General features: G+C 40.1%; 3 protein-coding genes and 1 non-coding gene across 5 annotated transcripts; all 4 read left to right on the top strand.

The window, feature by feature from the left end:
* Positions 1-1,184: 1,184 nt before the first annotated feature.
* On the top strand, positions 1,185-27,238 carry POLR1B (RNA polymerase I subunit B). Of its 2 annotated transcripts, XM_007426618.4 has the most exons (15): positions 1,185-1,461; positions 3,238-3,405; positions 4,112-4,258; positions 4,792-4,924; positions 6,363-6,499; positions 6,974-7,197; positions 8,720-8,891; positions 10,535-10,706; positions 12,200-12,481; positions 14,564-14,697; positions 15,016-15,186; positions 16,541-16,697; positions 20,508-20,704; positions 21,406-21,653; positions 24,379-27,238. In XM_007426618.4, exons 1-15 carry the CDS (start codon positions 1,285-1,287, stop codon positions 25,256-25,258), a joined length of 3,399 nt encoding a protein of 1,132 aa, XP_007426680.1. In that variant the 5' UTR covers positions 1,185-1,284; the 3' UTR covers positions 25,259-27,238. The 2 variants fall into 2 exon arrangements, with proteins under 2 accessions (XP_007426680.1, XP_088004481.1); XM_088148355.1 differs by lacking the exons at positions 1,185-1,461; positions 3,238-3,405; positions 4,792-4,924 and having other exon boundaries at positions 4,144-4,258.
* On the top strand, positions 13,535-13,674 carry LOC112540451 (U4 spliceosomal RNA). The gene has a single exon (XR_003084541.1). It is a non-coding gene; the product is annotated as a U4 spliceosomal RNA (small nuclear RNA).
* Positions 27,239-34,765: 7,527 nt separating the features above from the next.
* On the top strand, positions 34,766-37,431 carry PTCRA (pre T cell antigen receptor alpha). Its single transcript, XM_088148337.1, has 3 exons — positions 34,766-35,664; positions 36,257-36,298; positions 36,819-37,431. The coding sequence occupies exons 1-3, from the start codon at positions 35,307-35,309 to the stop codon at positions 36,956-36,958; spliced, it is 540 nt and encodes a 179-aa protein (XP_088004463.1). The 5' UTR covers positions 34,766-35,306; the 3' UTR covers positions 36,959-37,431.
* Positions 37,432-40,730: 3,299 nt separating this feature from the next.
* On the top strand, positions 40,731-50,837 carry CNPY3 (canopy FGF signaling regulator 3). The gene is made up of 6 exons (XM_007426617.3): positions 40,731-40,948; positions 45,576-45,699; positions 46,006-46,102; positions 46,261-46,383; positions 48,312-48,429; positions 49,803-50,837. Exons 1-6 carry the CDS (start codon positions 40,828-40,830, stop codon positions 50,033-50,035), a joined length of 816 nt encoding a protein of 271 aa, XP_007426679.1. The 5' UTR covers positions 40,731-40,827; the 3' UTR covers positions 50,036-50,837.
* The last annotated feature ends 370 nt before the right edge of the window (positions 50,838-51,207 follow it).

The raw sequence follows: 51,207 nt of genomic DNA, 5'->3' as shown, positions 1-51,207 counted from the left end.
ACACTGATATAAGTCACAGTAATAGATAGATTATAGTTTTGTGTGTGCGTTTTTTCTTTCCTACATTTATACCCATCACACTGTTTCCTTTCAGAATAAACAACATTATGTAGAGCACACAAAAGGAGTAAGATATAAGCCAAAGAAATTCAACACATGAGGCAAGAAAAAGAAAAGAAAACCTAGCTACGACCACCACCATTCACTCTACTCTCAATGCCCTATCGTACCAACCTTGCTGGCTTTCCTTGCATACGTGTCCCACCTAATCCCTTTATTCTATATCTGGCTAGATGGTGTTCTATGAAAGCCTGCCTTTCTTACATTCTGGAAAGCATGTTTTCTTCTCTGTATTTGCTTTTCCTAATAAAATATTGGACGAGTTTTTATTTTGCCCTGAAGACCAACCAGGGCTCCTTTCTTTGTGCTACCTGGGTCTCTCCAGCTATGCTGCTAAATCAGAAGCACCACTTCCTGCTACTTAAAGCAGGAAACACAAGGAAGCGATCAGGTTAGCCTAAAATATGCATCTCACAGTTAAAAAAACAAAAGAAAACCTCGTCCCCCTCTCCCTTCATGACGTTGTGCCACAAGTTAAAAGTATTAACTTCCAGCTGTCAGGAAAAAAAAGTGCCTTTCATTATATTACTAATTCAGGGCATAATTTAATGTGCCACCCTAAACGTGACTTCCTCCGCTCACAACTCCATTATTTGAAAAAAAAAAAGGTCTGCCCATGCAAATTAAGTCTAAACATTTGATTCCTAATTTTCCCACCCTCATGCTAAATTGATATTTACTGCACCATAGAAACTGATTTTTTAAAAATTGCAGGATCCCCAAGTTATTCTCCACTTTGCATTGGAAGTTCGGCTAAAAGTAAACAATCCACATCACATCCAATTCTGCGGCAGCAAACATGAAGTTTTTACAAACTGTTTCCCATGTCACAGATAGAGGAAGAGCGAGCGCATTGCATTTTGAGAGCAGAAGGCCCTTCTTGCTTGCTTTGTTGTTGTTGTTGTTGTTCAGTCGTTAAGTCGTGTCCGACCCTTCGTGACCCCATGAACCATTCCGCGCCAGGCCTTCCTGCCCTTCACTGCCTCCCTGAGTTTGCTCAGTTTCACGCTCATTGCTTCAGCGATGTTATCTAACCACCTCATCCTCTGCCGTCCCCTTCCAACTACAAGTCCCAGCAAGCTTTGCGGGATGGGAAGGAAAAGATGCCTATGTCAGTCTTCCGGTAAAAGGAAAGCTCACATGGTTGATCGCTCATGAGGAAGCATGGATGCTGCGTGCAAATGGAGGAATTTGCCTAGCGGTCCCAGCCTCAAGCATCTTACGGCGCCGGACTACGGCCTGCCCAGAGAGCAACAGCGGCCCGCCCTGCAGGATCTTGCACGGGCCCATATTGAGTCGTTCAACTACTCTGTGAGCGAAGGTCTGATCCGGGCCGTGCAGGTGAGCAAGGCGGAGAGGAAGGGAGGAAAAACATTGCTGCGAGGTGGGAAGAGAATTAAGGTTGGGGGATCGAAAAAAGAGGCAGGATGGAAAATAATGTAAAAGTCAAGCTTTTCCTTGTAAAGAAGAGGGCACACCGCCCCCTTTGGAGATTCCTTCTCAACGAATCATGGAGACACAAATAGTGCTTAGAAGAAAGAGATACTCTGTGCGATGGAATACTCTTTTGGTTAAAATCAGTTAAAAGTAAACAACAGCACATCTTCATTGTATTTATCAGATCTCTTTAACAGACTGGTTGTAAATGAAAAACAAAAAATAGAGGGAAAGGAATTCCCTAGAAAGATGCCATGCTAGAGTTTAAGAGCCCCCTTCACGCTCTGATGTTTTGCTGCATTTTGTTCTTAGAGCTGGAAGAAGAAGTATGAAAAAACGAGGAAGGTTTTGTTTTGTTTTGTTTTTTGTAAAAAGAGCTTTATTCACATTTCTTGTCTACGTTCTTTCCTCTTAATTTTTTGGCTGTTAATTCTGTTGGTTAGCTCCAGCATAATAGAGAGCTGTTGAAGTGTTAGCAAATTTTACTAAGCTCTTACACAGCAACCTTCTCCTTTTATGAACTAGCGTGCAGTAGCATGAATATTATACATGAACGTGGAGAGATGCTCTTCCTCTATGAGGACATACTTACAGTAGTCATTTGCCAGGTTGAGAGTAAAGATCCGCATAGTCAAAGCTATGGTTTTTCCAGTAGTAATGTATGGCTGTGAGAGCTGGACCATAAAGAAGGCTGAGCGCCGAAGAATTGATGCCTTTGAACTGTGGTGCTGGAGAAGACTCTTGAGAGTCCCCTGGGCTGCTAGGAGGTCAAACCAGTCAATCTTAAAGGAAATCAACCCTGATTGCTCATTGGAAGGACTGATAATGAAGCTCAAGCTCAGATACTTTGGTCACCTAATGCGAAGAGAGGACTCTTTGGAAAAGACCCTGATGCTGGGAAAGATTGAAGGCAAAAGGAGAAGAGGACGGCAGAGGATGAGATTGTTAGATAGCATCACTGAAGCAATGAGCATGAAACTGAGCAAACTCAGGGAGGCAGTGAAGGACAGGAAGGCCTGGCGCAATATGGTTCATGGGGTCACGAAGAGTCGGACACGACTTAACGACTAAACAACAACATAGTAGATGTCACACAAAGTAAATCTTCACCATTTCTTTTGTTTTTTTAATCCCATTCTTTAGCTGAAAAAGGCTCCTACTCTGGCTTCCAAATCCTCATAATTTAAAAGACTTGAGACAAAGAAAAGGGTAATGAGGGAAGAAGGAAAAAAGAAAGAAAGCATTAGCTCCAGTTCTTAATGTTATAAGCTCACCTGTAGGTACAGGTAGACTGTGGGACATGAGGTTACAATTCAGGAAAGACCAAAGTTGGGTGATCTCTCAGAAGAGCCTTCTGCTTTGTTACCTGACTGAATGGCTGCTGTAGGTTGACAGTTTAGAACAGTGTTTCTCAGCCTTGGCAGGTTAAGATGTGTGGACTTCAACTCCCAGAATTCCCCAGCCAGCATAGAATTCTGGGAGTTGAAGTCCACACATCTTAAACCTGCCAAGGTTGAGAAATACTGGTTTAGAAAGTGAAAAGCACCTGTGCATTGAAACAGTGTTGTCTAACATCCCAGCAGATACAGCCACAAGAAGATCTCTCCTGTGGAGATTTCTTAGGTCCTTTCTAATCAGCATACGATAAACCTCTGCGTTTGTTGTTGTTGTTTTTTTTAGGACATTCCTCCTTTGGAGTTTGCTTTCAGGAATGATCGGATTACTTTGGCCTTTTCAGGGGCCACCATCAGCCCTCCTATGGTACCAAAAGGGAGTATATGTAAAGAGCTGAAAGTTTATCCAGCGGAATGTCGGGCACGTAGAAGTACCTACCGTGGGAAACTGACTGTAAGTAAAGGACTAAAATAATACTTCAAAGAGTTTTAGGACTCTGCTTAGAACATTGAATAAATATAGAAAACTGACATAGTGATATTTTTCCCTTTTTGGTAATACCGGGATCTGGGGTTCTCCAATGAAATAAAATGGTGGCAGGTTCAGGAAGTACTTTTTACTGCAAGATGTAACTATGGTTGCCAATTTAATTGGATGACCCCAGTTTCTAGTAGAAGAAGAATAAGAAGAGTCATAGTGATTTTACACCTCATGTATTTAAAAGATAAGGCTATTTGTTATGAAGCCTATTATTTCCAGTAACATAAATAGTAAGCATTTTGATTATAGGTGTTGGAGAATATAATTTGGATACACCTTCTCTCTGACAGATAAAGTGAAAAGTCTTATAGGTCCTAATCATTTTTCAGCTAACTCTCCATCTGCATGGCAAGTAACTATTTTTAGTTGGCTTTCTGAACAATATTCACATAATCAGTTAGTGTGTTAATAATAAGCATAATCAGTTTGTGTGTGTGTGTGTGTGTATAAGTGTATTATATAACATTTAAGTTTTATATATAGTATAGGTAAATGTTCTTTAGACATTTTTTGTTATGAGATTTTACAGAATAGTTTTTTCTTTGAGTAGAGATTCCAGTGCTCCTTCAAAATTATTTTGTTCAATTTTTTTCTAAAATCACTTTTCCCCCCTGTATAGGGTGATATCAGCTGGTCAGTGAATGGAATTCCTAAAGGAATTATTAAACAGACCCTTGGGAATGTTCCAATTATGGTGAAATCTAAATTTTGTAATCTCCATGGCCTTTCTCCCAAAGCGCTTATCCAACACCATGAAGAAGAAGAGGTATTATTTAATTTGGTTGGTTTGGTTTTGCATCTGTGTGAAGCAAAAAATATCTTGGGTTATTTCAGTGGATTTTAGACATCCATTTCAGAAGGGACTCTTCTGAGAATTTCTTTTTTTTTTCCCCCTTGGGAAATAAGCTCCATTTATTTTTCTGAATATATATAATTACTGTTTGATGGTGATGGATTACTAAATATTCTTTGATACAAGAGTTGTATCAGTTTTTAAAATGGAAAAGCTAACAATAGAATGACAATTCAACACTCTGAAAATACAAAAAAAATCAACACACAAACTTAAGGAATATTACAGTAGTAATCATTTAGATTGCTTTCTTTTCTGTGCCTAAAGTGTTGAATATATGTAAAAAGATAGGGCTTGTGAAAAATAAAGTTTCAAAAATTTCACTTTTTTCCCCCCAATTTTGTCATTTATTCAAAACTCTTTCTTGGCTAATTAGTTGAAATAATTGATCCTTTTTTGTCTGACAGCTTGGCTTAAGACTAATTAGCATTTTTTACTCTTGGCAGGAAATGGGTGGTTATTTCATAATTAATGGAATAGAAAAAGTGATAAGAATGATGATTATGCCTCGGCGCAACTTTCCTCTTGCAATGATAAAACCAAAATGGAAATCTAGAGGCCCAGGGTACACACAATATGGTAACTTTTGACTTAAAAATGGTCTTTGTTTGCACCGTTTTACTATTTCTCTTGGTGGAAGTTAGATATTTTAGGTACACAGTATGCTACAGTTTTGTTTCTGATCTGATTTGGTCTATAATATTTTGTTTTGGACATTTTTTAATCTGAACTGTGACAAAAAGTCTGGGGAATACTGTATTGTGATTGTGTCAGGTATTTATATTGCCTTCCCTTCCCTAATTATGCATACCCTATTTGCACAAAATCCACCATTCACAGGTTTTGGCTCAATCCTGAGAGCACACTAAAAATTGCCCCCAAATTTTTAGACTGGGTTTATATACAGTGCTAAATGTGTAGTTTGCAAACTGTAGTGGCTAGATTTAAACAACTCCAAAGTGAATCAAATCAGATGTGTTCTATGACCTAGGCCATTGTGAGGACAGAAGGGCGAAATTATTGAATAGATGGGAGAAAATCATATTAAACTATATTTAACTTTAAATGCTAATCTTAATTTAAATTAAATGTACTTTTGACCATACCCTTTATTTTCCCAATCCTCACCCTTTTTTTGGAGATTGATCCTCAGACAGGCCTTTGGATTGAAAATTCTAACATGCCCTTGATGTCAATCTCACACCAGTTCCTTGTGTTTGCCTTACAGGTAGTCCTTGAGTTACAACCACTCATTCAGTGACTGTTCAAAGTTACAACGGTGCTGAATTAGGGGGACTTACAACCGGCCTTCAAAGTTGCGACAGTGTCCTTTGGTCATGTGATTGCCATTTGCAACCTTCCCTGCCAGCTTCCCACAACCAAAGTCAATAGGAAAGCTGGCAGGAGGTTGCAAGTTGCTCCCGCAGGTTGTTCCCACTCCCGCTGTTTTTTTCTCCCAAGGAGCCCCTGGGCAGCATGGGGATCTCATACTCTGTAGCACCCACCTGCCCATACTCTGTAGCGCCAGCCTGCGGCACCTGCCCACACTCCATAGCATCTGCCTGCCTGTAGCTCTGGCCTGCTTGCCTGGGACTCAGTTTCAGCGCCTCTTCCCATGTCGCAGTCACATGAGGTACTCATTTAACAACCCACGGTCCTTGGGGATTGCTGGGATTGCTGTCACTAAATGATGTGGTCATGTGACCTTGCGCTTTATGATCACATTGCTTAGTGATGGAAATTGTGGTTCCAATTGCTGTTGTAACATGAGGACTACCTGTACTTCTATGCAGCAACTTGATGCATTCAGCAAAAGAAAGGCCTTTTATATATGATATGATATATGATATGATATGATATGCCTGCTATCAAATGGCACATTTAAATTCCCAAGACTGGCTGGGGATGCTGGGAAGCATAGCTCCAATACATCATTAAGGCATAAGACTGGGGAAAGCAACTTTGATAGTATTATGGAGCAGTAATATTAAGAAGTGTATCTTTTGATGGTGTTTAGGGGTCTCAATTCACTGTGTTAGAGATGAGCATACAGCTATTAACATGACTCTACACTACCTTGATAGCGGTTCAGTGATGGTGAACTTCATCTATCAGAAGGAGCTGTTCTTTATCCCACTGGGATTCCTCCTTAAGGTATTGCCATTATACTCTGTTCTCAGGGAGCTATGATTTTCAGAAGAAAGAACAAGCAGACTTCTTTCCTTAGGAGGCTGCATAGGGCCCTTTGCATTCAACATAGCTGGAGTAAATGGTTATTCACAAGCCTATGACTATGGCCTGGTTCAGTTGTAGAAATCAAATCTTGAATTGGCTGACCAGGCTAATATAACATGTATATCTCAAACACAATTCAGTGGCAGAGAAATTACTTTTAGATAATTCCTGTCTGCAGAGGTGGGGTTCTATTTCTGGAAGGTATTCACCTTCTCCAAATCAATATGAGTCCACTATTATCAAACTATATAATTCAGAATACTGTAAGATGTCTCCAGCATGATATAGATTAAGAATATGAACATCATAGCTCCAGTAAATGATTTTACAAATTTTCTATTAATCAGGTCCCAAAGCATCTAAAAATTCCAACTTTTTATTTTTCTGCTCCAGGCATTAGTTAGTTTCTCAGACTTTCAGATTTTCCAAGAACTGATTAAAGGGAAAGAAGAGGATACTTTTTATAAGAACTGTGTCTCTCAAATGCTGAGGCTGGTAACAGAGGATGGCTGTGTGACCCAGAAACAAGTGCTGATCTTCTTGGGGCAACGCTTCAGAGTAAAATTGAACCTTCCTGACTGGTACTCTAATGAGCGTGTTGGAGAGTTCCTTTTCAAGTATGTGCAGCTGAAGCTTTTTTTCTTGTAACCAGTTTAGGATCACACTGAGTCTGAGCCCACACAGTGGTGCAGCTATGGAAATTATCAATGTTGTTTTAAGCATTTCCTAATCGAACCATAGTTTCTGTGTCATGGGGAGTACTGCCTTTTTATTTTTGTATTTGGTTCATCTAAAGTATTGTGTTGAGTTCTCAGAATCATGCTTTAAGAAGAATATAAATTACTGGAAAAGATTCAGAAGGCAATTATACTTGGAGGCCCTATGAGGAAAGGGCAAGCTATATTTGGTCTAGAGGAACTAGAAACGTTTGGCTTGAGAAGGGAAGCTGGACAATAGTCATGACTGCATGGCTCAAATATATGAACAAGTCTTGTTATATAAGAGGGAAATACTGTATTTCCCTAAAATAAAAACTGAGAAAAACTATCTTTAAAATAGAATTTCTATCTTAGAGTCACATGAGTGTTTTCTGTCAAATTGTCCTGGGATGGGGAGAATCATTCAATTCAGGATCAGATTCCTCTTGGGTTAATAACAGTTCTTCTCTGTTACCTGCAGAGGTAGGACTATATCTGATTTGCTTAAATGACAAGGTAGGTTTTGGATGAATGCTAGAACAAACTTCTTGGTAGAATTAGTGGAACAAAATTGTTCGGAAATTCTCTTGTTAGTCCTTTTGTCATTAAGTACTGCTTAAAACGTAGGCAGAGCACACATATCAACAAATCACTGCTGCAAGCAAATGTAAATTTATCCTTCCAGTGTTGTATAATAAGTCTCATGGCTTCATCTAATGACAAAGAATCCATAGCTCTTGGTATAATGATAGATTCCATAAAGGTGGAATATCAGTGAGAAAAACATGTGCATCTGAGTTTTCTGACTGTTTTAGGTGGATTACAAGGCCATCCCTAACTCTCAACAGATGCAACACCTGCCTGGTCTTGGAAATTGAATTGGATGGATGGCCTCCAGAGAATATAAGAAGGCAGTAGCAAATCATTTATGTACTGTTGCCAAGAAAATGTGATGTCTCCTTGAAGTCTCCAGCAGTTGAGCCTGACTTGAAGGAAACTTTGGTGTTACATTTAAAATTCAGCCCTTTAATAGCTAATCCAAGTTCTCCTTAGTTACACCAGTTCCAATTAAAGCCTAATGCATTTGAGGTAGAAATAGTTGTTCCTATTATGTTAATCAAATCTGTAAGAAATCTAGTACCTTTGAGACATTTTGGTCTTCAAATCTCATGAGCCCTAGCCCTTGTGACCAGAAGGAAGGGATTGTGGGAATTATACTCAAAAACATCTGGAGGATGTTGGTTACCTTCTTCTGCATCAATATACTGGATTTGTTCCAATAAAAAAAATTTCTATGAAAACTGACTTTAAGGTACCTAAAGATTTGATTTTTTCTTAATCCAGATTGTATAGCGGGGTGGCCAGTGAATGCTGCTTGATTGGGAAGATAATTAAGGAAATTCAGAGGGTGATTTGTTCTTCTTGTCCATTGTTCCTATAGCCAGTGCATCTGCATACATCTAAAAACGAAAGCTGAGAAATTCTACTTGCTTTGTCTCATGACCCGAAAGCTTTTTACTTTAGCCAAAGAGGGATGCATGGAGGACAATCCTGACAGCTTAATGAATCAAGAAGTGCTCACTTCAGGGCAACTTTACCTCATGTTTTTAAAGGTAATATTTTAAAATTGATCCCCTCCCCCCCCCCCCGTTTCCCTCCTTCTTACACACAAACACGGGTATATACACTGTGTACAGACAGAACTCCAGGGCTGGATTCACATACTGTGTTAAGCCATAATGTGATTCATTTGATTTTAGGATTACCATGTCTGAATCACCATTTTTATTTGTAAACCATAGTTTACAGTCAGTCAGGAACTACAGTCAACCTTTTGGTCTTTTGAAGAGTTGTACAAGGCTATCTGTGATGTGACACTGTCTCAAGGGCATGGCTGAAACTTTTGAGCCTCTTGATTACCAAATTTTAAGTGAGTGTAAGGTTTGAAATGGGAGCCGGAGGTCTTTGGGAAGTAAATCACTCACATTCCTGTCCTTAAAATCTGAAAATCACTTGAAATTATGCTACCAAATTATGCTCCTCCATTTTGATGGCATGATCTTGGGGTGCAAATGGGATGCAGGGGAGCTGCAGGGAGCTGCACTCCCAATTTATGGTTTTATATGATGTATGAATCCAGCCATTGTCTTCCATGTAATAATCACCCAATATATGTTGTGAGACACACACAAGTACCCCTTTTCTGATCCCACTGTTGTATCTTCAGCTTCCCCCCAGATTTAATGGAAGATGAAAGTGGTTAGTTTCCTTGGATGAAATGACCACAAATTGAATCAGTCCTCAGTAAGATTAGTGGCCTCTTATGCCAGGAAATGTGGTATCAGCACAAGGAGGGAGCCTGATTATTTGACTATTTTTGTAGATTCTTCAACTGTCAGTCTATATTTGTGCTGATTTCAGAAGGCTCTGCATTCTCCATTTTTACAGATGAAAGTCCAGATTACTCTTGTCAACAATCCAGATTCACAAGGAGAAAGTTAAACAACAAAGCAGAGACACTGATTGATTGCAGTGGCGTAGGAATGGCATTTATATTGGATAATTCAAGGATTTCTTTACTAGTACAGATACTCCTGATTTATAAAACAGCAAGAGAGTCCTTAATATTCCAGTGCCTTTGTTTCAAGTGGGCACCAAATTTCTTTAAAACCCTGGGAAGCTGCATTAGTTGCCATATGTCACCTTCTACATTTCCCTTAGCATTGCTTGGAACAGTGTCTAGGAGCTGTCAATATGCAAATTCTTTCCGGGGTTGAACCTGCACCTTTCCTCTTCTTTGTATAAGGAGTCCTGCTTGGTAGGCATGATGAATCCATGGCTTTGTATTACATTCCTGCCCTTTAGTGCTGCAACGCCATCCTTGGCTTGCTGCCAACCCCACTGGTGTTTTGTATGTAGCATTAAGCCATGGATTAATTTGCTACAAGCCAGTGACAAAATGGCAACACCCAAGGAAGTTGAGCAGCCAAGAAAGTTGAGTCCCAGAAACTTACAAATGCCTGTTTGGGTTCAGTCAAAGCATGTTTTGACCCTACATTTCAGATATATTAAGTGACTAAATTACTGTTAATAGATGTTTTTAAATTTTCTTAATTTACTTAATGCCTCTTGTAGTCTAGCCTTAAATACGTATACTTGACCATATTTATTGAAATTGCCATTTATTTGTATGCACCCCTGTGGTAACACAGTAGGCGTTTAAGCCCCTTTGTCTTATTTTCATCCTGTCTTTCAGGAGAAGATGGAAACTTGGCTACAGTCTGTTAAACTAGCCTTAGACAAGAAAGCTCAGAAATCAAATATAACAATTACTCCAGAAAACATGATAAAGATTCTTGGCATGGGAGTGGATCTTACCAGGATGCTTGAATATCTCCTGGCAACTGGTAATCTGCGCTCAAAGACAGGTAGGATTGTCTGCAACCTAATTATGCATCTGGCTTTACTTCTAGCTAAATTGGTACAGTATTACACCTCTAAGGGGTCTGGAAATACTTAACTGAATTATTGAATAAAATTAGATGTGCTGCACAAGTCCAGAGTTGTATGAAAAGGCATTTTCAGAAAAGAATAACTTTCATTTTTTTGGTAATGTATACTGTGCTGAGTCTCCCCTGCTCCAGCCTAATAACAGAGGTTGCAGTCATAGTTCATAACAGTTATACTGAATTCTTAACTTCATTTCTCCATTTAACCCAGTGATGTAAATTGCAAAATTGCCAAAACAAACATTTCCAGCTCAGCAGAGACATTGCTAGAATTTTCCCATAGTCTATTAGGGATGTTGTGCACATATGCTGCACCTCCTGGTGACTTCTTAAAAAAGCATCTTCTCCTGGTTTTGTATTGATTGATCGATTATGTGCCATCAAGTAGGTGTTGACTCTTAGAAATCATAAAGTAGCTGCATAATCCCAAGAAAATACTTGTTTCAATTAAGAAGGTACTTGGCTACCATGCACTACCAGGAAAAGATGCAACTTCTTGAAGAAAGTAGTTGTAGCTTCATATGTCAAGTGCAGCACATTCGTTGTGTGTATTTCTGCTAGTTCTCTGTAGGCATTTTTGTGCAAATCACAAGCAAAGCCTAGTCAACTTGTTCACATGTCCCACTGAATCTTAATATGGCTTAAGAGCACAGAAACAGTGCGCTCCTTATCATGCCTCACTCTTCCCATGAGTAGCTGCAGTCAGCAAGCTATGAAGAGTGAAATCCACAGCTTGTTTAACATGATTTTGTCCTCTGCCTTGTTTCAAGGCACTATGGGTGGGTAGATGTTTGTGGTGAGATTTCCATGTTCTCTAGCTTTTCCCCTTCTATCTAGAAAAAACAGTCAAATAACGCAGAACGAGAATAAGAAAAATCATACAGTTCTGTGAATGCGCGTGATAAGAGCACAGAACTGATATTTTGTTCCCAAATTTTGATGACTTGAATGCGGAATTTTAAGTTTTCTTAGGATGGAGTATATAGTATATATGGAGTATATATAAAACCCATATCATGAGCTTAAATATTTGGGTTTTGTTTGTCATATTTCAAAATGCAGAGGCTTTTTTCTGTGTGTGACTGTGGTTGTGTTTTGGGGCCTCTTTTTAGCTAGGCCTCTTCTGAAATTATATTTCTGTGACCAGTCAGCAACACAGAGTCAAAAAAACACATTCAAAAAGGAGATCAGGGAATCCATACAATGCCTACAAGAGTTCTTGCTCTTTTCCGACTGCTTGAATCCTGAGTGTTTTGATCTCTCCTGTCTAAAATCTGAAGTTCTAACACTTGCCAAGTCAGAAATACAAATGCAGCTAGAGCTGAGTGTTTGGCAAACAACTGCTCTAAGTACAGAATTGGAAATCAGATTTCTATTTCTTCCTCCCCTCCCCCCCCTTTCTACTTTCCAAGGTTTGGGCATGCTGCAGGGGTCAGGTCTGTGTGTGATAGCAGACAAGCTGAATTTCTTCCGCTACCTCTCCCACTTCCGCTGCGTGCACAGAGGAGCTGCTTTTCTTAAGATGAGAACCACAACGGTGCGCAAGCTGTTGCCAGAGTCCTGGGGCTTTCTCTGTCCTGTCCACACACCAGATGGCGAGCCTTGTGGCTTGATGAACCATATGACAGCCCCCTGTGAAATTGTAACCCAGACTTTCCACGCTGTATCTCTGCTACCATTGCTTTGCTCTTTAGGTGAGTGTTAATCATTTGGAATGGTCAGAAGAATGCTTTTATGGAAAGCCAGTCTCAAATTGGGATGATTACTCTTGCAGAGGTATAATTTCTGTGCATGTAGAAATGTTTATAAAGCAGTGGTTTTTTCACTGGATTTGAAGGTTCTTAAAATTCTCTGGAAGATGTATCAGAGTCCTCAGATCAATAGCAATACTCCAACAGTCTTTCCTCATAAATTACAACTGCATTTTAACAGTATTATAGAACCATCCTGTGGATCATGCAGGGACAACCAGGAGCAGCCAAAGTAGCCGTGTGAGTCTGGCACAACTCCCATAACAATTCAGAAAGAAGTACTTCTTGTGCACTTGCACACATTCCACAGCAATTATTCTGAAGGATTTGCAGAGCCCTATTTGCAAGCATATTATCTCTGGCCTATGTAGTTAAAAATAATGTTGGGAGAGAAATTAATTTGATACATATTTTTATGTGAACTTACGTAATTCATACTCCTCAAAATGGAATGGAATTGCACCAAAATAGATGCTTTTCACACTTTTGTAATGCAGTTTGTGATTTAAATTAGAGGCAAAGGGTGCACAAAAATGTGCACCGTTTGCTCTCAACTTTCTTCATGTTGAGAAAAATTGTTTACAAACAATATGAATTTAGGGAGAGTGTAGACAAAAGTATATAGTTGGAGAAAAGTCTATGAATTATTGTGCAAACTTTAAAAAAAACCCACAAAACATGTGGAAGCAAGCCAAAATGAAACTGGAATGAGAAAGAACATACTGAGAATGAATGCACGGTCATCCATCCCTATTTAAAAGAATCAAGTAGAAGATGATGGGAGAGACAGTGGGCTTCCTGGAGACAGCCACACAGAGCTAGGTAGACCAGAAGCACAAGCATTTTTCATACATTCACCTACAATCTCAAACATGTGTTTACTGATCACTGATGGTATTTATCAGAGGCCTTTCCTCTTTTAATATCTAATATCTGACTATTTGTTATTAGCAATAGGATCTTAAACTTGTAGCAGTCCAGTGTTTCATTTCTATGTACTTTGCGCAGTGGCAGTATCGTAGCCAATGAGGTTTATCCGAGGCGCGATTATTGCTAATTGAAACTTTTCCCATTGTAATAAATTTCTACTCCATTCCTTCCTAAGTAAATGATTAATTTATGTAATTTAGTTATAACTTTTAAGAACTGGTGTTTGAGCTTCTGTGTTTCCTCATCCTTCCCTTTTATTATGTTTATTATGCCCTTTAGATAGTAAACCTGAGGATAGATCTTGTCTCACTGTTTATATTTATAAGCCATTCTGGGAGCTTTTTGGCTGAATACTAAGGAAATGTGCTTTAAAGAAATAGCATTAAGTAGATAGTAACATAATGGAAAAAGCCCCTCTAGGAGCTAGGTAACAGATGTCTGTTGCTGTTCAACTTAAAATCTTGCTGGAAAAATATTTTTCACTTGCAAGAAAAACATCAATAAAGAAGTTTTTTTTTAAGTTTTGGGGTCAAAGAGCTCCACATATTGGAATCTGGCTATCAGGTGAATCTCAGAAAGTCTTGACATTGTATAAGTGATCTATAGCAGCCAGTCTTTAAACATGGGTAAATTGGCATGGGAAAAGACAATCCCTGAAGCGGCATGACTTAGATATTACATTCTTTCTGAAGCTTACCTATGAAATAAGTCATTAATTCTTTTTCAGAGGAGGAGATGAGGCAGATAATGAGCTTTTCTCCAGCTTGTTTAGTGTGTTTGTGGTTAAATTGGGGTTTTGAATACATTAGGTTCAAACACAACATTTTTATGGCTTTCACTGGTTTTCAGATTTCCCAATCTTTTACACTAAAGAGAAATTTTACCATTGTCTTCCATACACTTGTATCGACACTTTCATCCATAATAAGGGTTTCTTGATCAAAGCAAATCCCATCTGTGTCTTTTACCTAATGGCCATGCTGGGGGAATTTTAGGAGAATACCAGTCAAAATATGGACTTCACTAACTTCCTGGGGAATGTGTACAGCTGTTCATGATAACATGTTAACCATTGCCATGCAACTGTTTCCATAGGTGTCACTCCAGTTGATGGTGTACCAAGCCAACCTTACGCTGAATGTTATCCAGTTACATTAGATGGAGCTCTAGTGGGCTGGATAGAGAAGGATCAGGCTCCTGATCTTGTGGAGACTTTCAGGCACTTCAAGGTGAGTCTTCTTTGCTTAGCTGCAGTGTATATCTCAGCTCCATACTCTTGGAAAATTGTGGCATTTCAATGATTGGGTGATTGGCATCCATGATTGTCATACAGAATTAGATGGTTTTCCAGCTGCATCTCTGCCTCTTTCAAAAGTCATAGCTTTTGATGAAGCCTCTTTATCTCCCTCTCTTTTAATGTTCTTTAAATCTTGATCCTACAAGGCTTATCATTATTACCTTGTGAATTAGTTTAAAGACTAGCTATTTCTTCTCTCTGCTGAAGGATATAAAAATAAATCATTTTGAGTCTTGATCTCTGCTAACAGGCAACGCAAGAAAAGAAAATTCCAAGTTGGACAGAAGTGGTCCTTATTCCAATGACAGGAAAACCCAGTCTCTACCCAGGACTTTTTATTTTCACTACCCCTTGTAGAATGATGCGTCCTGTACAAAACCTGGCTTTGGGGAAAGAAGAATGGATTGGCACAATGGAACAGGTAACACTCCCTAATATTTGTAATAAAGCATCAGCTAATCCAAGACATTACTGTATTATATTTCAGATCCTGTGATCTGACATCATGTTTAGAGGTGTAATGGAATGCCTTCCAGACCCTGGCAGGACAGACGAGTTAAAGGAGGAAACAGGGCTGTTACAGAAGCAATTCTTGCTTCTCTGAGGTGGGAGGGGTGAGAAAGAGACCCAGAATAGCTCTGCCTAAATTATACTAGGTATTAGTTGTGTGGGAGAATGACTTTGGTGTGCTTTCAGAATTCTCCTACATGACCCTATTAGCAATAAAGATATTTCCAGAAATCCTAGTGGTTCTTGTTTCCTGACCTTGCCAGCCTCTCAGGACTTGACGGGGCACCAAAACAAAAATAAATTAAAAGTGGCCAAAATCTTGTAAGATGGCCAAATCTTGCAAGATCTTGACAGCTTCACCTCTTGCATTTTTTTCCCATAAATGTTACAAGCTTTTGCAGTTTCTGCCTGAAAGCATGCAAAATTTGTTGAACAATTTGGTGGTGTTGTGAGCTTTGGGGTTTTTTTTTAATTATTTAATTTGGGGAATATGTAGACTGCTATTTGGGAGTGTTGGGGAGATCCTGGAAGTGTGTTTCTTATCACTGGTGTATTTGATCAGTAATAGCCTAGTTGGGTAGTTGAACCTTTTTTCTTATGATTAGTAAGTGGGCGCTTCAAACAGTAAGTAACAGACCAATGTGCTCACTTAGTCTTAGATTTCTATGTTTTCAAAGATCACTAGCTCAAGAATAAAGCAAGTTTTGCATGCAAAGTGTTCCGTTGTTCCCCCCAGTTCTCCATTCAGGCTGAAAAAGTACCCTTGCCTGAACCCCTGCAGAGCTGGGTCATTCAGTATACATAATACTGAGCAGCTCCCAATGTTTTCCTTGCAATTTTCTGGGATTTTTTAGAACAAATCATTACAGAAATGCAATTGATAACAGCATCATTAATGAGGCCCTTGGATTTTGTCCAAGGCATATTGGCTGTAATATCTAAGGCCATTAATTCTGATTGCTGCCATTTATAATTTTTTCACTCTAAAGACAGGATATTTTAGCTTGGAGAATATGCTTCTGGGAAGAAAAATATGAGATGTGTGATGCTATTATCGTGAATGTTAAACTCTGATATCAAGAGGGTTGAAAACAATGGCCTTTTGGATTTTACATGTTAATACTGAATTTTTCTGCAGTGCACTGTTAAAATTTACTGGTTTAGCTTTGCAGAATGATTATTCTTGTAATAATAGGAATTGGAACTAGAAGAGGTTCAGTGGGTTTGATAGCTCTTGAAAGTGATATAAATTGGGCTTCCCTTAGGTATTCATGAACATTGCAGTGTCCAAGGATGAAATTGAACCTGGGTTGACCACTCACCAGGAGCTTTTCCCCTCTAGCATGCTAAGCGTGGTGGCAAGTTTCATTCCTTTCTCTGATCACAACCAAAGTCCAAGAAACATGTACCAGTGTCAGATGGGTAAGTATTTACTGTTTCCTAATTATACTAGTAGTTCAGTCATTTTCATAGTATGCATTGTTATAGTCAAGAAATGACTATATCTGTGCATAGGAGTTATCAACAGGCTTTGGAGGAGCTTCCATGTTTTGCAGAACTATTAAAAAATGAGGAGGAGAATCTAAATTAGGAATGCCCGAAGATAACCTTGGAACATGCTGAGTGGCAGGGAATGAGGGGAAGAGATAGAATATTGGCAGTATGAACAGAATAGAGAATCTTAGAAAAAAGGGTAGCTGTTTATGACATGGATAAGACAAAACAGGAGTATTTAAATAGGAGTATTTCATGCTGCACTGTTTTGTTGCATGTCACATTTTTGCAAATGTCGCTGTTGTACTTTCATCCTTTGCTCTTCCTGATTCTTTTTATATACTATGTTTATATGCTATATTTATGCAAAAGGAAGATGAGATTTTTTTCCAGTAATAATTACCTTGACATGTATTTATTATTTACTTATTTACTAATTTATTGCTTATTTACTAATATTTATATAGTAATATCAGCTCCAGAGATTCCTAATGACTAGCATCCAAATAAATACTCATAAAATACAATAGTTATTGTAACGTAAATATAACAATAATATAAAACAAGAAATGACAAAAATATCCAATGGTTAAAAACAATCTGTAGTGCGGCTTTTAATCTCCAAAAGTTATCTTAAAGTTTCAGCTACTCTATGAAAAGATAGGAGTATTTAGACTGAAGAGTTTTCAATAGAAAGCAAAATCCACAGGGATGGAGCAGCTATTTAAATGGCCTATTTCCAGATTCACCTCTCTTTGATTTGTTTGATGGGGAAACTCAGAGCATCCATTCATGGTAGATCCAATAGGATGGATAGATTCCTTCTGGAGCAGACAGACCTCTAGGCCTAAGCCATGTAGGGCTTTATAGATATTAACCACCACCTTGAATTGTATCTGGAAACAGTCTGGCAACCAATGCAGCACCTGTAATATTGGTGTAACACTAACCCACAAGCTTATGGGCGGCTGCATTTTGCTTCAGTTGAAGTTTCCAAGTAGTGTTCAAGGGCAGTCCTAAGCACCATGCATTACAATAGTCCAGCTTCAGAGTAATGTAGGTGGCTATGAGTTACCTGCTCCAAAAAGCGGGCAAAGGACCTCCCAGCCATGACTGCTGTTCTAGCTGGAGACATGAGTCCAGGAGGACCCCCAAGTTACAGATCTTCTTCAGGGGAAATGAACCTATCCTTAATTTACATAGAGGCTACCAGAAACCCAGCCAGTTTCTGGACAGACACACTGTCTTGGTGAGATTCAATTTTAGCCTGTTTTGTCTTATCCATGTCGTAACAGCCTTCAGACAGCAGGTTGGAATGTCCACAGTATTTCCTACCAGAATCAAGAAGGAGATGTATGACTAGGGATCAAATGCATATTGATTAAACTTCACCCCAAACCAGGGGCATCCATGGGGGGGAGGGGATGTCAATAATGTTAAAATGGGAGGTGTTACCTGGTAATTGAAGCCCTGCTCCTTTTTACATGTGTTTGATGTGTGCGAAACATATTCAGAAGGGGCAGGGCTCTGATTGCCCAGGCATGCCTGCTGTTTTGCCACAGACATTCCTGCCCCTGAAGTTTCATACAGATGTTAAATAACATGGGAGTGAGCTTAAAGTCCTATGACACATAATCTGTTTCCTCCTGCAGCCCAACCAGTTTCTCCAAAACCTTTCCTAAAAAGGGGAGGTTGGAAGCTGGGTGGCAGTCAGCTAACATGCCAGAATTGAAAAACAGACTTTTTGAGTGGGAGGCACCCACACATTTTTCAAGTTGGCAAGCACCATCCCCTTTCTTAAAGAGGCACAGGTCATCTCTGAAATCCAACAATTCACTCTCCCCCACTCCCCCCGGCTTCTTGAAGGGCTAGATGGGCAAGAGGCCACGATGCCGGTGACTGAGCACATTTCACAGAGGACCTGGTTCATATCTGTGAAGTATTTAGGCAATCTAAATACTGCAGCCTGAGGGAAGACCTTGCAGAGACCTTCCCCAGAACGGTACTTAAATAGAGTTGTTGGATGACATTCCACTGATGAGCAGAGCAGAGATGCCCTGACACATTGCTGACCTTCTGTCCTCAGCGATGCCACCTTCATTCTGCCACTGTGGCAAGAGGCTCCCTGCTTTATCTCCCCGGGCTCCTTGATAAACCATGGGGCTCCTCAGGATTTGCAGACTGAGAGGATTCTCAGGCTAGGGCTCATCTTGTATCTGGAGAATAGAGACATACACTCTTTAACAGGAACAGAGAAGCCATTTCTCTCACTGAGGGAGAGAACACTAACAAAAGGGCGTAGTCTGTGGATGGAGAACCTCTTCTGTCCTTGGATTCCATGTCTATTTTTCTGGAAACATTTTTCTCAGTAAGGCAGGATCAATAAGTGACTTTTCTCCCTCTCGTGCCTGATTACAGATACTTGTCCTTTTGTTGTTGTTGTTGTTCTGGCTCTGCCATTTTGGAAATAAGATTTCAGACTAGTATGTAGGTGTGTGACTCCAGTATAGGTTTTAGTAAAGGCAATCTGGAATTTACAAGTTGGGAAGTTGGGTCCTGACAAGATTTTTATCTGGGTTTGTAATATTTTTTTTTCCTGTCTACTCTTCTCTTTTGGGAGAGATGATCTTAAATTCAGGATCACCTTCCTTTGGTGTAACTGTTAAGGATAGTATCCAATAGCAGAACACCAGGGGGCTCTCTTGCCTCTTTTTCTCCTAGGAAGCAGGTTTTGTAAAATCAATTCACTACTCCATCATTAAATTGCATACATTTTGTTCAGTATGGACAGAAGTAACTAATTCATTCTCTGCACTACATTTGTTGTTTAATCTACTTAAAATTAGAAAGATAATTTCACTAGACACTGGGATCCAGACATTATGATTGGCCAGCCTGGCAAAGTTCAAGACATGTTTGTAGAGCTTCTCTCATGTGCTAACTGCATGCCTAGTATGAAGCAGACTTAATGCACCTCTTTCAAGTGGGAAGTGTAGTCAATGGTTTCTTCTTCAGTGTGTTAGTAGAATTTGTCTGAATGCTGCTATACTCCCATAATAGCTGCCTGCTGTTTTTCTTCATTCTTTTATTCCTTCACCACTGCTAGGACAACTTACAAGGGAAGAATGGTGAGCAAAGCATTTAGTTCCTTTAAATGGCTCTTGACAAGATGGAAGAGAAACAGTGGGCTAGAAGATTAATCTCTGTCAACTGTATTTTTACATACTGGACATGTAGCACTGAGGTTACATTGAGTATATTCTTTTTAAAAATGGAAAGGAGAAGGGAATAAATCTTCAGTGGTAGAGAAGGAAGAAACTTGAGCTGGGAAATTTGGACTGCTCACCAAACAAATTAGTTCTTACATTTAAACATTTTAAATAAAATGAAAATATATGGATTTATATCATTTATTAGAAAGTATTTTTGTATATCTATATATTAAATGTAGGAAGATACCTTCGACCAGGACAGGATATTTGTGCATTTAATTCTGTTCTGTTTCTTCTGATTAGCAAAAGTTCTGTGGTCTCAAACAGAGAGGTCTTTTTCCATAGCTTACTGCCTGCTGTTTAATGGTAGATTGTTATCATTTAAGTGTGAAAACATGAGTTCTGCTACCAAGTTATGGCCATTCCCGAAAGTTGCAAGACATTTTGAATATATTTTCTCATCCGACTATACATGATCATTCTATTTTTTTTTTCTTCTTCTTCCACCCCCACCCCTGGCTCCCAGGTAAGCAGACAATGGGTTTTCCACTTCTGACCTTCCCATATCGATCTGATGACAAACTGTATCGGCTTCAGACTCCTCAAAGTCCATTAGTTCGGCCATCCATATATGATTATTACAACATGGACTCTTATCCCATTGGTACAAATGCAGTTGTTGCTGTGATCTCCTATAGTGGTTATGATATGGAAGATGCAATGGTAAGAACATAATAAATGGAGATGGATAAGAGCAAATTTTCATAGTATTTTTCTCTTTCTGCATCTGTGAAAATCACATGAAAAATAAGACAAACTTGATTTTCCCAATAATGGACTTAATCCATGGTGAAAATATTTCTACCTCATCAAGTGGGAATGGGAAATCATTTTTGGAGGAAGTGCCTGACAAGCACTTTCCTGAAAGAAGTAGCATAAATCAGCGTCATTGTTTAAAAAAAATCATCTATTGGTCTATATTCACTATAATGTATCCCAGGCTAAAAGATTTTTTTTTTGAGCAACAATTTTCATTTAATTTGTAAATGTTAATCTTAACTTTCCATTTAAGCTTAAATCTAAGACTTTGAAGTTCTGCCTGTCACCATACAAGTCAGACCCAGTGCTTGGGATATCTTTTGAGGGTCAGACAGCAATTTCAGTCCCTTTGAAATCCAAGCACCCTTTCCCCAAACTGGTGCTCATTGGGTGTGTTGTGCTACTGGCCGTACCCTACCCATGCTGGAAGTAGTAACCATTCAACACACTTGGAGGTCAAAAAATTGGAGGAGGATTAGGGTATGTAGAAACTGGTGAAATCTGAAAGTGACTGTTACTATGTTTCCCATAAATTGGGGAACAAGATCATTTGTACTTACACAGGCATTGCCTCTTTTACTCAGTGTGAATGTGTATCTCTTTAGATCCTGAGCAAGTCTTCTTGGGAGAGAGGATTTGGACATGGGAGCATCTACAAGACAGAACGCATTGACCTTGCAGAAAAAGTAAAGCAGGGAGAAGACAATCTAGTATTTGGGATTGGGCGTGATAAGCCTGTCCAGAGTTTGGACCCCGATGGCCTGCCCCACGTTGGAGCTAGACTTCAGTATGGAGATCCTTACTATAGCTATGTGAATCTCAACACAGGGGAAAGCTTTGTGACCTACCATAAGTAAGTGCTGATTGTTGCTGTTTCATCATTGTTTCCAACAGGAAAACTGGAAATTCCTTTTTCCAGATTGAATGGCTGCTCTCTGGGTAACATAGCATAAGAACATAAGCATGGCCCTGCTGGATCAGATCCTTGGCCCTTCTAGTCCAGCAGCCTGTTCTTACAGTGGTCAACCAACTGCACAAGATAGCCCACTTGTCTGCCAGCAGATGGCCTTCAGAGGCAGTCACATTATCATCAAAGGTAATAGCCATTGATCCTCACTGGGTAGCTTGCCTATCTAAACAACTCAAAAATATTATGTGTAGAAGAAAAAGTGATCCAGGATTGCAAGTTGTCATCCATTTCACCATGTTGAGTAAGTGATCTTAAGAAAGCCAGTCTCTCATTCACACACTTTTCCTACGAGCATTTTTTCTCTCTCCGTCTCCCATTCCCCCTCTCACCAATTTTACTGTAGTTGCAAGACTTTTGTTGACACCACCTTCTTTTCAGTTGATACAGACATATTTAGTATTGAGTAGAGAAGCTGCAAAAGAAAGTTGATGGAAGAGGCTTGATAGAAAAAGCCAAACAGAGGTAACTCTGTAAGAATGAAGCTGCACAAGTTGGGAGCTTGGAGCTTTAATTCTACTGCCTCCTTTTGCCAGCTCATCAGAATGTAAGAGCCTGTAGAATTAGTGTAAAGGCCCATCAAGTTCACCATCTGTGACCATCTGTTTTTTTCCTGGTAACCCACCAGGAAGGCATTAGCCACCCCCTCCTCTTCCCCCCACCCTGCTATTTTAGTGGTGTATTGCCTCTGGATATGGTAGTGTTGTGTAGCTGTGAATGCCAGTAGCAAATGATAGAGCTGTTCTCCATGAATTAATCTAATCCCCATTTAGGGCTGTCTGAATTGCCATTCCCAACAAGCATCAAGGAAATCCATAAATTAGCTATGTAGTATACGTGCAGAGGAAAAATAATATTTTGTCCAATTCCCTAGAATCCACTTGTCAATCTTATTTGGTGATCCCAAGTCCTACATTTATAAAAGAAGAAGGGAAAATATTCTTTTTCTTCTTTCTGTGTGTCACAGATAATTATATAAAACTCATGTCCACTCCATGAAAACAGCTGTTTTTGCCTTGGAGGGAGCTTTTTCTGTTTTCATTATCACTTTTTGTAAATCTGTATTGAATACAGTACCTCAACCAGCTTTAAAATTCCTCAGTGGCTTGATAAAAGTACTTTCAGTGTTTAATTTTGTGCATGTAGAAACAAAATGTTTGTGGCCAAACCATGACTAGGTCCGATTGAGAATTGCCTGTCTCCGAGGTAAGAAACAGGAAGCTGTTGCTTGTGTAGCGGGCAGCATACTTGACCATTAATGGAGTCTCTCCTCTCTTGGATATAGTCATGCCACTGTAAATGCAATGAAAAGGAAGAGAAGTGAGGTGAGAGCACTTTTGCAGTCATGGCACGTGTCGTGGTGACTGGACTCTAGAATCCAGATAACTTTTTGTCATTTGTATTTTCAAGTGTTATCCACAATGTTAGATTGTGGGTTCAGCTAACCCAGTCTTGTCTGTGTTAGCAAATGACAGCAGCTCTGCAGAGTCATAAATGAGGACGTTTTCAAGAGACATGATCCTTCTGAACTGAAAGTCCAACAGTTGGATCTGTAATTTTTTGATGTGTAAAAGCCATATTCTAGTACTGAACTATAGTCTTTGTGGTGACAAATAATTCTCCTTTTCCACAAATATTTTCTTCTGGGGGAAAAAAAAACTGTGGCTGAAAACAATTACAATTAGTGCTTGCTTAGTAACCACAATTGGAACCGGCAACTCCATCACTAAGTGGTGTGGTCATTAAGCAAGACATCACATGGCCGCCACTGACTTACAACCTCACTTCCTCAGCAATCGTTAAGCGAGACATCACATGGCTGTGACTTACAATTTTACTGCCAGTTTCTCCATTGAGTCTGCTTGTCAGCAGCCAGCTGTGAAGCACACAAATAGCAACACATGACCAGGGGGATGCTGCATGAGGACCAGTTGTAAAGTTGCTTTTTCAGCGCTGTCATAACTTTGAACAGTCACTAAACAGGGCAGTTGTTAATTGAGAACTACCTGTAGTTTATTGCTACCTGTACTATGTATGTAATGCATATTAAAATTCTGCACCGTATGAAAAGGTCCTCTATATAAGTTACATCCATTGAATAAATAAGCTTAATTTCTCAATTCTGTATAAATTACTCCAGGTTTGCTCCACATGGTAGATCCAAGGAGATATGAAAATCTTCCCTAGTTGCTAGAAGTCTTACTATGCCCTTCTTCTGCCTTCAGCTGCCTTTGAAAACTTTATATTAGAAGCCATTAACACAAAAAATGACTTTTTAGGTCAGGGTACACTCCCTCAGAATCATGGCATATATAGTCTTTTCATTAGGAGACTTGTCTTCTCCATCCTCTCTATTTTATCTATGGGCAAAAAATAGCTATTGATTGTTATCATTTAAAGACTTTGAAAAAGTAAGATTCAAAATGCTATTACTGAAAGGTTATATTGAGAGTATCAGCATTTCTTTGCATTTATAACATTAGCATGGTCTGTTTTTTATCTTCTTCTGTTTAGTCTCCACCTTATGTAAGTATTTATTTCCTCCCAAAACATGTTGGAAATTCCCTGCAGGAGCTCTTCTGGTGGTGATTTAAACTCTCCTTTTTTCCAGGAATAAGGAAATCTGTATTGTAGACAACATCAAGGTATGCAGTAATGATACTGGAACTGGAAGATTCAAGTGTGTGTGTGTCACTTTCAGAGTCCCCCGGAATCCAACTATTGGGGACAAATTTGCCAGCCGTCACGGACAGAAAGGCATCTTGAGCCGACTGTGGCCAGCTGAAGACATGCCATTTACTGAAAGTGGAATGGTGCCAGACATCCTCTTCAACCCTCATGGCTTTCCATCTCGAATGACCATTGGGATGCTGATTGAGAGCATGGCAGGAAAATCTGCCTCACTCCATGGACTTTGCCATGACGCAACCCCGTTTACGTTTTCCGAAGAGAATTCCGCTGTGGAGTACTTTGGCAAGTTGCTGAAGGCTGCTGGCTATAATTACTACGGGACGGAGAGGATGTACAGCGGGGTGTCTGGAGTAGAGCTTGAAGCAGACATTTTCATTGGTCTTGTGTACTACCAGCGCCTGAGGCACATGGTCTCTGACAAGTTCCAGGTGAGGACTACAGGGGCCCGCGATAAAGTCACCAACCAGCCCATTGGAGGAAGGAACGTCCAGGGCGGCATCCGCTTTGGGGAGATGGAGCGGGATGCTTTGTTGGCTCACGGGACGTCCTTTTTGCTGCATGATCGTCTCTTCAACTGCTCAGATCGTTCAGTGGCCCACGTGTGTGTTGACTGCGGTAGTCTCCTCTCACCTCTCTTGAAGGCTCCACCAGCTTGGTCCACCACTCGCACCCGACAATACGTTTGCACCTCTTGTGACCAAAGCAACACCATTGAAACAATTGCCGTCCCTTATGTCTTCCGCTGCTTTGTGGCAGAATTGGCTGCCATTAATGTCAAAGTGAAGCTTGATGTAAAGTAATTATGGCAACCTGAGCTTTCCTTTCCTAACTCTGTGGAAGTTGTTATAAAAGGGACTATTAATTTGTGTAGTGCTATAAGATTAGACTGATGGATATTTAAAAACAGGGCGCATTCAGCATATTATCTACAAAAAGAGAGACACTGGAGATATCTGGAATTACTTAATAGGCTAAATAGCACAAGTCTTGGGGCTTTCTAAAATGATGGAATGCTAACTTAAGGTGCTCACCCTTCTCAGATCAGAAAGCCCAATAATTTTTCTTTCACTCTTTGGGATTTACAACTGCCCCTGACAACAGGGGCTGCAGAGAAAGGCTAGAAAAGCTGGAAATGACATTCAGAAGCTTTTCCCGTAGAAAATAGGCAGATGCTGATGCCCCTCTGGCATTTCAGTATTTAATAGCTGTCTATATTGTTTAAGCAGAACATTATTTTGGCTGCAGTTCAACAGATAGCACTGAGAAGTGAGGTCAAGGAAAATGCTATGGAGGCACTGTTTTCTTTTTTCTTCTCTCCTGATTCCCCTTCACTGACTTCAAAGGACAGGTGAGGACTGCAGCTACTGCCTTAAATTAAAGATTAAAGGAGTTATGACAGATTTTTGTTTATATTTAATAGAAACCCAGAAAGTTTCTTGTAGTATTTTCTCTTTCCATTTTGAGGGGAGATGGCCGCACTATCTGCTGAGTTGTTATTTTTATCTGTTTGACGTTCGTTCTGCCTATCAGTCCTGTGCTGCATACTTGTCTTTCATAATCTGTGTCCTGCACCTGGCAAGATGCCATGATTTGATTTCCTCCAGATGAGAGTGCGAAAGTGGCTTAGGAATGGAGTCATTCTTGTTTGACTCTTTCCACTTACCGGACGTTCACAACATAGGAGCAGAAGTAAAACGGTGATTCTTGTTCATATGATTTTTATCTACTAAATTACTTGTCCATTTTTTTTTAGAACATTGCTGGAATGTTGCCTATTTTGATAATAAATCTACAGGGAAAAAAATCTTTGTTTTACTCTATGGGAAAAAGACTTAGCTTTTTAAAAATAATGTTTTAAGTTAAGCCTTCTTTGGGTACTGATTTTGATGGATTTCATTCTAGGCTAATTTTTAAAGTACTGTTCAGGCTTTTGACCAGATAAATAAATTTACAACTTCAAATGTATTTATTGGACATTAGGCTGCATACTTGCCTTTCATAATCTGTGTCCTGCACCTGGCAAGATGCCATGATTTGATTTCCTCCAGATGAGAGTGCTATAGTTCTGTTACATTTCATCTAGGGTGCTTGAGCCTGGTGTATGCATAAAAAGTGTGCTGTACACAAAACCAGAAGGTTGAAACCAAAGGATTCAAAGAATTCATGATTGGCAAGCAATTTGTGTTCCTCAATGAGGATGTGATTAAAATGGAATTGTTAGTCTGATTTCTATAAAGTCAGAAACTGAATATTGTTTTTTATTGCTTCAGTAATTCTATCTGCTTTTGGCATCAAAGCAAGCTTTCGTCCTTATGGAAAGTATGAGGTAAGTATACTCTTACCTGTGCTGATCTTTTTTTTGATGACCTTTTGCACTGTGCATGTAAATGCACGTCATTAAAAAGCTGAAGATTGATGCAATCTTATACATAAAGTTTTTCCCCTTTAATGTACAAATAGCAAACCTTAAAATACAGTAAAATCTTGATGTAACAGACCCCCGTTTATTAGACTTTGGATGCACAGTTTTTGATTGCATTTTACCCAAATAACAGTCCAAGGCTATTATGTGGCAAAGCAGTCCAGACAATGGTTGTACCTTAGGTGGCTTTGATAAAGGAATGTAGAGGTCATCTTGGAAGAGAGGAACCATTAAGGGTGTAAAACAACAACTCAGTCCTGGGAAAGTGGAAAGCATGTGAAAAAAACTCAAACTTGATTCTGTTTGATTTCAAGATTCTGTTATTATACCTTATTACAATAAAGTAATATTCCTGGAATTATTGTGGTATCGGTTTCCTGATTTCCTGTTTCCTTAAAGTTTACCTCAAGGCTACCAGCTTCAAAGGGACTTTCACTTATTCATGACACCCAAACTCACTCACGCATTCCACTTTGCTAACCCCTTTTTGTTCCTCACTGTAGTAGGGGATAGGCAGCAAGAGAAAGAGACTACATGGCTACCCATCTTCTTCCTCTGGAAGAAAATGGAGTGAGAATAGTGTAGAGAGAAATATAAATTGGTATGTGCATCAAAAGTTCAGTGAATGCATCCTTGTGCTGATGCATTTTAAGCAAAGGAAGGAGAATGCAATCAGCTTCTTTCCTCATCTAACCACATGAATGCTCTTAATTCTCAAAGTAAAATTGAGCTTCTAAATCACATTTGTAAAGGAAAATCAGCAACTATCAGTCACATGTTGCTCTTTCTCCTTTCTTTATAATAGCCAGGTTAGTGTACAACTGCCAACCAGCTCACTATGGCCTCTTTAACAAACTATGGTTAAACCAATCTTTCATTACTGTGATGTTTGAACATAGCCATAGAGGAGAAAACTCGAGAGCACCTTACCCAGAAATTACATCAACACCACCAGTGTTCAAAATTGTTTTTTTTTTTTAATTCGGAATACTCTGCTGCAAATAGTGCATGGAGAACAGAAACTGCACAGTGTCAATAATAATGACAAAATGTTTGATATGCTGTTTGGATAAATAATCACAACAGAAGGTTGGACTTAGCCAACCTTGGCTGATTTTGAAAAAGTTGAGCGGGTTTGGATCTCATGGGGATCACCAGGAAATTGCATGGCTGTTAGTCTAGACTGGGAATTTAAAAAAAAAAAAAGCCTAAAGGCTGAACACAATAGCAAACCGTTTTCATCCCGTTGCCAAGGAAACTACATGGGCATGTCCATGCAGTCACTAAAGAACAGGACTCTAATCCAGTGTTTCTCAACCTTGGCAACTTTAAGATGTGTGGACTTCAACTCCCAGAATTCCCCAGCCAGCATTCTGGGAATTGAAGCCCACACAACTGAAAGCTGCCACGGCTGAGAAACACTGCTATACAGTAAGTACAGGAAGAGAAAATGCTTCACGTATGGCAAATGGATGGGGCACGTGGCCATTACTGTGATTCTGTCCTAAAGTTCTTTCACCAGTCTTGTAATCATTCAAGATGTTCTTTCACCCAACAACGTTCAACTTCTGTTCAGGAGTATCATTTGTTTTCTAAAATGTCTTAAGCAACATAGGTTTAATGATGTGAATTCTTGAAGAAGCTGCTGTTCCAATAGGCCACATGTTTTTCTCCCCTAATCATAAAATATACATTTTGGTTTTCCTGTAAAAGAGAAGTAAAGCAGCCATGGCAATATTTAGGATGGGTTCATATATTACGCTAACCCAAAGCCAGACAATAGCTTAATGTCTAACTAAAGCCAGACAGTTTATAAACTACAGTTTGTTGCCTAGCATTTATTGCAAACTCAGCCAGTTACAGGTTAATCACTAAACCATAGTTAGGCAAAGCATGATTTAGTACAATATGTAAACTAGGTTTTATAATGAGGACCAACTTGCATCTCATTAGCAGGCTCTGCATAATGATAACATGCATCAAGAGAGAAAAACCAGTTTGGGGAAATAAAAAGCTGCCTTGCCAACCATCGGTGTTTTACATGTAGCCACTTAGTAGTACAGCATCAACAGCAGGTGCATTTCTACAAGTTGTGGCACGTGGCTTTTGGTTGAACTGCAGGGCACAACTATTCAGGTGCGCATTTTATTGCCCATTGCTTGCTATCGGCACAGGCTGAGTTTGTGGCTTAAGAGATGTTAGCAGTTAGAGACTCTTTTAGGGGTTTGACTCTTTATGCACTCCTTGTCAATTTTTAATCTAGGCTGACTCTTTTTTTTAAAAGGCCTTGTAGGCAAGTATCTGAAAAAAATGAATTGTAAGTAAATATACTAGATTAGCTGTCCCCCAAATTGGTGCTGTCTAGTGAAGATTTGGGGAGCTATAGTCCATTACATTGGGAAGGTAACCCATTGGCAAGGGCTGAATTAACTATAAAGAGGCTTGATGGTGATGGTTCCAAATGTATCTGAGTTTCATTTTCTTTCTTAAAGTAAAAGTTGTTATCTAGGCACTCCATAATGAATCATGGGTTAACAAACCACAACGAAAGATCATTTCACCATATCATTTGAACCCAAGCAAGCGACAACTTGTAACTGACCTTGCCAACTTCAAAAAACTAAGCAGGTTCAGAGTTGTGGAAAGCAGTTTCATATATGATAACTGCTGCAAGATTATATGTACAAAAATGGAAATACTCTGAAATACCCACAATGGAGGAATGGCTGGTGAAGATGGCAGAATTAGCAGAGATGTCAAAATTGACTTGATTACAGAAAGGACAATAACTACATTTATTAGTGACTGGAAACCCCTTATGGACTTTCTTCTGAAAAAAGAAAAAAATGAACTTTTGATTTATGGGTTTGATGATTAGAAAGGCTAGAATATGGCAAAGAAGGGAATTATGTTGTAACTTTAGAGACAGTAAAATATAAATGTACTTGTAACTGTTGTTAAGACCGGAAGCTGCTTCTTTGTATCTTTTTTTTTCTCTTTTCTTTTTCTTCGCATTTTTCACTTATTACTTTTCTTTCCTTACTTTCCTCTCTCAAAGTTTGTATTGTTTTTATTCTTTTAAAAATTTCTTAATAAAAACTAAGCAGGCCCCAATCCTGAGATTATATGTTCGTAGCATTCTCCTCACCTGGAAACCTTAATTTGTAAGTTTATGAGGCAAGTGTGGGAAATCTACTGGTTGCTCTACTCCAGCTCCTCTTGGCCCCAGGCAACATTATAAATGCTCAAGAAGATTGGGAATAGTGATTGGGCTCCATCTGGCAGGTCACACATTCTCTATTGTTGCTAATATTTACAGATTTGTTTAATTCTATGTATTTATTTCAATTATATTCATAACATTTTACCCTCACAATAGCCATATAAAGTATTTAGATTGCACAAGATGCCAGAAACTGCTTTTCTCTAGCTCTAATTCAACATTATCCTGGAACATCTTTACATTCTAGTCTAAAAACCAAGTATATCTTGTCTCTGGCTTCTCTACGTAAGTGGAATTCTTACCTTAGTGGGATTTGCATCATTTTCAGAGTGTGAAAGAAATGTCTCCTTTAAAAAAACAAATCCTTGGAAAGCTAAAAATTGCCAACATAAACAACAAAAACCTCTAAAAATTTGCTGTGGAAAATTCCTCCCTTCTAAAATTGTTAAAAGGAGGGAAATGTTAGACAGTAGACTAATTAAATGGAGTTCAGTGAACACAGAAAATATTAAGAATCTAAGACTAGCTGCCCATGTTCAGTAAAGAAGGTCAGCTTTTAAAAAGCCCCCCAAATTTTTTTCTAGTAACAATGGCTTGAACATTAGTTGATACTATTTGCAGAAATTTCAAATGTATGACAGAGATCACACACTGTAGTATAGCGTGGTTTGTTTCAGCTTATTCAGTGGTTGTTGAATAAGATACAAAGGTTATGTCTGCACAACATATTTAGCTATAAACCAGGAATGGACAATATTTTCTACAATAAGGACTGTGCTTGACTTTTCAATACAAAGTTCACTCACCAAAAACAGTGGATGAGACCAACACAAAAACTAAATTAGATGTAATTTACAATTAAACAAAAAGTAAATATAGTTCATATGATTATTCTCCAATCATGTTTAATAATATACCAATTCTGTTACAATAAAAATTGCTTTTTGGTAATAACTTGGTAAAAACCTAGGGCTGTGCCCAATGTTTTCAAGGCCATATGCAGCTTTGGGGCCTCAGGTTAGGCATTTCTATAATAAGCCATGGTCTGTGAAATAATGGTTTGCTTCACACATCACACTAAGCCAAAACCAAAGAAGCTACATTACAATTAAGTGGGAAATCAGAACTGGGCTAAGAGTGGGAATTTTTTGGTTCCTTGCCTCACCTATATCTAGTGAAAAAACACATACATATATTAATCATCTTTGAACTAATCTTTGGATATTGGATTTCATGGAAACAAACTCCTCTTTTTTTAACAGTATGGTCAATTATTTTAGAAACCTGAAAGGCCAGGAGTAGCTAAACATATTTATTTAACATCCGGTAAGAGTTAAATCTTCCATTCAACTTTCCAACTCCACAAATTTCTGCTTGTCATGTTTTTTTCTCCCAAGGCTTGGGTTTCTGAGTCATCTGAGATGGTGTTGGGCTCCCATTTGTGGCAGAGATATTTAGCTTCTGGAGTCCAGGGATGTCCTGCCCAGTCTGGATCAGGTGAAGGATTTCTGAGAATGAAACCCCGGTATCTGGAGCAGGAGGTGGGTCAGCAGGGACATTCTGCATCTCTTCCTTTCTATCGCTTGCTGCCCTGGGAAATGCACTTGCTGTCTCTGCTACAGCAGACTCCATTCTTCGGGGCACTCTGCAAATTGGTTGCTAATCCACAACGCTGATCACCCGGTCACCAGTGGAAAGGAAGAGCCCTCAAACGCGTGCCTGAACACGGGGAGAAAGATGGGAGAATCACCTCTGCCCACATCAGTCTCCTACCCTCAACCCTGAGATGAACAGGCACCCGGGAGAAGGCTGTTTCCCGAGTGGTCCCTGGGCTCTGGCCTGGATCACTCCTTCAGCTCCAGGAGGTCCTTCACTGCATGGCATCTGGAGGGTCATACAGGGATCAGTCAATTCGTGGGAAGCGGGGCGGAGGACTTGACTTGCCACCCCCTTTTTGATCGCTTTGGCTTGATGATTCGAAACAGGAGCAGCTCCGCGGACGTTCACGCTGAACGTGCTCTGTGCCATTTCCTTCAGAGACCCCCCGCGCCCGTGAATAGCGTGTTTACTGCAAAGCACGTCCCCACGGAGCACGTACCACGGCACTTTCTGAAAGCCCGGGGACCTCAAAGGGACAGCCAAACCGTCCTGTTGCCCTACAGCTCCCAGCATCGGCCAGGTCTTTCCCGTCCAATCTGGCCAGAAGCAACGCACGCTCCGCCTTACCCATACCAGAGGAGGTCCAGGAAAAAGGACCCCCAACGCCAAACCTTTCCCGAAGTCGGAATCCGCGCTCGCTTGCCCGTCTCCACCGGGCTTCCTGGAAATTACCATTAAAGCGGCCGGGGGGGGGAGGTAGGACGGGCCGTACCAAGATCGATCTATTAGCGGGGAGATACCACAACCTGGAACTGAGCGCTCTTCGGTTCTGGGCCTCTTTCATTAATGGAAAACCCGGCTTCCTTTCCCCTGATGGCCCCATGGCGCTGGCAGAAATCAAAGCGTATCAGGCCAGCCTTTGAAAGACATACTAAATGATTCGGGGGGCTACCGGATCTGAATTTTTGGCAGTCCAGATCTGGCTAGGGAATTCTGGGAGTTGAAGTCCACACATCTTAAAGTTGCCAAGTTTGAAAAACACTGAGTTAAATCATATAAGCACAAGGAGAGTTTACACTTCATATCAATTTCCAGAGGGGTAGCCTGGTGTGGAAAGGCAAGTAGGATCGGTCCAGGTTAGAACTTGGATGAGAGATCAAGAAGAACTATCAAAGTTGCAGCTTGAAAAAAAATAGCAAAAAATACCCCAGAAGGCAGCAGTGGCAAACTACTACCACATTTGCCAAGATGGTTATCTGAATGTTTGCAGCTCAGATCAGGTATCCCGAAACTATATGGATATATTCACTTTGTATTGTTTGTATGGTTGGTTCCATTATTTATTTATTTATTTATTGTTTTTTGGTACTGTTTATGTTTTAATTGTAAGCCCTCCCAGAGTCACAAATGTGAGATGGGTGGCTATATAAATTGAATAAATAAATACAGTGGTACCTCGGGATACGAACTTAATCCGTTCCGTGACTCTGGTTGCAACTCGAGTTGGTCTCAAGTCGAGGTAAAGTTTCCCATAGGGTTCAATGTAAATCTGGTTAATCCGTTCCGCCCTCCGAATTTGGTCGCAACCCGAGGCGAATTTCCCCATAGGGTTCAATGTAAATCCGGTTAATCCGTTCCGCCCTCCACCCGAATTTGGTCGCAACCCGAGGCAATTTCCTCTTCAGAGCCTGACTCCCGCCAAGCCTGCTCTGCATTTTCTTTGGAGCCATGCTAACACGCACACCAAAAACCTTCACAAAACACCGCAAAACACACCACGAGCCTCACCGAACATCTCCTTGCTACTGCGACCTCGCCCACAGGAAGCCGCGACTGCGTGACAGCAGGGAAAATGGCCGCGGATCCGGTTTGTAAGTAGAGGCAAGTTCATAACCCGAGGTAAAATTTTCCTGCCGAAGCTGGTCGTAACCCGAAATGTTCGTTAGTAGAGGCGTTCGTATCCCGAGGTACCACTGTAATTCATGAAGTCACAAGTAGCAGAGCTGACTTGGCTTTACTTTTAGCTGAGTTAGTTGTTTGCAAAAGCCATCAAAAATATCGTGGCACTTCAAAGATTAATACATTATGGATCACAGACCGCACCACTAGATGCATAGAACATATTGACACAGGAGAATTATAAATACATAGCCACTTTGGAAATGGATTGGTCAAAGACAGTGAGAATTACCTAAGGAATGCCATCGACAAAGCCAGTCACTATCTATAGTGTTCCCTGTATTTATGATAACCCTATTAAAGCTGTATATTGCCTATTTCAAGACAATGTTCTTCAATGCTAATGAAGTTAAGTCTGATTCATGAAAGTTTGTTAGTCTTAAGGAGTTACAAAACCTGATCCAATTGTCTTCCTTATTCCTCCCAATAGGTGTTATTAACACATTCTAAAAGCTGTGCAAGATGCTAATCACACTTTAAGAAGAAAAAGGGGGGGATATATATATGCTGTGGACTTTGAAGAAACAGGATAGGAAGAGTATTGATGGTTTTGAACTTTGGTGTTGGAGAAGAATCCTGAGAATACTTATTCTCTGGAGTCTAAAAGAGTCCAAAAGCAATGGAGCATTGCATAAATCAACCCAAAGTTCTCACTTGAGGCACAAATGACCAGGATCAAATTATCCTACTTTGGACATATTATGCAAATATCTAGAAAAGACTCGAATGCTAGGAAAGGTGGAAGGAAAGAGAAGAGGATGGCCAGCAGCAAACCCAGTTACGGTGGTGATGGGTGCACAGTTGGAAGACCTGAAAGACCAGGTTAGAGACAGATTGTCATGGAGAAAATCTATCTGTGTGGTCGCTAAGAGTCAAAAATGACTTGACGGTATGTAATCAATCAATCAATCAATCAATCAACATATATGCTGCCCAGAGGCAGTTTGAGATGGGCAGTTATATAAATGGTTAAAAATAAATAAACGATATGTACACACATACATGTACCTATTGTATCTATTCATGTTTTAGATACATTTATTTTTAAATAGTAGCACAAAACCTGTTTGTGACAATACAAACAGACCAGCCATTGTGAAAATATTAAAAAGGACAGTGAGTTAAAAAAAACAACAACCTTGGCTGTTTTGTCAAGCAGCTGTGCAGCTGTTAGCAATGGGAAAGAAAAACGGTGGTCAGAAAGGAAGAAGTGCTACAGTTGAGTTTGTCAGTTAAAACCACACATTTCAGAAGCATTCCTGTTCCTTGAAATGATGCTGTGGGCTCCCCATGTGAACTTGGCCTGGAGGCCACTTGGGCATCTGTTGATCATTACAGCACTCCAGCTCTTGACATGTGAGTAAAATTTTCAGAACTTCTTTGGGAAAAGAAAAGAAAAGAAAAGAAAAAAGAAACAATTGGAAAAAACATAGTTGAGTTACATAAATAAGACAACGGTGTTGGGAAGATTTGTAAAATTCTGTGAATGAAGCAAAGTGAGTGCCCAAGGGGAGGGGAAGGAACTATATTTTTATGGAAAAAGACACAAATAAATCCCAGAGAACCTCCAAAAACAACAACAATCTCAGCAAAGCTCTATTATTTCCATAGGGGGAAAAAGTAGTCCTCCAAACTAATTTTGTGCATGCATCTTTATAATAAGCCATTTCTTTGGATAACAGGTCACTACTCCTTGGGTTTATTTTCAACCCTGACACCACCACTCTATCTGCAAGTAAATGGTGAGAGAAGGACCCTGATTGTATGTTTGGTGAATGATTTCTCAGAGGACTCACTGAGAGTCATTTGGTTTTCCAATGGAAATGGGAGCATGTTGGAATCTTATACTTATGGCATTTCCAAGGAAGAAGATGGCTCTTTCAGCAAAATCTCTCAAATTTCCATCCCCAGCAAAGAATTTGAATCATGGAATACTGTCATTTGCTCTGTTGCACAAAACCAAACCTCAAGCATATGGAACACTACCTCTCTACAAATCTCTGGTATTTATCCAAGGGGGAGGGAGAAAATATTAAAGTGTAAAAAAATGACATTACATTATTATATAGTGGCTAGGTTCATAAATTGCATTAACTCTGGCTTATTTAACCATGATTTATTAAATAAAGCAGAGTTGGCTAGGTTAACATGACATGCTGAGCCATAAAATTATTGATTACAAATCATAATACCTGAATCCACAAAACACATTAAGCCAAAACCAAACATAGTAGGGCTTAGTTCCTCAAACTAAAATAATTAATTTGTGCACACTGGCCCCATATAAATAAAGGTAACAATTTTACTGGGGTTGGGCAGGCAAGAAATAAATAAACCACTTATGTCTAATAACTACAGTGGTGCTTAAAAGTTTGCGAACCCTTCTGAATTTTCAATATTTATGCATAAATATTACCTAAAACATGATCTGTTCTCCACACAAGTCCTAAAAACTAGATAAAAACCTAGTTAAAAAATGAGTCAAAAACATCATACTTGTTCTTTAACTTAACTGAAGATATTAATAACTTGGAAATTTTAAGAATTCAAGAAAATAATAATGTTTTCATAGTAACTATTAATTTTATTTTACAGAAGAACATATGGATGATCCATGCCTGGATGAAAGTCAAGGAGGTAAAAGCAGAATATTTCCTTATTTTCTAAGTAGTTCCATGCTAAGCATCTAGAAGGGAATTACTGCATTTCATTCAATCACTTTTTATGGGCCACTCATTTCATCAGTCCTTGTGCTTTTTCTATGTTTTCTCAGACAACATAAAGGATCATTTCAAATAAAACATTGATGAGGTTTAACTAATTCACAGAATGTTGTCAAAATGTTGCATGTTTGAATACTATATTTGTGTTTACGTTAAAAGAATGATTTATATGTGACTAAAATGGCTGAAGAAGCAGATTTAAATAATATTTATGATTTGTCAATCAACGGAGCAATGACTTGTAAAACCATAGAACACACGTTCACAGTTTAATGCATCCTGGTTCTGAACCTGTAGTTTAAAGTAAGTTCAAAGAGATAGTTAATAAAATCACAGAATATATCATTTGGGAACATCAGGACTAGAAATGTCTAAGAAATGAGTATTTGCTACAAATATTGCTCTAAAGCACTGTTTTTGTTTGCTTTTTGTAGCAGTGGAGGACCAGATACTATCCACTGAAATTCTGCATAACCGCACACAAGAACTACATCTTCTGGCCATCAGAACTTTGCTGTTCAAGCTCCTCATGTTTAATGTATTGATGACCTGCTGCATCCTTTACAAGAAGTAAGCAAAACTGTAGCATATTGTTATCATAGGCTCAAATTGTAAAAAGCAAAGATGAACAAAGGTGCTAATACTTTTTAAAAAGTATATGAAATGTTTCAAGGAATCTGGAACAGTCTGCCTCAAACAGTGATGGACTAATATTATTTAGAAATTGGAAGTCCATTTATTAGATATGCTATGGATGCAGCACAATGTAGACTACAGTGTCATAAAGGTCACCTGCAATGCTATCATTTTGTGATAAGATGTCCATTCAGAATTCCAGGATCATAAGAAAGTATCCTGGTTTCAGTTATTAACTCCCAGGTTCCAGCAATTGGATGATGAAGACAGCCTTTGACTGAACTGTAAATCAGTGGGATCTCTCCATTTGGTGGCTTCAAGAAACATCAGACTAATTCCACATTGCTGCTTAATCATCATCAGGATTAACATAAAGCTTATCTGCTTATAGAAATGTAAAACATGCTGCCTTAATGATTTATTAAATAATTCATTAATGATTCATTAAAGCATCATCATCTATTTTTCAGGCTTGTGTGGAAGCCTGAAAAAAGATGGATATGCCTTAAGGCAGAGTTTCTCAATCTCAGCAACGTTAAGATGTGTGGACTTCAACTTCCAGAATTCTCTCCCCCTTTCTCCTGTTCCTGAGTTGCCTTAGTCCCCTGGGGTGGAGATGGCTGCTTTCTTCATTGGTGCTTTTTTCTCTCTCATTAAAGGCTTTCTTGTCCTTGCTTAGAGTGTTTTTCTTTTCATGAGTCGTTTCATGAGGACCATCCTGAGGGTTGAGGGAATGGAGAAGGGAGCGGAATGCTTTTTGGTTCTCTCACTGGCAGCTTATCTTCTGCCTTTTATGTACCTGTAGGGGAAAGGAGGAAAACAGGGGTTGCAGGAAAATATCCCTAGATCTGAGTACTGTATGTATGATAGGGGTTAGTGTGAAGGAACTGCTGAAAGGAAAGATGACAGCAGGGAGAGGCAGCTGGAATGAAGGTTTGTAAGTTTTTGTGTGGATCAGGACTTGGAACACTGCTAGTTTTCTTTTCTCCTCTCCATTTTTCTTCTTTCCCCTCACTATTGCCTCTCTGGCCAATGGGGAAGGGGCTAGTGATAAGACCCCTTTCTAGCCTAGTGCAAGGGCTCATGAGATTCCAGGCATTTCCTGGAGAAAGTGGATGGAAGTTCCATATTCCCAACTCCTGTCTTCTGATCCAGTTAGTATGATAGCATGCTGCCAGATATACTAGTAAAGATAAATTGACTAGATCAGTGACTAATTGTATCATTTGCATTGTGGCAATATGACAAATTAGGAGTTACAAAAATGAACTGTGGGCAGGCATCTCCAGGTTAGGGTCTAGTAACATTAAAGCTTACACCTGTATTAACTGCAGAATAGTGATCTGCTTAACTATGGCATAGGGAGATCCCCAGTTTGAAAGTTATTTGTGCCACAAGCTTTTGTGATGGCCTGGAACAACCTTCTCTTTTGCCTTTTAGTTTTCCCCAGCTGCAGTATCCAAGATACTAATGCTAATGTATTCACACGACACAATGGACCCAAAAATAGCTAATCACATTTTAGCCTAGCAGGCTGTGAAGATCCAGGCAATATGATTAGATTATAATTCAGTGTCTTATATGAAGCCAGGAAATTTGATTAATTAAATTTAAAGATTAATTGTGAGTAAGCATCTTGCACAAATGTAGCCACATACCTATAATGGGAGAGCACCCTACATCCTTCCAAATGACCTCAGCTTTAATTTCCACTAAACCCAGCCAGCATGGTCAGTGATGAGTGAAACGGGAACTGTAATTCAGGAACATACGAAGGGCCACAGGTTGCCCATTTCTATAAGGTTTTATAAGGACTCTATAAAGTTCTTGCACGTAAAGTATAATACAAAAGGTATGGTTATCTTTTGAGTTATCAAGTAATGAGAGACTGACAACTCAATCCTATGTATATTTATATTAAAGGCCAACTGAGATCAATGATTTTTTTCCTTGAATATATTGGATAATTACTCCTAGTCACTCCATATAGCAAGATCAGAGCAAGCATGCACACCACATAGTTCAGCTAGCAAAAAATACAGTTTAATATTTATTTATTAAACATCAAGAAGCCACAAAATAGCTGGCAAAATGGGACAAAGGCAGGCAAAAGCAGAATGAGAGAGGGAGGGAGGCAAGAATTTATTTTATTTATATACCTATCTACATCTAAATATCAAAAGGCACAGAACCTTTCAGAGTCACAGGAAAAGAATATTGTGGGAAATAATCATGGTCAGTCCAAAAGGGAATAGCCTTTAGTTATTCCAGTTTTAACTTTTTTATGTACATCATGGTAGTAGAAGAGAGATGGAAAGTAGGACACCAAGTTATCCCTACTGTATTCTGCAGCATGAAGGAAACAATTTAGTGGATGAGGATGAGGTATCAGAATGAAATTATGCAATACCATCTGATGCCTAGAAACTTTTCTCTCCCCAGAAACAAAGGGCCACAATTTTGAGATATGTAGTTTTAAACAGAATGAGGACATCAAGGTAGGGGGAGGAATTATTAAATCTTCTCCCACTTGCAGCCATACTGATAAAACTGAATATTGAAGCTTCTGTAAGAAAGGCAGAAGGAAAGAGAAGAAAAGGATGACCAGCAGCAAGGTGTATACCTAGTTACAGTGGCAATGGGACACCTTTGCAAGACCTGAAGCACCAGGCTAGGGACAGATCATCATGGAGAATATCTATGTCACTAAGAGTCGACAACAACTTGATGGCACGTAATCACTCAAGGTTGCAGTCATACAAATTTACCTAAGAATAAGCACAATTGCTTAGTGGGATATACTACTGACCACTGCATTCTTGTAAATGAGCTTTCTCAAACTGGATTTCTTACAGATATGGTGCTTCCATATACCTCTGACCAGCAGAGACAATGGATTGTGGGATTGGTCCTACATATCTGGGGGGTGCCCATTTGCAGAAGGCCACTAAGCAGAATGAGGCAGCTCTCAGACAGCTCCCTCTGAACACCAGCAAGAGAGAGCAAACTATAATATAGCTGCTCAGAGTCACTTTGTGAGATGGGCAGCTATATAAATGTGATGTATAAATAAATAAGTACTCATTCTGATCTTGCATTTGTACTGCCAGGAAATAAAATATTTTGGCCAATCTTGAATATTATTTGTTTTGACTTGGAGGGACAGGGTGCCATTTCATGCTCAGTCTCAGCAGCAAAATGTCTTATGTCTATTTCCAAACATGGTGCCTGCCAAATGTATTCAACTACAGCTCCCAGAATTCTCATTTACTTCCATTACAGAATTTTCAGGCCAAGTTGGAGGTGCCAAGCTGGAGAAGCCCTACCTATCCCATTCCTTCTTTATTATTACTTCGAATAAATGGAAAATCTGAATAATACAAAGAAAGCACACCGAATTTGACTACTGCGCTACCCTGAGCCCAAACAGGAAGGAGCACTTCCTCCCACCCCCGCCTTTTGTAGCGAATGGGGTGAGCGTGATAAACAGGGAGGAAGTCAGTCAAGCCAATCAGAGAGGAACGAGAACAGCACTTCAAGAGGAGAAGGAAGGCGGGAAAAAGCACGTTTTCCGCCGTTCTTATTGGGGAAATTAGAACCTCTGTGAGTCTTTGATTGGCTGGTAACTGAAGCAATCCGAGTCGTCTGTTGGAACATGCTACGATTGTGGCCGCAATTGGCTGGTACGTTTAGTTGTTATAGTTACACTAGAAGGGGAGGATCCCGGAAGTGGAGGGAAGATTGCGAGTGTCCGTGTGTGCGGCTGTTGGGGCTGTAGCGGCGTGGCAACCTCAAGGGAGGCCCCCGATGGCTTCGTGGGTTCCGAACGTCGGTGCCTTATTGGCTTTGCTTCTGGTTTCGGCTCCTGGGCTGGGGGGAGCCGTTGCTGAAGACAGCGACTGGGTTAAGCTGCCCAGTAAATGCGAAGGTGAGCTTGGATTCAGGAGTACGTACGGAGTGAGAGGCGCTGATGGGAATTGGAGGGAGTGAGTGAAAGTGATGGAAGTACCTTTGCTGTCAGCTCTGTAGCGGTAGTAGCTTAAAAAAGAGCTTAGACAAGGAAAAGTCGCTTTACAGCAGGCCCAGCTATGAGGATGATTCAGATGCACTGTAAATAGTTTTATATTCCTTCAAGTATATTTCCAGAATGAATGGAGCACCGATTTTGTCGTAGCCACGAAGATGAATGTATTTATTCTTCGTCCTAATCCTTAAAATGCGACAATACTCTTGTAGGTGAAAAAATATTTGCTAATTTATTTATTTATTTATTAAATTTATATATCTCCCATCTCCCCCAGAGGGTGACTCTGGGTGGCTCACAATTAAAATAAAACCTCAAACAGTTAAAAATATAAATATCCACATTCGTTTAGTTAAAAAGTGTGTGTGTGTGTATGTATATATGTGTCTGTGTGTATATATATAAACCATATATATAAAAAGAGTAAAAATATTCAAGATGATGGGGGAGGTAGAATCAATTACCCCACAAGCCAATTCCAGTAGTGCAAGCCCCCATCCGGGCCACAAGCTATCTGGCATAGCCAAGACTTCACACTGTTCCTGAAGACCATGAGAATGGGGGCACACTGCACCTTGGGTGGTAAGTTGTTCAACAGAGCGGAGGCCACAGCAGAAAAGGCCCACCAGTCGAAATTCCTTGACTGGTGGGGTCCGCAATATGCCCTTTCTGCTGGACTGAGTGGGGCGGGCTGATATAACGGGGATGAGATGGCTCCTCAGATAACCTGGTCCTGTGCCATGAAGGGCTTTAAAGGTAATAACCAACACCTTGAATTGGACCCAGAAGCAAACTGGCAACCAATGCAGCTCGTGTAACAGCGGGGTTATATGTGCCCTCCTAGGGGCATTCAGAACTGTCTGCGCCACCGCATTTTGCGCCAGCCATAGCTTCCAGATACTCTTCAAGGGTAGCCCCTGTAGAGTGCATTGCAGTAATCCAACTGGGAGGTGACCAGGGCATGAGTGACTGTTTGGAGAGCTTCCCAATCCAGGAAGGGGCATAACCGACGCACAACACAAAGTTGTGCAAAGGCCCTTCTAGCCATGACTGCCACCTGCTCTTCGAGCAGGAGTCGTGAGTCTAGGAGGACCCCCAGATTATGCACCATGTTTGGGGTAGTGCAACCCCATCAAGAACCAAAGGCGATAAACTAGATCTTGAGGCTCCCTGTACCCAAAGCCACTCCATCTTACCAGGGCTCAGTTGAAGCCTGTTGTCCCCCATTCAGGCCCCTACAGCCTTCAGGCACCGCAAAAGGGTAGCCCCAGCATCACTTAAGTCACCAAGGATGGAGATGTATAATTGAGTATCATCAGCATACTGATGATACCTCATCCCATGGTGCCGGATGATCTAACCCATGGTTTCATGTAGATGTTAAATAAGAGTGGCAAGAGCACCAAACCCTGAGGCACCTCACAAAGTAGGAGCTGTGGGTTGGACCTCTTGCTCCCTATCAACATCGATTGGGATCAGCCTTGGAGAAACTGTGCGACCCAACTCCTGCAGCCAACCCAAAAGGATACCATGGTTGATGGTATTGAAAGCCGCCAAAAGGATAAGAAAAACAAGGATGGATGCACTACCCCCATCTCGCTCTCACCAGAGATCATCTAAAAGTACAACCAATGCTGTTTCTGTCCCATAACTGGGCCTGAAACCTGACTGAGAGGAGTCCAGATAATCCATTTCCTCCAGGATCCTCTGAAGCTGTTGTGCAACCACCTTTTCCACCACCTTTCCTAAAAAGGGAAGGTAGGAAACTGGATGAAAATTGTCCAGAAGGGTGGGATCTAGCAATGGTTTCTTGAGGAGGGGGTGGACCAAAGCCTCCTTAAAAGGCTTCGGGAACAGCCTCTCCTGCAAGGATGAATTGACCACTGCCAGTACCCACCCTAATGTCACCTCCGTGGTGGCTTTAACCAACCAGGAGGGACAAGGATCTAAAATACAGGTAGCCGTGCTAACAGCCCTGAGGACCCTGTCCACTTTCTCAGGTCCAACAGGATCAAACCGTTCCCAGATAACTGGGTAAGTCCGCTCTTTGGGCATCTCCAGTGGACCTGCCTCATGCTTGGCCTCCAACTGAGAACAGATCTGAGCGATTTTATCCATCAGGTGTTCAGCAAATTCCTCTGCCCGGCCCTGTAGGTGGTCCTCTGAGCCCTCCCTACCGAGGAGGGACCGGGTGACCCTAAACAGGGCTGCCAGGCGACACTCTGAGGATGCAATAAGAGGAGAAATAGAAATGTTTCGCCACCCTTACCACCACGAAGTAGGCCTTAATAGCGGCTCTAACCTGTGTTTGGTCAGACTTGTCCTTAGTTTTCTGCCAGCAATGCTCTAGATGTCTCTTGGCCCTTTTCAGCTCCCTTAACTCCTCCGTAAACCATGGGGAGTGCTGGGGGGTGATGGGCTGAGAGAGGCCGCACAGGCACGATCCTGTCCAAGGCCCCGGCTGCCTCCTTATTACAGGCTGCGGCCAGGGCCTCCGCTGGACCATGCAGCAAGGCCTCAGGAACAACCCCCAGCTCCTTTTGCAACCCTTGCAGGTCCATCACTCGCCAGGGGCGGACCGTTCGAATAGGTCCCCCCTCCCTGCGGAGGGGAGCAGCATAGGAGAATCTCAAGGTCAAGTGGTCTAACCATGACAAAGGGTATAAAACCAAATCCCCCACCAGATCACGCTGCCACTGCTCCGACAAGAAAACCATGTCTGGAGTGTGACCACTGTCCTGAGTTGGGCCATGGATGACCTTGGATAGGCCTGTGGCCGCCATGGTAGCCATGAACTCCTGAGCTGCCTCCGAGGCAACCCCAGGGATGGCAGATTAAAGTCCCCCAAGCCTGGGGAGCTCCACTGCCAACCCCGAGATGGCCTCCAGCAGCTCAGGCAGGGAGGTTGCTATGCAGCAGGGAGGCTGGTACAGAAGCAAAACTCCCAACTCATCCTGCATGCCCATCCTCAGGAACAGGGTCTCACATTCAGCAACTTGTGGAGCAGAGCCCGTGAAGGCCAGCAGAGATTCCTGGATGACCACTGCCACACCCCCTACCCTACCCTGGGGTCTTGGCTGGTGCCAAACCCTAAACCCGGCTGGACACATTTCCGAAAGGGCAACACCCCCTTCTGGTGCTAGCCAGGTCTCGGTAATGCATGCCAGGTTGATCTGCTTCTCCCCAATAAGGTCATGAATAAGGAGGGGCTTATTTTAAGTTTGAATATAAAGTAATATATTAATCTCTAACAGTACCAGATCAATAGGTTCTCTTAACTGCAAGGTAGTTTTAAGTTGTAATAATGAAGGGAAAGAAGCAGAAATCCAGGTGATATATAGTGAGATAGTAGATTTATGGGGTGGGGCAGGAAGCAAAATAGTAGGGAATAATTGTGTTTAGAAACTCCAAATATGAGGGAATGCTTATGTAATTCTAATGTAATCACATCACAGTACAAAGTTATTTTGAGGGTATAAAATAAATGTTTTTAATCTGGGAAAGATGGGATAACATCCTCATCATTATGTTCTTTATATTGCAGCCTATTAGCTGCTTGGAGTGTTTAAGAGTAGACAGGATACAAATGTTGGTAAATAAAATAAAATAAATTCTGCGACAAGAGTTTTCCTGCTATAGTGAATTGTATGATATCCACAAACTAGCTATTTTTCAAAGGGGGCTGGGGCATTTATTATTTATTTTTTTATAATATTAACAGAATAGAAAAAAGGATCTGAAAAATGTTGTCACTAAAAATGGGTCCAGATGAGTAAATGAGAAAAGAGGAACAGAAAGAAACAGAAAGAACTATAGGTTTTTAAGATTTCTGAAATAGCTTTACATTGCAGTATAAAGAAAAGAAACTGAATTTAGACTGAGAAGATGTGACTTAAGCAAAGCTAGTTGTGTGGGTTTATTGGGACAGAAAATAGGTTTTGCTTTATTATGTAAAGGATTTCTGTGGATGCCTGGCTTGCAAAAAGTGTGGCTCTGGCTGGCATACAGCAATGCAAACATAATTTGAATGTACAGAATAAAGAAACAACCCAAAAAGATAAGTTAGATCCACAGTTGGGGCACACCAACATATACTCCATCTCACAGGACAAGCTTATCCAACTCTAAGCCTTCCTGACGGTTACCAGGGTTAGGGCCAGTTAAATCTCAGAGGGAAATCATTGCACCAGGCAGGTACCATAACCAAGAAGGCACATTGTTTAGAGTATTCTAGAGGAAGCATGGGATTAAAATTCATAGTGAAATAGGTTTCCAGTGAGTATTATTTGTTTAGTACTCAGAGTGTATGTGAATCTTTTTATTTTCATTATATCTCTACACAGCGAGTCATTAATCAGTTTTGCAAATGGAGTAATGAGGCCACTGGATTGCTTTCCAATGTGTTCATTGCTATAAGCAAGGTGGACATTTGAGCCTATTTCATAGATTTGTATTGCAACACTTGTAATATAGTGGATCAGCAGTCACCATTTGCCAGTTACTAATTGTTTTGAGTTTTGACAATTTTTAGTTTGCAAATATGTTGCTTTGGAACTGAAGTCTTCCTTCGATGAAACTGGCAAGACCAAAGAGGTGATTGACACAAAGTATGGCTTTCTGGATGGCAAGGGGTCCAAAATCAAGTACACAAAATCGTAAGTGGAACAAGATTGTTAAGAGATGCAACATTTCTTTATCTTGACTAGTCCCTCAGTGAGTAGGCAATTTCAGAGGAGTGCTGAGAATTGATTGAGGTATTAGCAGTGTGCTAAAATAAGAACTATGAAGTAAAGTGCCATAGTGCTGACAGAGAAAAAACTTGGAAGTAACAAATAGATGATTCAAACTGGCCATCTGTCCTTCCCTGTAATTAAAGCAAGCTGAGTTTTCATTTTCATAAATTGAAATAGTGGACACCCAGAGATGTCTTTTAACTTCCCAGCATTCTTTTCTGTCTGCAGGGACATTCGGCTGATTGAGGTGACAGAAAACATCTGCAAAAGGCTTTTGGAGTACAATTTGCACAAAGAAAGACCAGGAAGCAACAGATTTGCAAAGGTTTGTTATGTCCCAGAATTATTCTGCTTCTACCATATATTGCATAATTTCTACAAGAGTTAACTTGCATTACTGGTTTTCCTTGTTCTGTTCCTCACTTTCCTTTGGCTGTCTTGATTTTTCCAGATTAGACTCTTTACTTACTCTTGTTATTTTAGGGTATGTCTGAGACATTTGAAACTCTTCATAACTTGGTCCACAAAGGAGTAAAAGTGGTGATGGATATCCCATATGAGCTATGGAATGAAACCTCTGCAGAAGTGGCTGATCTTAAGAAACAGGTATGGTGGTGGAAGGAGCTTCATGTCTGTAGTATTAAAAATAATTTCTGATGGTACTCGTCCAGTTCCAAATGATGAAAGCTCCTGGTTGATGAAACTCAGTTATGGGTAACTTTGCCTGGGGATTTCCCTTTCTCTGTATTCAAGGGCCGCAGGGAACATGGAGTGGGTAGGACTTACCTTTTTTCCAGTCTGGGGCTTTAATTCACACAAGAATAGGTGAGGCTGAATGTGTTTTTATACCTTAAGTAATTTCTAAAAATTATACCATCAGTAATTGCTATTCTGCCTCAAAATTTCAGTGTGACGTAATCCAGGGAGGCTCTGAGGGGCCCAAAAAAGAAGAAGTTTCAAAATGGTCAGTTACTTTTAAAATTTAATGAAACATCTCATTAGCTAAAATTTATATTAATCTGAATATTTAGGAAGAATTTACAGAAGTTGTTTTGGAGGGAGACTGCTGAAGCTTCAGTGGCATAGCAGGTCTTGAGTTTGCCAATCGCCATTTAGGAAAAAAAATTATAAATGTATCTTTCTAGGGATTGGGGGCTTCTGGGTATGGGGGGATTTCAAACTAAGAATCAGTAGCATAAGGCTTGAGTCATAGAAGTCAGCCTTGGGTGTGTCCGGGTATGTAACTTTTTCAAAGGTCTGCCCCGTTGGGGAGGTGCAGTCAGGAAGGCCCAGGATAACAGAACTTCCTGGAGCAAAGTAGATCTAGATATAGGCAGAGCCTGATGGGAAATTATCCAGAAATCCTTTGTGTCCTTCAAAAACTCTTAGTTTTGTAATGGGAAAAAATATAATCAATAAAGTCTGCCTTATTGCTGCCATCACAAAGCAAGGACACATTTCAATAGTATTTTCATTTTCTAGAATTGCTTCTCACTGTTTTCCCCAAATAAGCATCTTGTCTCCTGTGTATTATTTATTCCCAGTATAAAAACAACAATCAGTGTCACCAGTCATGCAAACTCAATGTATTTGTGCATTTAGCATATATTAATGCTGGTTTACTAGAAATACAAAGACGTATGCAGAGTATTTTTTAATTTGTTTTAAAATATTGTTTCCCTGTTTTTCCACCCATTAGGACCCACAAGGCAACAAAACACTGTACAATACTGTATTAAAAATATGATAAAACTCTTGAGGCCACTCAGTGAATTCAAGACAGAAGGTTCAAAATGGTGACTTATCACAAACAGAAGAAGCTCTCCCTTCAAGTAATGTTATAAGAACAAAAGCAGTGAAAAACAGAGTCAGCAGTCACTTTACTCTTGCCTCAAAATGCTCTCCTAACATAGCTGAGCTATCTATTGCCTGAGCTCCATTTTTCAGGAGCCAGGAGGGGAATTTTGAGGCAGTTGGAATAGTCGGTGCTACCTTAAAAGATCCTGTCATAAGTAGATACCTGTATATGTCAAATAGTGGAGGGGGTCTTGGCAGGTAATTTAAGTGAAAAGAGAGACTCAGACAAGAGAAGGCAGTTCTTGAGGTGTTTGGGTTCCATATCCTTCGGGCCTTTAAAAACAGCATTTTTAATTGAGTGTGAAACCTATCAGAAGCGAACAGCATAAAGACAGAGTAGTGTCCTTCCAGCTTCTACGATTTCACGGGATATTAGCACTCATTTTTAGATTCAGGCTTGCAAAAAAGAGTAGCTTTTTAAAATAAAAAATGTAAACCTAGAATTCTTAAAATACTGAACATGTCATTTTTCTACTCCTTTCCCCTCTGTTATTTTTACACTCACCGTTTCTGTTATTCTGTAGTGTCTGGATTCTGAGGCACTTGAATAGCTGTTTTATAACTGAAATGAAATTATCAACAGGGTGTGAATGGATGTGGTATGAAGCCTTGGTTTTGTAGCTTTCTCCGAAGAGTCATACTGTAATGATTTTGGGTTTTCTCCCTTTGTCTGCTAGTGTGAGACAATGGTGGAAGAATATGAAGACGTGATTGAAGATTGGTATAAAAACTATCAACAAGAAGATATTTCCCAGTTTCTCTGTGCAAATCATGTGTTGAAAGGAAAGGACACAAGTGAGTTTCCTTTTCATGGAACTGATGGATGTGGGTGGTTAGGATCCAGGGATGCACTCAGCCCACTGCCCAAGTTGGGAAAACATGTTTTTCTGTGCAGTGTTAGGCTCTGCACTGGGGGCAGGATGAAAGCAGAAATAAAAATAGGTGGGAGTAATAATCTTTTCTCACTCTGCTTTCACTTCCTGCCCTGTTGTTGCTAAAAAAGGACAGATGCTCCTTGCCACTTACTGCTTTACAGAACACTTTTAAATTTAGGCAAAACATTACATCTGTTTAGATGCCATGTGGCTTTTAAATAAATGGATTCCATGGATAGCTCTCTTTCTTTCAGAAAAGGGAGCAAAACGGGGAACAAAATATTATCTCACCCAAAAGTTATGCTGAGTTCAGCCTTTAAAATAACTGAGTAGCCAAGCCTGCCTAGACACATCGGGGGAACTCCATTCCTTAACTTAATGGAAGGGTTCTTGTTAGGAAACAAACAGAAGCATAGTCAAAGAGATAGACCTCTGCTCCTTCTGCTGCACTTTCTGAAGAAGAACTTGATGCCTGGTTTCTCATGCCATATGTGAGAACGTGTGGCTTATTTAGTTTTAGTTTAGCTGGCCATTTTTTAAATTCTATACAGTATAATTAAAATAAACCATGACTTAGCACAGGGTGTGAATCCAACTCTTTGGTGCATTAGAATTGTTCCAAGATTTGGCTAGCCACTAGAGTTCTCATGTTGATTAATCGGATTAATTAGAATAGATCAATGGCTTTCTTCTCTCCAGCCCCTTATGAAACAACATATTAAAAAGAATTATTACCTTTAAAAGCCAAGACTCTGGCTGACAGCTGTTGCCCTTTTTTATTGCTGAGGGAAAACTTGTAAGAGATAGCTCATTTAAAGATAGTAATTTTCACTTTCAAAACAATTCTTCCTTCCTTCATGCCTGAGAAGGGTGGAATGTCTCTTCATTGAAACCCAGTTTTATTCATAGGTAGATTTGATTAATTAACAAGAAGAGATGACTTAATCAGGGTGTAATCTTAAAATAGTTTCATTTGTAAATAATGCTAAGTTATGCTGTCCTTAGCATTAACCATTGATAAGAAGCCTCCCTTTGATCTGCTCACCAGGACTGATGGCATTTGCAAGTCCTGTCTTTGCCAGGTGTTACTTCTTCACAATAGTCCTGTGAAATATTAACCTGGAATCAACCCAGCAGCCCCTGGTCTCAGGAACTAGTAATTTAAACTGAATGGAAACTCCAGCTTGTGAGTTGGGAAGAGAGAAGGAGAACAGTGATGTTTAATTCAGGATAGAGGGAAGTGGCAACTTGGTGATATTTTAAGATCTGTTCCTGTCCTTCTGGTTTTTCTAGGCTGCCTGGCAGAGACATGGACTGGAAAGAAAGGAGACATGGCAAATGCAGGGCAGAAGACCAAGAAAAGGGAAGGCAAGGCAAAAAAGCCTTCAAAGAATAAAAAAAGCCCCAAGGCTGATCAAGAAACAGAAAACATGCAACCAAGTATGGTAGAGATACCTGGTCAGACTGAAGAAGAAGATGATATTCAAAAGCTGGCTTCCCTTTCACACAGCACAGATGAACTGTAGGCTCTTCAGAGGCACGCTCCACCTACACCTGTCTTGTGGGCTTGCAAACTTGTATTTGGACCACTGAGAATTGCTTTAGCCCATTGGAGTTGCAAGAAGATCCATACTGTCACGAAGGGGAAGTGCAAAGATGGGCAATGATCATGGTCACTTGAAACTGAATTCTTCAGTGTTACTGCATCTTAGCAAAGGCAAGGTACAGGAAGCCAGCTTGTCCCTTGTATTCTTTGGTGGACAGTCAAAGTGAAGGTGCAGTGGAAGATGCAGTTGAGCTGCTGACTACCTAGTCTATGTGGCTTGCCTTTAGAAATTGAGTCTGCTGCCCTTATTGATTCCCTGTCCCATCCCTTTTGGCTTTGACTTGCTGGACAACACTGGTGAAGGGAGAGTTAGAAATAAAAAGGAAAGCATAAATGAAGACAATCTGATTCTCTGGCAGTTCATTTTTCCTGCTGTATTCCTGGATTTGGCTGTTATCTTACAGGTCTCTAACTTGTACATTCTATTAGCCAACTTTTTGGGAGATGCATTTAGCACTATTTTTTCTTCTTATGCATTGTGTTTGTTTGGAGGAAAGTGAGGATGAAGGTTCTGTCAGCATAAAGGGCATTGTATTTCTGTTTTGCTTCTTTCTTTCTTAAAGTTCTTTCAATAAGGGATCAATTCTGCAGCAATTTCAGTTAGGGGAGCATTTACAGAAGTCTGTGTTGATGCTACCAATCCCTACAAATTGTTTGTGGACGTAAACATGCTTACCATTTCCTGAAGTCCTAAAAAGAATAAAAATGTAGGGTATTTTTTGCATAGTTTGTGCTTCATTTGGTTCCTGCACTGACCCTCCATATCTGTGCCAGAGAATGCACATATTATCTCTGGTGTTTGGAGTGATGTAACACTGTTACTTCACGGGATTGAAAGGAATGAGATAAATAGCCAAGGACCTCCAGGTGCAAAATGATCAAGTAAAGGCCATTTTCAGATTGAGGGCACATATGAATCATTTATGAGTTCTATTATTAATCTTTTACTGGACAGAGCATATTTGCAAACTTGCTGAAAAGTGATATAAAATAAAGATGGTGTCCTATAAGAGGAACAGTTGTCTCTGACTGGTTTTACACATTATACTAAGCCATAAATTGAAAAACATACCATTGTTTATGGCTTAGATT

The sequence above is a fragment of the Python bivittatus genome, unplaced genomic scaffold (assembly GCF_059951505.1).
Source record: "Python bivittatus isolate LINGU-HERP-01145 unplaced genomic scaffold, Pbiv_v1 ctg000020_np1212, whole genome shotgun sequence".
Classification (NCBI taxonomy): Eukaryota; Metazoa; Chordata; class Lepidosauria; order Squamata; family Pythonidae; genus Python; species Python bivittatus.
The sequence above is the reverse complement of the archived record's forward strand: the minus strand, read 5'-3'. Positions and strand labels throughout refer to the sequence as shown.

What these genes read in the sequence shown, in the direction of transcription:
- POLR1B (XM_007426618.4), top strand. Translation starts at nt 1,285, where the DNA reads ATGGATGCTGCGTGCAAATGGAGGAATTTGCCTAGCGGTCCCAGCCTC. An exon ending in CCTACCGTGGGAAACTGACT is followed by an intron (nt 3,406 to 4,111) that starts GTAAGTAAAGGA and finishes CCCCCTGTATAG; the next exon opens with GGTGATATCAGCTGGTCAGT. An exon ending in CACTGGGATTCCTCCTTAAG is followed by an intron (nt 6,500 to 6,973) that starts GTATTGCCATTA and finishes TTTCTGCTCCAG; the next exon opens with GCATTAGTTAGTTTCTCAGA.
- PTCRA (XM_088148337.1), top strand. Translation starts at nt 35,307, where the DNA reads ATGCATCTTTATAATAAGCCATTTCTTTGGATAACAGGTCACTACTCC. An exon ending in TACCTCTCTACAAATCTCTG is followed by an intron (nt 35,665 to 36,256) that starts GTATTTATCCAA and finishes TTTATTTTACAG; the next exon opens with AAGAACATATGGATGATCCA. An exon ending in CCTGGATGAAAGTCAAGGAG is followed by an intron (nt 36,299 to 36,818) that starts GTAAAAGCAGAA and finishes TGCTTTTTGTAG; the next exon opens with CAGTGGAGGACCAGATACTA.
- CNPY3 (XM_007426617.3), top strand. Translation starts at nt 40,828, where the DNA reads ATGGCTTCGTGGGTTCCGAACGTCGGTGCCTTATTGGCTTTGCTTCTG. An exon ending in GAAGCAACAGATTTGCAAAG is followed by an intron (nt 46,103 to 46,260) that starts GTTTGTTATGTC and finishes TTGTTATTTTAG; the next exon opens with GGTATGTCTGAGACATTTGA. An exon ending in GTTGAAAGGAAAGGACACAA is followed by an intron (nt 48,430 to 49,802) that starts GTGAGTTTCCTT and finishes TGGTTTTTCTAG; the next exon opens with GCTGCCTGGCAGAGACATGG.